Source organism: Oncorhynchus keta, chromosome 14 (assembly GCF_023373465.1).
Source record: "Oncorhynchus keta strain PuntledgeMale-10-30-2019 chromosome 14, Oket_V2, whole genome shotgun sequence".
Classification (NCBI taxonomy): domain Eukaryota; kingdom Metazoa; phylum Chordata; class Actinopteri; order Salmoniformes; family Salmonidae; genus Oncorhynchus; species Oncorhynchus keta.
In genome coordinates, this window is record NC_068434.1 from 2,867,364 (window position 1) to 2,939,452 (window position 72,089).

The window sequence follows — 72,089 nt, forward strand, 5'->3', positions numbered from 1 at the left end:
CAGTCTCAGTCCCATCCCCAGTCTCAGTCCCATCCCCAGTCTCAGTCCCAATCCCAGTCCCATCCCCAGTCTCAGTCCCATCCCCAGTCTCAGTCCCAATCCCAGTCCCATCCCCAGTCTCAGTCCCATCCCCAGTCTCAGTCCCATCCCCAGTCTCAGTCCCAATCCCAGTCCCATCCCCAGTCCCATCCCCAGTCTCAGTCCCATCCCCAGTCTCAGTCCCATCTCCAGTCTCAGTCCCAATCCCAGTCCCATCCCCAGTCTCAGTCCCATCCCCAGTCTCAGTCCCATCCCCAATCCCAGTCCCATCTCCAGTCTCAGTCCCAATCCCAGTCCCATCCCCAGTCTCAGTCCCATCCCCAGTCCCATCCCCAGCCCCAGCCCCAGTCTCAGTCCCATCCCCAGTCTCAGTCCCATCCCCAGTCTCAGTCCTATCCCCAGTCCCAGCCCCAGTCCCAGTCCCAGTCCCAGTCCCATCCCCAGTCCCATCCCCAGTCCCAGTCCCATCCCCAGTCCCAGTCCCATCCCCAGTCCCAGTCCCAGTCCCATCCCCAGTCTCAGTCCCAGCCCCAGTCTCAGTCCCATCCCCAGTCCCAGTCCCATCCCAGTCCCATCCCCAGTCCTAGTCCCAGTCCCATCCCCAGTCCCATCCCCAGTCCCAGTCCCATCCCCAGTCTCAGTCCCATCCCCAGTCCTAGTCCCAGTCCCATCCCCAGTCCCAGTCCCAGTCCCATCCCCAGTCTCAGTCCCAGCCCCAGTCTCAGTCCCATCCCCAGTCCCAGTCCCATCCCCAGTCCCATCCCCAGTCCTAGTCCCAGTCCCATCCCCAGTCCTAGTCCCAGTCCCATCCCCAGTCTCAGTCCCATCCCCAGTCTCAGTCCCATCCCCAGTCTCAGTCCCAGCCCCAGTCTCAGTCCAATCCCCAGTCCCAGTCCCAGTCCCATCCCCAGTCCCATCCCCAGTCCCATCCCCAGTCCCAGTCCCAGTCCCATCCCCAGTCCCAGTCCCAGTCCCATCCCCAGTCCCAGTCCCAGTCCCATCCCCAGTCCCAGTCCCAGTCCCATCCCCAGTCCCATCCCCAGTCTCATCCCCAGTCCCAGTCCCAGTCCCATCCCCAGTCCCAGTCCCAGTCCCATCCCCAGTCCCATCCCCAGTCTCATCCCCAGTCCCAGTCCCCAGTCCCATCCCCATCCCCAGTCCCATCCCCATCCCCATCCCCAGTCCCATCCCCAGCCCCATCCCCAGTCCCATCCCCAGTCCCATCCCCAGTCCCATCCCCAGTCCCATCCCCAGTCCCATCCCCAGTCCCATCCCCAGCCCCATCCCCAGTCCCATCCCCAGTCTCAGTTCCATCCCCAGTCTCAGTCCCATCCCCAGTCTCAGTTCCATCCCCAGTCTCAGTCCCAGCCCCAGTCCCATCCCCAGTCCCAGCCCCAGCAAAGTGCAAAGTACCTTAGTATGAATGAAACTGTGAATACTGTCATTAATACTTATAGAATGTTCCACTGCGTTGTATTCAGCGACATTATGGAAATGTCCGTCTCCTAGGTGATGGGATGCTGTGTTCTGTGTTTGTCAAAGGTAGGGGTTATATTATTCAGTGATGATGTTGGGAGGGGAACATCCAAGCCCTTTCAGATTTTCAGCAGGTTGTGATTCAAATGTTGTTTTTATTTGTTTTCCGGAATTTGTTGATAATATTGTCTTGTTGTTAATCAACGGCTTTCTATTTCAACTGAGGCAAACATAGTAATCTCTTCCTTCAAACATGTTACAGCCACATCAAGGCCTGAGTTCCATTGCCACCACATTGATGCAGTGTGGTGGTTTCGCCAGTAGGTAGCGCTGTTTGTACACGCTACAGCAGGGCTCTCCAACCAGGGTTGGAGTTAAACCCTACAGGAGGGTAGCTCTCCAGGAACAGGTTTGGAGTTAAAACCTACAGCAGGGCTCTCCAACCAGGGTTGGAGTTAAACCCTACAGGAGGGTACCTCTCCAGGAACACTGTTGGAGTTAAAACCTACAGGAGGGTAGCTCTCCAGGAACAGGGTTGGAGTTAAAACCTACAGGAGGGTAGCTCTCCAGGAACAGGGTTGGAGTTAAAACCTAGGGGAGGGTAGCTCTCCAGGAACAGGGTTGGAGTTAAAACCTAGGGGAGGGTATCTCTCCAGGAACAGGGTTGGAGTTAAAACCTACAGGACGGTAGCTCTCCAGGAACAGGGTTGGAGTTAAAACCTACAGGAGGGTAGCTCTCCAGGAACAGGGTTGGAGTTAAAACCTAGGGGAGGGTATCTCTCCAGGAACAGGGTTGGAGTTAAAACCTAGAGGAGGGTATCTCTCCAGGAACAGGGTTGGAGAGCCCTGCTCCACAGACAGGGAGTGCCAAAGTCTAATGTTGATCACCTCTCCGCTAATTCAATGTAAAGCCTATTTGGGTTGCACCTTTAATGTTGATCACCCCTCTTTAATGTAAGCTTATACTCCAAACTACATTCTTGGCACTGTACTCTTACAATGGCACCTATATTACTCTAATACAGTGGTTCCCAAACGTTTTATAGTCTCATACCCTTCAAACATTCAACCTCCAGCTGTACCCCCTCTAGCACCAGGGTCAGTGCACGCTCAAATGTTGTTTTTTGCCATCATTGTAAGCCTGCCACACACACACTATACATTACTATGTCTGAACCTGCCACACACACAACTCACCACAGGTTAATGAGAAGGGTGTGCTTGAAAGGATGCTTATAACTGTGCAATGTTGGGTTTTATTAGAGAGAGTCTGAGTCTTAAATAATTTTCCACGCACAATCTGTGCCTGTATTTAGTTTTCATGCTAGTGAGGGCTGAGAATCCACTCTCACGTAGGTACGTGGTTACAAAGGTCATCAGTGTCTTAACAGAGCGATTTGCCAAGGCAGGATACTCTGAGCGCAGCCCTATCCAGAAATCTGGCAGTGGCTTCTGATTAAATTCCATTTTCACAGAACCGCTTGTTGCAATTTCGATGAGGTTCTCTTGTTCAGATATCGGTAAGTAGACTGGAGGCATGAAAGGGAGGAATCCAGTTGTTTGTGTCATCTGTTTTGGGAAAGTACCTGCGTAATTGCGCACCCAACTCATTCAGGTGCTTCGCTATATCACATTTGACATTGTCTGTAAGCTTGAGTTCATTTGCACCCCAAAAAAAATCATAAAATGATGGAAAGACCCATGTGTTGTCCTTGTTAATGCAGTCAGAGAAGAGCTCCAACTTCTTAATCATAGCCTCAATTTTGAATATAGTTGCGGAGAGTCCCTGTTATCCTAGATTCAGTTCATCCAGGAGAGAAAAAACATCACCCAGACAGACCAGTCGTGTGAGAAACTCGTCATCATCAAGCGGTCAGACAAGTGAACATTATGGTCAGTAAAGAAAACTTTAAGCTCGTCTCTCAATTCAAAACAAGGTGTCAATACTTTGTCCCTTGATAACCACCTCACTTCTGTATGTTGTAAAAGCGTTACATGGTCCCTGCTCATGTCATTGCATAGTGAATAAAATACACGAGAGTTCAGGGGCCTTGCTTTAACAAAGTTAACCATTTTCACTTTAGTGTCCTAAACGTCTTTCAAGATGTCAGCAACATCCTCTCGGTGGATGCTGCAGTGTACCCAAGTGGCATCGACCGCTTGCACGCGTGTTACCACTCCACTATGTCTCACTGTCATGGCTTTTGCGCCATCAGTACAGATACCAACACATCTTTGACCACCAAAGTTAATTTGATATCACAAAGCTGTCCAGTACTTTAAAAATACCAGGAGCTGTGCCAGGCCACGTCTGTTGACTCGTCCAGCTGTAACAGACATATACCAGGAGCTGTGCCAGGCCACGTCTGTTGACTCGTCCAGCTGTAACAGACATATACCAGGAGCTGTGCCAGGCCACGTCTGTTGACTCATCCAGCTGTAACAGACATATACCAGGAGCTGTGCCAGGCCCTGTTGACTCATCCAGCTGTAACAGACATATACCAGGAGCTGTGCCAGGCCACGTCTGTTGACTCATCCAGCTGAAACAGACATATACCAACCAGGAGCTGTGCCAGGCCACGTCTGTTGACTCATCCAGCTGTAACAGACATATAACAGGAGCTGTGCCACGTCTGTTGACTCATCCAGCTGTAACAGACATATACCAGGAGCTGTGCCAGGCCTGTTGACTCATCCAGCTGTAACAGACATATACCAGGAGCTGTACCAGGCCTGTTGACTCATCTAGCTGTAACCATATCATTCACAGGTATGTGAAGTGGTAATTGTTTCAAAACATCTCCTGCCATGTCACCGATGCGTCGTGAAACAGTGTTGTTTGATGAAGACATTGTCTGTATAATTTCTCTGTCCTTTTCCCCCAGCATTGTCCCAGCCATATCTGCGGCAGCAGGAAGCATTACGTCCTCCACAAGAGTTTGGGGCTTGTCTGTCCAAGTCACTCGGTAGCTCACCATAGAAGACGCTTCTAGCCCCTCCTTATTAATGGTGTCTGTTGATTTTATACATGTCTAACTACTCGGAAGTCATCTTAATTCTCGCTCAAAAAGCTCCTGTGGCTTATTTTTCAAATTGGCATGTTTTGTTTCTAAATGTTTGGCAAGAGTGAAGGTTTCATCGAGTTGTGAGATAGTACTTTTGCACATATAACACACTGTGGCTGAGGAAAGGCACTACTCTGAATATAAGTAAACCCCAAATCAATGTAGTTCTCATCATATTTGAGTGGCTAGGACAGACAAGCCCCATACTATTGTGGAGGACTTGGGTCCAACGTCCCTGACAGTAGCTCTTCCGCTGCATCAGATTCACAACTGTCAGTGTCCATGCTAGCTGGGCTAACAACACATGTAGAATTACTAATGCTAGCATTGGATGTGCACGTGGAAGCAGAACAACTTGTCGACAGGTACAGTAGCAGTACTACCATTAGAGCTGGTATGCGTCTCTATGGACGCGGGCCTAACTATATATATATATATTTTTATTTTTATTTTTTTAATATTTTTTTTATAAAGAAATACAAATGTTTTGTGTTTTTCTTTTGTGTAAATGTGAATCACATTTTTTGTTGTAGTTTTTCATTTTTTATCGTACCCACCCCGAACGGCATTGCCTACCCCAAGTTTGGGAATACCTGCCACATTCACTGCTCTCGTTATCACCTGCCGCCATCTTGGATCAACTCCCAGCGGAAGAGGAAGACAACTGAACTGATTATGTCTCCTCCGATTCGTTGTAGGATAGTTAAAACCAGGGTTAAAAAACAGATGTCCGTAGCTGTATGTATCGGGATAAACATTTGAAGTGGTTTATAATATCGGTCAGTGAGAGTACGAAGCGAAGGGTTTCGTCTTTTTGAAAAAAATTTTTTTTTAGGACTTGTAAATATGACTTCCCTGACACAGCGGAGTTCGGGCCTAGTGCAGAGGCGGACCGAGGCCTCTCGTAGCTCTGCCGCCGACAAGGACCGAGGAACCGGGGATGAGGACTTCGAGACCCGCCGCCGCGGAGGAGGAGAGGAAGAGGAGGAAGAAGAGGATAAGGCAGACTCCAAAGAAACTCGACTCACATTGATGGAAGAAGTGTTGCTCTTGGGATTGAAGGACCGCGAGGTATAACTTAATAACATGTATTATATTATTATTATTATTATTATTAGTATTATTACAGCTAAAACCATATTATAGTATTTAGCTGGTTAGGTAACGTAAGTTAACGCTATTCAAAGATCTCATAAAATGTACTAACAGGTGCTATCTTCATTTTGTCAACATCGAATGAATGCTAATGTCAGCTAGCTACAATTTATTTATTTCACCTTTATTTAACCAGGTAGGCTAGTTGAGAACAAGTTCTCATTTGCAACTGCGACCTGGCCAAGATAAAGCATAGATAGCAGTGTTGACACAGACAACAACACAGAGTTACACATGGAGTAAACAATTAACAAGTCAATGACACAGTAGAAAAAAGGAAAGTCTATATACAGTGTGTGCAGAAGACATGAGGAGGTAAGGCAATAAATAGTAACTTGAGTGGGTATCCCATGAAGGAAGCTAAATCTACTCTGGGGAGGTTTTCTAAAGTTAACCAGTTTCTCTTAGCTTCACAGCTCAGGCATCTGCCTTACGATGATGATGATGATGATGATGATGATGTAGTATGTTGTTTGGCTTGTAATATACAGGGCCAACTCTGTTTTGGTCATTTCTGGTAGCTATGTAGCATACCACCCTGCATACCACTGCTGGCTTGCTTCTGAAGCTAAGCAGCATTGGTCCTGGTTGGTTCCTGGATGGGAGACCAGATGCTGCTGGAAGTGGTGTTGGAGGGCCAGTAGGAGGCACCTTTTTTCCCTCTGGTATAAAAAAGATCAAAATGCCCCAGGGCAGTGATTGGGGACATTGCCCTGTGTAGGGTGCTGTCTTTCGGATGGGACGTTAAATGGGTGTCCTGACTCTGAGGTCATTAAAGATCCCATGGCACTTATCGTAAGAGTAGAGATGTTAACCCCGGTGTCCTGGCTAAATTCCCAATCTGGCCCTCAAACCATCACGGTCACCTAATAATCCCCAGTTTACAATTGGCTCATTCATCCCCCTCCTCTCCCCTGTAACTATTCCCCAGGTTGTTGCTGTAAATGAGAATGTGTTCTCAGTTAACTTACCTGGTAAAATAACGGATAAATAAAATAAAAATGTCAATTTACAAATTTAATCGCAGCATGTTTTTGGACTCATTCAGCAGTTTTTACTTGCTTAAGTACAATACCATAGGAAATGAATGTATATTCCTTTAAAAAACTTAAAAATTGGCATTGATGCTTCCTGTTGACAAGACATTTTGATAAATATCCCAATCCAAACACAGTTTGAATGTGTCCGAATCAATAACCAATATGCACAAACAGTTTGTTTATTGAAAACCTAGAACATAGTGTATCTATCTACATGTAACGGATGTGAAACGGCTGGCTTAGTTAGCGGTGCGCGCTAAATAACGTTTCAATCGGTGACGTCACTCTGAGACCTTGGAAGTAGTGGTTCCCCCTTTGCTCTGCAAGGGCCGTGGTTTTTGTGGAGCGATGGGTAACGATGCTTCGTGGGTGACTGTTGAGGATGTGTGCAGAGGGTCCCTGGTTCGGGCCCGGGTATGGGCGAGGGGATGGTCTACAGTTATACTGTTACATACACATACATGTGCAACAATAGTAATCATATTTAATCATTAAGGGAGCACCATAGAACCTATACCTGTTGTTTTGAAAAGTGACATTATGTCGATGATATTGATTAGGGGGGTCGGGTTGTACACGCTGTTAAAACAAACACAACATACCTGGTTAGAGCACAACCTGCAGAAGACATCTAGCCACATTTTGAAGTGTTGCGTTTTGATTCAAGTAAGTGTAACGCAATATATATATATATAATCACTTCCATCGACGTCACAGTGAAATCAATAGAACGAGGGGGCAAACGTTTGTGGGGTAGTGCTGTTTAAACTAACGCTATTCAAAGGCCACACGGGAATGTGGAATAACCAATACTATTCAGAGGCTACACAGTAATGTGGAATAACCTATACTATTCAAAGGCTACACGGGAATGTGGAATAACCTATACTATTCAAAGGCTACACGGGAATGTGGAATAACCTATACTATTCAAAGGCTACACGGGAATGTGGAATAACCTATACTATTCAATGGCTACACAGGAATGTGGAATAACCAATACTATTCAAAGGCTACACAGGAATGTGGAATAACCTATACATGGTTGGTTTGATGAGAATTTACATTAGGCTTATATCTATATTTAGGAAGGTGGATTTTTTTTGGGGGGGATGGGGGCTGTCATCACGGAAAAGGTAACAATCCACTTTTTTTCTGTTAATTAACTTAACCTACACTGGGGCAAAAAAGTATTTAGTCGGCCACCAATTGTGCAAGTTCTCCCACTTAAAAAGACGAGAGGCCTGTAATTTTCATCATAGGTACACTTCAAATATGACGGACAAAATGAGAGAGAGAAAATCCAGAAAATCACATTGTAGGATTTTTAATGAATTTATTTGCATATTATGGTGGAAAATAAGTATTTGGTCAATAACAAAAACGTTTCTCAATACTTTGTTATTTACCCTTTGTTGGCAATGACAAGAGTTCAAACGTTTTCTGTAAGTCTTCACAAGGTTTTCACATACTGTTGCTGGTATTTTGGCCGTTTCCTCCATGCAGATCTCCTCTAGAGCAGTGATGTTTTGGGGCTGTTGCTGGGCAACACAGACTTTCAACTCGCTCCAAAGACTTTCTATGGGGTTGAGATCTGGAGACTGGCTAGGCCACTCCAGGACCTTGAGATGCTTCTTACGAAGCCACTCCTTTGTTGCCCGGGCGGTGTGGGATCATTGTCATGCTGAAAGACCCAGCCACATTTCATCTTCAATGACCTTGCTGATGTAAGGAGGTTTTCACTCAAAATCTCACAATACATGGCCCCATTCATTCGTTCCTTTGCACGGATTAGTCGTCCTGGTCCCTTTGCAGAAAAACAGCCCCAAAGCTGTTTTTTTTACCAAAAAGTTATATTTTGGTTTCATCTGACCATATGACATTCTCCCAATCTTCTTCTGGATCATCCAAATCCTCTCTAGCAAACTTCAGACCGGCCTGGACATGTACTGGCTTAAGCAGGGGGACACGTATGGCCCTGCAGGATTTGAGTCCCTGGCGGCATAGTTGTGGTTCTGTAGCTCAGTTGGTAGAGCATGGCGCTTGTAACGCCAGGGTAGTGGGTTCGATTCCCGGGACCACCCATACGTAGAATGTATGCACACATGACTGTAAGTCGCTTTGGATAAAAGCGTCTGCGAAATGGCATATATTATTATTATATTATAGTGTGTTACTGATGGTAGGCTTTGTTACGTTGGTCCCAGCTCTCTGCAGGTCATTCACTAGGTCCCCCCGTGTGGTTCTGGGATTTTTGCTCACCGTTCTTGTGAGCATTTTGACCACACGGGCTGAGATCTTGCGTTGTGCCTCAGATCGAGGGAGATTATCAGTGGTCTTGTATGTCTTCCATTTCCCAATAATTGCTCCCACGGTTGATTTCTTCAAACCAAGCTGCTTACCTATTGCAGATTCAGTCTTCCCAACCTGGTGCAGGTCTACATTTTTGTTTCTGGTGTCCTTTGACAGCTCTTTGGTCTTGGCCATAGTGGAGTTTGGAGTGTGACTGTTTGAGGTTGTGGACAGGTGTCTTTTATACTGATAACAAGTTCAAACAGGTGCCATTAATACAGGTAACGAGTGGAGGACAGAGGAGCTACAGGTCTGTAAGAGCCAGAAATCTTGCTTGTTTGTAGGTGACCAAATACTTATTTTCCACCATAATTTGCAAATAAATTCATAAAAAATCCTACAATATGATTTTCTGCATTTTTTTTTGTTTGTTGAAGTGTACCTATGATGAAAATTACAGGCCTCTCTCATCTTTTTAAGTGGGAGAACTTGCACAATTGGTGGCTGACTAAATACTTTTTTTGCCCCAGTGTATATGTCGCGTTGTGATTCGTTTATCAACAGTGACTTGTTTGGCTGCTATTTTAAGTGATAGTTTGATTGTCAAATCCATGTATTGGTGTGTGGCCAATTTACTTTTATAGAGAGACAATTTCCCATGCCATTTCATTAACTCTGCGTTCTGAGTGTGTGACGAGGTGGTTCTGAGTGTGTGACGAGGTGGTTCTGAGTGTGTGACGAGGTGGTTCTGAGTGTGTGACGAGGTGGTTCTGAGTGTGTGACGAGGTGGTTCTGAGTGTGTGACGAGGTGGTTCTGAGTGTGTGACGAGGTGGTTCTGAGTGTGTGACGAGGTGGTTCTGAGTGTGTGACGAGGTGGTTCTGAGTGTGTGACGAGGTGGTTCTGAGTGTGTGACGAGGTGGTTCTGAGTGTGTGACGAGGTGGTTCTGAGTGTGTGACGAGGTGGTTCTGAGTGTGTGACGAGGTGGTTCTGAGTGTGACGAGGTGGTTCTGGGTGTGTGACGAGGTGGTTCTGGGTGTGTGACGAGGTGGTTCTGAGTGTGTGACGAGGTGGTTCTGGGTGTGTGACGAGGTGGTTCTGGGTGTGTGACGAGGTGGTTCTGGGTGTGTGACGAGGTGGTTCTGGGTGTGTGACGAGGTGGTTCTGGGTGTGTGACGAGGTGGTTCTGAGTGTGTGACGAGGTGGTTCTGAGTGTGTGACGAGGTGGTTCTGAGTGTGTGACGAGGTGGTTCTGGGTGTGTGACGAGGTGGTTCTGGGTGTGTGACGAGGTGGTTTTGGGTGTGTGACGAGGTGGTTCTGGGGTGTGTGACGAGGTGGTTCTGGGTGTGTGACGAGGTGGTTCTTGAGTGTGTGACGAGGTGGTTCTTGAGTGTGTGACGAGGTGGTTCTGGGTGTGTGACGAGGTGGTTCTTGAGTGTGTGACGAGGTGGTTCTTGAGTGTGTGACGAGGTGGTTCTGGGTGTGTGACGAGGTGGTTCTGAGTGTGTGACGAGGTGGTTCTGAGTGTGTGACGAGGTGGTTCTGAGTGTGTGACGAGGTGGTTCTGAGTGTGTGACGAGGTGGTTCTGAGTGTGTGACGAGGTGGTTCTGAGTGTGTGACGAGGTGGTTCTGAGTGTGTGACGAGGTGGTTCTGAGTGTGACGAGGTGGTTCTGGGTGTGTGACGAGGTGGTTCTGGGTGTGTGACGAGGTGGTTCTGAGTGTGTGACGAGGTGGTTCTGGGTGTGTGACGAGGTGGTTCTGGGTGTGTGACGAGGTGGTTCTGGGTGTGTGACGAGGTGGTTCTGGGTGTGTGACGAGGTGGTTCTGGGTGTGTGACGAGGTGGTTCTGAGTGTGTGACGAGGTGGTTCTGAGTGTGTGACGAGGTGGTTCTGAGTGTGTGACGAGGTGGTTCTGGGTGTGTGACGAGGTGGTTCTGGGTGTGTGACGAGGTGGTTTTGGGTGTGTGACGAGGTGGTTCTGGGGTGTGTGACGAGGTGGTTCTGGGTGTGTGACGAGGTGGTTCTTGAGTGTGTGACGAGGTGGTTCTTGAGTGTGTGACGAGGTGGTTCTGGGTGTGTGACGAGGTGGTTCTTGAGTGTGTGACGAGGTGGTTCTTGAGTGTGTGACGAGGTGGTTCTGGGTGTGTGACGAGGTGGTTCTGGGTGTGTGACGAGGTGGTTCTTGAGTGTGTGACGACGTGGTTCTGAGTGTGTGACGAGGTGGTTCTGGGTGTGTGACGAGGTGGTTCTGGGTGTGTGACGAGGTGGTTCTGGGTGTGTGACGAGGTGGATCTGGGTGTGTGACGAGGTGGATCTGGGTGTGTGACGAGGTGGTTCTGGGTGTGTGACGAGGTGGTTCTGGGTGTGTGACGAGGTGGTTCTGGGTGTGTGACGAGGTGGTTCTGGGTGTGTGACGAGGTGGTTCTGGGTGTGTGACGAGGTGGTTCTGAGTGTGTGACGAGGTGGTTCTGGGTGTGTGACGAGGTGGTTCTGGGTGTGTGACGAGGTGGTTCTGGGTGTGTGACGAGGTGGTTCTGAGTGTGTGACGAGGTGGTTCTGAGTGTGTGACGAGGTGGTTCTGGGTGTGTGACGAGGTGGTTCTGGGTGTGTGACGAGGTGGTTCTGGGTGTGTGACGAGGTGGTTCTGGGGTGTGTGACGAGGTGGTTCTGGGTGTGTGACGAGGTGGTTCTTGAGTGTGTGACGAGGTGGTTCTTGAGTGTGTGACGAGGTGGTTCTGGGTGTGTGACGAGGTGGTTCTTGAGTGTGTGACGAGGTGGTTCTTGAGTGTGTGACGAGGTGGTTCTGGGTGTGTGACGAGGTGGTTCTGGGTGTGTGACGAGGTGGTTCTTGAGTGTGTGACGAGGTGGTTCTGAGTGTGTGACGAGGTGGTTCTGGGTGTGTGACGAGGTGGTTCTGGGTGTGTGACGAGGTGGATCTGAGTGTGTGACGAGGTGGTTCTGAGTGTGTGACGAGGTGGTTCTGAGTGTGTGACGAGGTGGTTCTGGGTGTGTGACGAGGTGGTTCTGGGTGTGTGACGAGGTGGTTCTGGGTGTGTGACGAGGTGGTTCTGGGTGTGTGACGAGGTGGTTCTGGGTGTGTGACGAGGTGGTTCTGAGTGTGTGACGAGGTGGTTCTGGGTGTGTGACGAGGTGGTTCTTCACACACACACACACAGTGTCTTCTCTCTGTGTTCATGACTACATGTTGTTCTTGAACAACCATCTCGTCGGGGCTGCGTGGCTGCATGCACACACACACACTCACCCCCTGTCCTCCTCTCTCAGGGCTACACGTCGTTCTGGAACGACTGCATCTCGTCGGGGCTGCGTGGCTGCATGCTCATAGAGCTGGCCATCAGAGGACGACTACAGCTGGAGACCTGTGGCATGAGGAGGAAAAGCCTGCTCGCCAGGAAGGTAGGGGATCCTGACCAACTGACCTCTTATGTGGAGGCAGGGTAGCCTAGTGGTTAGTGTTGGACTAGTAACCAGCAGGTAGCCTAGTGGTTAGTGTTGGACTAGTAACCAGCAGGTAGCCTAGTGGTTAGAGTGTTGGACTAGTAACCAGCAGGTAGCCTAGTGGTTAGTGTTGGACTAGTAACCAGCAGGTAGCCTAGTGGTTAGTGTTGGACTAGTAACCAGCAGGTAGCCTAGTGGTTAGTGTTGGACTAGTAACCAGCAGGTAGCCTAGTGGTTAGAGCGTTGGACTAGTAACCAGCAGGTAGCCTAGTGGTTAGTGTTGGACTAGTAACCAGCAGGTAGCCTAGTGGTTAGAGTGTTGGACTAGTAACCAGCAGTTAGCCTAGTGGTTAGAGTGTTGGACTAGTAACCAGCAGGTAGCCTAGTGGTTAGAGTGTTGGACTAGTAACCAGCAGGTAGCCTAGTGGTTAGTGTTGGACTAGTAACCAGCAGGTAGCCTAGTGGTTAGTGTTGGACTAGTAACCAGCAGGTAGCCTAGTGGTTAGTGTTGGACTAGTAACCAGCAGGTAGCCTAGTGGTTAGTGTTGGACTAGTAACCAGCAGGTAGCCTAGTGGTTAGAGCGTTGGACTAGTAACCAGCAGGTAGCCTAGTGGTTAGTGTTGGACTAGTAACCAGCAGGTAGCCTAGTGGTTAGTGTTGGACTAGTAACCAGCAGGTAGCCTAGTGGTTAGAGCGTTGGACTAGTAACCAGCAGGTAGCCTAGTGGTTAGTGTTGGACTAGTAACCAGCAGGTAGCCTAGTGGTTAGAGTGTTGGACTAGTAACCAGCAGGTAGCCTAGTGGTTAGTGTTGGACTAGTAACCAGCAGGTAGCCTAGTGGTTAGTGTTGGACTAGTAACCAGCAGGTAGCCTAGTGGTTAGTGTTGGACTAGTAACCAGCAGGTAGCCTAGTGGTTAGAGCGTTGGACTAGTAACCAGCAGGTAGCCTAGTGGTTAGTGTTGGACTAGTAACCAGCAGGTAGCCTAGTGGTTAGAGTGTTGGACTAGTAACCAGCAGGTAGCCTAGTGGTTAGAGCGTTGGACTAGTAACCAGCAGGTAGCCTAGTGGTTAGAGTGTTGGACTAGTAACCAGCAGGTAGCCTAGTGGTTAGTGTTGGACTAGTAACCAGCAGGTAGCCTAGTGGTTAGTGTTGGACTAGTAACCAGCAGGTAGCCTAGTGGTTAGTGTTGGACTAGTAACCAACAGGTAGCCTAGTGGTTAGAGTGTTGGACTAGTAACCAGCAGGTAGCCTAGTGGTTAGAGTGTTGGACTAGTAACCAGCAGGTAGCCTAGTGGTTAGTGTTGGACTAGTAACCAGCAGGTAGCCTAGTGGTTAGTGTTGGACTAGTAACCAGCAGGTAGCCTAGTGGTTAGTGTTGGACTAGTAACCAGCAGGTAGCCTAGTGGTTAGTGTTGGACTAGTAACCAGCAGGTAGCCTAGTGGTTAGTGTTGGACTAGTAACCAGCAGGTAGCCTAGTGGTTAGAGCGTTGGACTAGTAACCAGCAGGTAGCCTAGTGGTTAGTGTTGGACTAGTAACCAGCAGGTAGCCTAGTGGTTAGAGTGTTGGACTAGTAACCAGCAGGTAGCCTAGTGGTTAGAGCGTTGGACTAGTAACCAGCAGGTAGTCTAGTGGTTAGAGTGTTGGACTAGTAACCAGCAGGTAGCCTAGTGGTTAGTGTTGGACTAGTAACCAGCAGGTAGCCTAGTGGTTAGAGTGTTGGACTAGTAACCAGCAGGTAGCCTAGTGGTTAGAGCGTTGGACTAGTAACCAGCAGTTAGCCTAGTGGTTAGAGCGTTGGACTAGTAACCAGCAGTTAGCCTAGTGGTTAGAGCGTTGGACTAGTAACCAGCAGTTAGCCTAGTGGTTAGAGCGTTGGACTAGTAACCAGCAGTTAGCCTAGTGGTTAGTGTTGGACTAGTAACCAGCAGGTAGCCTAGTGGTTAGTGTTGGACTAGTAACCAGCAGGTAGCCTAGTGGTTAGTGTTGGACTAGTAACCAGCAGGTAGCCTAGTGGTTAGTGTTGGACTAGTAACCAGCAGGTAGCCTAGTGGTTAGTGTTGGACTAGTAACCAGCAGGTAGCCTAGTGGTTAGAGCGTTGGACTAGTAACCAGCAGGTAGCCTAGTGGTTAGAGCGTTGGACTAGTAACCAGCAGGTAGCCTAGTGGTTAGAGCGTTGGACTAGTAACCAGCAGGTAGCCTAGTGGTTAGAGTGTTGGACTAGTAACCAGCAGTTAGCCTAGTGGTTAGTGTTGGACTAGTAACCAGCAGGTAGCCTAGTGGTTAGTGTTGGACTAGTAACCAGCAGGTAGCCTGGTGGTTAGTGTTGGACTAGTAACCAACAGGTAGCCTAGTGGTTAGAGCGTTGGACTAGTAACCAGCAGGTAGCCTAGTGGTTAGAGCGTTGGACTAGTAACCAGCAGGTAGCCTAGTGGTTAGTGTTGGACTAGTAACCAGCAGGTAGCCTAGTGGTTAGAGTGTTGGACTAGTAACCAGCAGGTAGCCTAGTGGTTAGAGTGTTGGACTAGTAACCAGCAGGTAGCCTAGTGGTTAGTGTTGGACTAGTAACCAGCAGGTAGCCTAGTGGTTAGTGTTGGACTAGTAACCAGCAGGTAGCCTAGTGGTTAGTGTTGGACTAGTAACCAGCAGGTAGCCTAGTGGTTAGTGTTGGACTAGTAACCAGCAGGTAGCCTAGTGGTTAGTGTTGGACTAGTAACCAGCAGGTAGCCTAGTGGTTAGTGTTGGACTAGTAACCAGCAGGTAGCCTAGTGGTTAGAGCGTTGGACTAGTAACCAGCAGGTAGCCTAGTGGTTAGAGTGTTGGACTAGTAACCAGCAGGTAGCCTAGTGGTTAGAGCGTTGGACTAGTAACCAGCAGGTAGTCTAGTGGTTAGAGTGTTGGACTAGTAACCAGCAGGTAGCCTAGTGGTTAGTGTTGGACTAGTAACCAGCAGGTAGCCTAGTGGTTAGAGTGTTGGACTAGTAACCAGCAGGTAGCCTAGTGGTTAGAGCGTTGGACTAGTAACCAGCAGTTAGCCTAGTGGTTAGAGCGTTGGACTAGTAACCAGCAGTTAGCCTAGTGGTTAGAGCGTTGGACTAGTAACCAGCAGTTAGCCTAGTGGTTAGAGCGTTGGACTAGTAACCAGCAGTTAGCCTAGTGGTTAGAGCGTTGGACTAGTAACCAGCAGGTAGCCTAGTGGTTAGAGCGTTGGACTAGTAACCAGCAGGTAGCCTAGTGGTTAGAGCGTTGGACTAGTAACCGGCAGTTAGCCTAGTGGTTAGAGCGTTGGACTAGTAACCGGCAGTTAGCCTAGTGGTTAGAGCGTTGGACTAGTAACCAGCAGTTAGCCTAGTGGTTAGAGCGTTGGACTAGTAACCAGCAGGTAGCCTAGTGGTTAGAGCGTTGGACTAGTAACCAGCAGGTAGCCTAGTGGTTAGTGTTGGACTAGTAACCAGCAGGTAGCCTAGTGGTTAGTGTTGGACTAGTAACCAGCAGGTAGCCTAGTGGTTAGAGCGTTGGACTAGTAACCAGCAGGTAGCCTAGTGGTTAGTGTTGGACTAGTAACCAGCAGGTAGCCTAGTGGTTAGTGTTGGACTAGTAACCAGCAGGTAGCCTAGTGGTTAGTGTTGGACTAGTAACCAGCAGGTAGCCTAGTGGTTAGAGCGTTGGACTAGTAACCAGCAGGTAGCCTAGTGGTTAGAGTGTTGGACTAGTAACCAGCAGGTAGCCTAGTGGTTAGAGCGTTGGACTAGTAACCAGCAGGTAGTCTAGTGGTTAGAGTGTTGGACTAGTAACCAGCAGGTAGCCTAGTGGTTAGTGTTGGACTAGTAACCAGCAGGTAGCCTAGTGGTTAGAGTGTTGGACTAGTAACCAGCAGGTAGCCTAGTGGTTAGAGCGTTGGACTAGTAACCAGCAGTTAGCCTAGTGGTTAGAGCGTTGGACTAGTAACCAGCAGTTAGCCTAGTGGTTAGAGCGTTGGACTAGTAACCAGCAGTTAGCCTAGTGGTTAGAGCGTTGGACTAGTAACCAGCAGTTAGCCTAGTGGTTAGAGCGTTGGACTAGTAACCAGCAGGTAGCCTAGTGGTTAGAGCGTTGGACTAGTAACCAGCAGGTAGCCTAGTGGTTAGAGCGTTGGACTAGTAACCGGCAGTTAGCCTAGTGGTTAGAGCGTTGGACTAGTAACCGGCAGTTAGCCTAGTGGTTAGAGCGTTGGACTAGTAACCGGCAGTTAGCCTAGTGGTTAGAGCGTTGGACTAGTAACCGGCAGTTAGCCTAGTGGTTAGAGCGTTGGACTAGTAACCAGCAGTTAGCCTAGTGGTTAGAGCGTTGGACTAGTAACCAGCAGGTAGCCTAGTGGTTAGTGTTGGACTAGTAACCAGCAGGTAGCCTAGTGGTTAGTGTTGGACTAGTAACCAGCAGGTAGCCTAGTGGTTAGAGCGTTGGACTAGTAACCAGCAGGTAGCCTAGTGGTTAGTGTTGGACTAGTAACCAGCAGGTAGCCTAGTGGTTAGAGCGTTGGACTAGTAACCAGCAGGTAGCCTAGTGGTTAGAGCGTTGGACTAGTAACCAGCAGGTAGCCTAGTGGTTAGTGTTGGACTAGTAACCAGCAGGTAGCCTAGTGGTTAGAGTGTTGGACTAGTAACCAGCAGGTAGCCTAGTGGTTAGAGTGTTGGACTAGTAACCAGCAGGTAGCCTAGTGGTTAGAGCGTTGGACTAGTAACCAGCAGGTAGTCTAGTGGTTAGAGTGTTGGACTAGTAACCAGCAGGTAGCCTAGTGGTTAGTGTTGGACTAGTAACCAGCAGGTAGCCTAGTGGTTAGAGTGTTGGACTAGTAACCAGCAGGTAGCCTAGTGGTTAGAGCGTTGGACTAGTAACCAGCAGTTAGCCTAGTGGTTAGAGCGTTGGACTAGTAACCAGCAGTTAGCCTAGTGGTTAGAGCGTTGGACTAGTAACCAGCAGTTAGCCTAGTGGTTAGAGCGTTGGACTAGTAACCAGCAGTTAGCCTAGTGGTTAGAGCGTTGGACTAGTAACCAGCAGGTAGCCTAGTGGTTAGAGCGTTGGACTAGTAACCGGCAGTTAGCCTAGTGGTTAGAGCGTTGGACTAGTAACCGGCAGTTAGCCTAGTGGTTAGAGCGTTGGACTAGTAACCGGCAGTTAGCCTAGTGGTTAGAGCGTTGGACTAGTAACCAGCAGTTAGCCTAGTGGTTAGAGCGTTGGACTAGTAACCAGCACTTAGCCTAGTGGTTAGAGCGTTGGACTAGTAACCAGCAGGTAGCCTAGTGGTTAGTGTTGGACTAGTAACCAGCAGGTAGCCTAGTGGTTAGTGTTGGACTAGTAACCAGCAGGTAGCCTAGTGGTTAGAGCGTTGGACTAGTAACCAGCAGGTAGCCTAGTGGTTAGTGTTGGACTAGTAACCAGCAGGTAGCCTAGTGGTTAGAGCGTTGGACTAGTAACCAGCAGGTAGCCTAGTGGTTAGAGCGTTGGACTAGTAACCAGCAGGTAGCCTAGTGGTTAGTGTTGGACTAGTAACCAGCAGGTAGCCTAGTGGTTAGTGTTGGACTAGTAACCAGCAGGTAGCCTAGTGGTTAGTGTTGGACTAGTAACCAGCAGGTAGCCTAGTGGTTAGTGTTGGACTAGTAACCAGCAGGTAGCCTAGTGGTTAGTGTTGGACTAGTAACCAGCAGGTAGCCTAGTGGTTAGAGCGTTGGACTAGTAACCAGCAGGTAGCCTAGTGGTTAGTGTTGGACTAGTAACCAGCAGGTAGCCTAGTGGTTAGAGCGTTGGACTAGTAACCAGCAGGTAGCCTAGTGGTTAGAGTGTTGGACTAGTAACCAGCAGTTAGCCTAGTGGTTAGTGTTGGACTAGTAACCAGCAGGTAGCCTAGTGGTTAGTGTTGGACTAGTAACCAGCAGGTAGCCTAGTGGTTAGTGTTGGACTAGTAACCAACAGGTAGCCTAGTGGTTAGAGCGTTGGACTAGTAACCAGCAGGTAGCCTAGTGGTTAGTGTTGGACTAGTAACCAGCAGGTAGCCTAGTGGTTAGAGTGTTGGACTAGTAACCAGCAGGTAGCCTAGTGGTTAGAGTGTTGGACTAGTAACCAGCAGGTAGCCTAGTGGTTAGTGTTGGACTAGTAACCAGCAGGTAGCCTAGTGGTTAGTGTTGGACTAGTAACCAGCAGGTAGCCTAGTGGTTAGTGTTGGACTAGTAACCAGCAGGTAGCCTAGTGGTTAGTGTTGGACTAGTAACCAGCAGGTAGCCTAGTGGTTAGTGTTGGACTAGTAACCAGCAGGTAGCCTAGTGGTTAGTGTTGGACTAGTAACCAGCAGGTAGCCTAGTGGTTAGTGTTGGACTAGTAACCAGCAGGTAGCCTAGTGGTTAGAGTGTTGGACTAGTAACCAGCAGGTAGCCTAGTGGTTAGTGTTGGACTAGTAACCAGCAGGTAGCCTAGTGGTTAGAGTGTTGGACTAGTAACCAGCAGGTAGCCTAGTGGTTAGAGCGTTGGACTAGTAACCAGCAGTTAGCCTAGTGGTTAGAGCGTTGGACTAGTAACCAGCAGTTAGCCTAGTGGTTAGAGCGTTGGACTAGTAACCAGCAGTTAGCCTAGTGGTTAGAGCGTTGGACTAGTAACCAGCAGTTAGCCTAGTGGTTAGAGCGTTGGACTAGTAACCAGCAGGTAGCCTAGTGGTTAGAGCGTTGGACTAGTAACCGGCAGGTAGCCTAGTGGTTAGAGCGTTGGACTAGTAACCGGCAGTTAGCCTAGTGGTTAGAGCGTTGGACTAGTAACCGGCAGTTAGCCTAGTGGTTAGAGCGTTGGACTAGTAACCGGCAGTTAGCCTAGTGGTTAGAGCGTTGGACTAGTAACCAGCAGTTAGCCTAGTGGTTAGAGCGTTGGACTAGTAACCAGTAGTTAGCCTAGTGGTTAGAGCGTTGGACTAGTAACCAGCAGGTAGCCTAGTGGTTAGTGTTGGACTAGTAACCAGCAGGTAGCCTAGTGGTTAGTGTTGGACTAGTAACCAGCAGGTAGCCTAGTGGTTAGAGCGTTGGACTAGTAACCAGCAGGTAGCCTAGTGGTTAGTGTTGGACTAGTAACCAGCAGGTAGCCTAGTGGTTAGAGCGTTGGACTAGTAACCAGCAGGTAGCCTAGTGGTTAGAGCGTTGGACTAGTAACCAGCAGGTAGCCTAGTGGTTAGTGTTGGACTAGTAACCAGCAGGTAGCCTAGTGGTTAGTGTTGGACTAGTAACCAGCAGGTAGCCTAGTGGTTAGAGTGTTGGACTAGTAACCAGCAGGTAGCCTAGTGGTTAGTGTTGGACTAGTAACCAGCAGGTAGCCTAGTGGTTAGAGCGTTGGACTAGTAACCAGCAGGTAGCATTTAAGTAATTTAGCAGACGCTCTTATCCAGAGCGACTTACAAATTGGTGCATTCACCTTATGACATCCAGTTTACTGATTTTAAATTGCTCTTATTTAATTAATTTGGTTTCCTATTTAAATTAATCTCAGAGGGGCACCGTTTAAGGGTTTGGATATAGAGAGACCCCTTGAATGAATTCCTATCAGTAGTTACCATTTAACCTGTTATACCATTTTAATCCTATATCAACTAATGGTCCTAATCAACAGTCACTTTGCTATATTCTCATTCTGAATGGTCGTCGAGCTCTCAGACTTGGAGAATCCAATCACTCGTAAAGGACTTCAATGCAACGCTTTATTATCAAGACTAACAGATTGAAAATGAGAGGTACAGTTGTCTTAACAGACCCAATGGAATGCAGTACAAATGAGGTACAGTTGTCTTAACAGACCCAATGGGATGCAGTACAAATGAGGTACAGTTGTCTTAACAGACCCAATGGAATGTGGTACAAATGAGAGAGGTACAGTTGTCTTAACAGACCCAATGGAATGCAGTACAAATGAGAGAGGTACAGTTGTCTTAACAGACCCAATGGAATGCAGTACAAATGAGAGAGGTACAGTTGTCTTAACAGACCCAATGGGATGCAGTACAAATGAGGTACAGTTGTCTTAACAGACCCAATGGAATGCAGTACAAATGAGAGAGGTACAGTTGTCTTAACAGACCCAATGGAATGTGGTACAAATGAGAGAGGTACAGTTGTCTTAACAGACCCAATGAGAGCCCACGGGGGGGCTGCTCTCTTTCTCAGACTCAGTCCTCAAATCTGTTCAGTCCAAAGATATAAAGTTTAAAGCACACCAAGGTGCAGTGGAATGTTCTGGTCCTCTTAGGGAAAGATAAAACCCAGCGGGTCGTCGTGAGCGAACAGAGTGTTTGTGGCTCTGCCAAGTTCCTCTCAGGTGACTCTTCTGTCTGAGCTGGATAATGCTTCCTCGATCTGAGTTTTGGGTTTCCAAGGAGATGCGATCATTTGTCCCACGGATGTGGCCTTGCCTTAAAGAACTTGATTCTTGTTTCTGGTTAGTAAAGGTCTCTACTTTATAGGGAGACTCACAGAAGGTGGGCTCTAATGGACGGATAGTACCATTTAGTACCTCCGGATAGTACCATTTAGTACCTCTGGATAGTACCATTTAGTACCTCTGGATAGTACCATTTGGTACCTCTGGATAGTACCATTTGGTACCTCTGGATAGTACCATTTGGTACCTCTGGATAGTACCATTTGGTACCTCTGGATAGTACCATTTGGTACCTCTGGATAGTACCATTTGGTACCTCTGGATAGTACCATTTGGTACCTCTGGATAGTACCATTTGGTACCTCTGGATAGTACCATTTGGTACCTCGGCATAGTACCATTTGGTACCTCGGCATAGTACCATTTGGTACCTCGGCATAGTACCATTTGTTTTTGTTGTTTTTTGCCCGGGAGACAGTTACACATTCCCCATGATGAAGAAGGAAGCCTGTAAGGTACAGACATGACCATGGTTCCTTTACCCACTCTGTATGCTACAGTAAAACCACCATTAAACCCTCTTTTAATGACAGGATTATCAGAAGAAAGATATTCAAGTAATATCAACAGTTTTAATAGTAAAGATATATATATATATATTTTTTTTCAACCTTTTTATTTTACTTCGGCAAGTCAGTTAAGAACAAATTCTTATTTCCAATGACGGCCAAATCCGGACGACACTGGGCCAATTGTAAGCCGCCCTATGGGACTCGGCCGGGTGTGATACAGCCTGGAATTCGAACCAGGGACTGTAGTGACGCCTCTTGCACTGAGATGCAGCACCATAGTCCGCTGCGCCCCTCGGGAGCCCAAGAAAGCGTGTTTAAATGTCCTTTTGTGCTCTTGGCGCCATTTTTCTCTTTGTTTTACGAAGAGTAAAAATTCCTGACCTTCCTCTTAGGATACACGTGTAGTTCACCAGGCGCTCTGCAGACTCTGCAGTGGTTTCTGTCTCCTGACCTGCTCAGTTCCCGAAATAAAGAGCTGTTTCGGACCACCTGAACTATTGATTTAGAACCAGAGAGAGAGAGGGATACCACAAGTCACAAAGAGAACAGGAGCTGCTTCCACTATTCCAGCACCATGTCCACATCAACGTGACAACTAAAAGATACCAAAAACAATTTAGTCCTATCGACATAAGCTAAATATGATATGGCTGTCCGTGGTTCTGCTTTCTGTTTGTAGAGTGACGCCAATGCCATTCTCTCTTTCATGTTTCTGTTAGTGATGTATGCTCTCAAAACAATCTGATAGGAGAGAAACCAAATCCACTAATGTATGCTCTCAAAACAATCTGATAGGAGAGAAACCAAATCCACTAATGTATGCTCTCAAAACAATCTGATAGGAGAGAAACCAAATCCACTAATGTATGCTCTCAAAACAATCTGATAGGAGAGAAACCAAATCCACTAATGTATGCTCTCAAAACAATTTGATAGGAGAGAAACCAAATCCACTAATGTATGCTCTCAAAACAATCTGATAGGAGAGAAACCAAATCCACTAATATATGCTCTCAAAACAATTTGATAGGAGAGAAACCAAATCCACTAATGTATGCTCTCAAAACAATTTGATAGGAGAGAAACCAAATTCAAGCTAGCTTCCATTGACACGTCTTTTTTTTCCCCCTCCCCCACCAGGACCAATCATTTGAGCTTGCTCGGTTTAGCTGAAACATGATTAGGAATATGTTTTTTTGTGAGCATCTGGCCTCCCTTGACCAATAAAAAATCAATTAAAAGACCAGTATTCTTCTGCTGATTCTGACATGTATTTACTCTAGAAGTTGTGTTCTGTGTGGTGGTTTCATCTCCAGGGGATCTATAGGTCATTGAGTGGCAGTATTGTTTTGTTCTGACTGTGTTCTGTATACGGTCGACTAAAGCTGTTGTGGTTTTTGTATTGTGTGTCTAGGTGTTCTGTAAGTCATTGAATGGCGGTACAGGTTGTGTTTTCATTCTGTCTCGTTCTATTGTGTCTCCTAGGTGATCTGTAAGTCAGATGCTCCGACGGGAGACGTGCTATTGGACGAGGCTCTGAAACACGTGAAGGAGACCCAGCCCCCAGAGACGGTGCAGAGCTGGATTGAGCTGCTCAGCGGTGAGTGTGTTAGAACCACACTTTAACATCGAGGTTCACTACTAACAGAGTGGTCTCAGCCACCAGAGGTTCACTACTAACAGAGTGGTCTCAGCCACCAGAGGTTCACTACTAACAGAGTGGTCTCAGCCACCAGAGGTTCACTACTAACAGAGTGGTCTCAGCCACCAGAGGTTCACTACTAACAGAGTGGTCTCAGCCACCAGACAGAGGTTCACTACTAACAGAGTGGTCTCAGCCACCAGAGGTTCACTACTAACAGAGTGGTCTCAGCCACCAGACAGAGGTTTACTACTAACAGAGTGGTCTCAGCCACCAGAGGTTCACTACTAACAGAGTGGTCTCAGCCACCAGACAGAGATTCACTACTAACAGAGTGGTCTCAGCCACCAGACAGAGGTTCACTACTAACAGAGTGGTCTCAGCCACCAGACAGAGATTCACTACTAACAGAGTGGTCTCAGCCACCAGAGGTTCACTACTAACAGAGTGGTCTCAGCCACCAGACAGAGGTTCACTACTAACAGAGTGGTCTCAGCCACCAGACAGAGGTTCACTACTAACAGAGTGGTCTCAGCCACCAGACAGTTCCACCAGAGTGGTCTCAGCCACCAGAGGTTCACTACTAACAGAGTGGTCTCAGCCACCAGAGGTTCACTACTAACAGAGTGGTCTCAGCCACCAGACAGAGGTTCACTACTAACAGAGTGGTCTCAGCCACCAGACAGAGGTTCACTACTAACAGAGTGGTCTCAGCCACTAACAGACAGAGGTTCACTACTAACAGAGTGGTCTCAGCCACCAGACAGAGATTCACTACTAACAGAGTGGTCTCAGCCACCAGACAGAGTTCACTACTAACAGAGTGGTCTCAGCCACCAGACAGAGGTTCACTACTAACAGAGTGGTCTCAGCCACCAGACAGAGGTTTACTACTAACAGAGTGGTCTCAGCCACCAGACAGAGAGGTTCACTACTAACAGAGTGGTCTCAGCCACAGACAGAGATTTACTACTAACAGAGTGGTCTCAGCCACAAACAGGTTCACTACTAACAGAGTGGTCTCAGCCACCAGACAGAGGTTCACTACTAACAGAGTGGTCTCAGCCACCAGACAGAGGTTCACTACTAACAGAGTGGTCTCAGCCACCAGACAGAGGTTCACTACTAACAGAGTGGTCTCAGCCACCAGACAGAGGTTCACTACTAACAGAGTGGTCTCAGCCACCAGACAGAGGTTCACTACTAACAGAGTGGTCTCAGCCACCAGACAGAGATTCACTACTAACAGAGTGGTCTCAGCCACCAGACAGAGGTTCACTACTAACAGAGTGGTCTCAGCCACCAGACAGAGGTTCACTACTAACAGAGTGGTCTCAGCCACCAGACAGAGGTTCACTACTAACAGAGTGGTCTCAGCCACCAGACAGAGGTTCACTACTAACAGAGTGGTCTCAGCCACCAGACAGAGGTTCACTACTAACAGAGTGGTCTCAGCCACCAGACAGAGGTTCACTACTAACAGAGTGGTCTCAGCCACCAGACAGAGGTTCACTACTAACAGAGTGGTCTCAGCCACCAGACAGAGATTCACTACTAACAGAGTGGTCTCAGCCACCAGACAGAGGTTCACTACTAACAGAGTAGTCTCAGCCACCAGACAGAGGTTCACTACTAACAGAGTGGTCTCAGCCACCAGACAGAGGTTCACTACTAACAGAGTGGTCTCAGCCACCAGACAGAGGTTCACTACTAACAGAGTGGTCTCAGCCACCAGAGGTTCACTACTAACAGAGTGGTCTCAGCCACCAGACAGAGGTTCACTACTAACAGAGTGGTCTCAGCCACCAGACAGAGGCACTATGGTTTGTTTCAGCCACCAGAGAGGTTCATTCTGACAGTGGTTGTACTAACAGAGTGTTCAGCCATATTACAGAGGTTGTACTATAAAAGTGGTCTCAAAAAACACTACTAACAGAGTGGTTCAGCCCCAGAGATTCACTAAGACAACAAATTCACTATAGTGGTCTCAGCCACCAGAGAGTTCACTACTAACAGAGGTTCACTACTAACAAGTGGTCTCAGCCACCAGACAGAACTTCCATTTCACAACAGTGGTCAGCCAACAGACAGAATTTCACTTCTCCAAGTGGTCAGCCATATTTTATATATTTTATACATAGGTTCACTACTAACAGAGTGGTCTCAGCCAAGAAGACAGTAATGTTACTACAAAAGAAGTGGTCTAGCAAGTGGTCTCAGACAGAGGTTCACTACTAACCTGTGGTCTCAGCCACCAGACAGAGGTTTTTAACAGTGGTCTCAGCCACCAACTAACACAGCTTAGTGGTCTTACCACCAGAGAGTTCACTACTAACAGACAGCCACCAGTGAGTTACCTACTAACAGAGTGGTCTCAGTAACACAGCAGAGGTTGAGTTACTAACAGAGTGGTCTCAGCCACCAGAGGTTCACTACTAACAGAGTGGTCTCAGCCACCAGAGGTTCACTACTAACAGAGTGGTCTCAGCCACCAGGTGGCAGTATGGTTTGTTTAGATTCTGACAGTGATTGTATTGGATATATGTGTTTAGATATTACAGTTGTATTATAAAAAAAATAAAAAAAACCTGTAACACCTTCCCCCTTAAGACAACAAATATCCTATATTTTTGTTGGACAAGTTTGCTCACAACCAACTGAACTTCCATTTCACAACATGATCAAGTTAAATTGTCACTTTCTCCAATGTCAATATTTTATATATTTTATATATATTTCATATCTTACGTTCCCCAGCAAGAAACCAGTAATGTTAATCAAAAAGAAGGGGAATTAGCAAAGACTCTCTAACCTGTGATGGCCCAGGTGCTATTTTAACAGTGGCTGACCAACTAACACAGCTTAGTGAGTTACCACACAGAGAGCATCAGTAACACAGCTTAGTGAGTTACCACACAGAGAGCATCAGTAACACAGCTTAGTGAGTTACCACACAGAGAGCATCAGTAACACAGCTTAGTGAGTTACCACACAGAGAGCATCAGTAACACAGCTTAGTGAGTTACCACAAAGAGAGCATCAGTAACACAGATTAGTGAGTTACCACACAGAGAGCATCAGTAACACAGCTTAGTGAGTTACCACAGAGAGCATCAGTAACACAGCTTAGTGAGTTACCACAGAGAGCATCAGTAACACAGCTTAGTGAGTTACCACACAGAGAGCATCAGTAACACAGCTTAGTGAGTTACCACACAGAGAGCATCAGTAACACAGCTTAGTGAGTTACCACACAGAGAGCATCAGTAACACAGCTTAGTGAGTTACCACACAGAGAGCATCAGTAACACAGCTTAGTGAGTTACCACACAGAGAGCATCAGTAACACAGCTTAGTGAGTTACCACAAAGAGAGCATCAGTAACACAGCTTAGTGAGTTACCACACAGAGAGCATCAGTAACACAGCTTAGTGAGTGACCACACAGAGAGCATCAGTAACACGTTCTGTTGTTTTGGCTGTTGTTTTGGCTGTTGTTTTGGCTGTTGTTCTGTTCTGTCGTTTTGGCTGTTGTTTTAGCTGTTGTTTTGGCTGTCGTTCTGTTGTTTTGGCTGTCGTTCTGTTGTTTTGGCTGTTGTTTTGGCTGTTGTTCTGTTGTTTTGGCTGTCGTTCTGTTGTTTTGGCTGTCGTTCTGTTGTTTTGGCTGTTGTTTTGGCTGTCGTTCTGTTGTTTTGGCTGTCGTTCTGTTGTTTTGGCTGTCGTTCTGTTGTTTTGGCTGTCGTTCTGTTGTTTTGGCTGTCTGTTTTTGGCTGTCGTTCTGTTGTTTTGGCTGTCGTTCTGTTGTTTTGGCTGTCGTTCTGTTGTTTTGGCTGTCGTTTTGGCTGTCGTTCTGTCGTTTTGGCTGTCGTTCTGTTGTTTTGGCTGTCGTTTTGGCTGTCGTTCTGTTGTTTTGGCTGTCGTTCTGTTTAGAATTCCTCTGAACACAAGCTTAGTCATAGTCGCAGCAAACATTCAAAGCCCTGATTGTGTGGCAGACAGCTGTATCCTAGCTACCGTCTTAACCGTAACCTGTTCTCAATTTGACAATCTGTTTTCACTCGTTTATTTCACACACAGCTGTTAGCCTCTCGCCTAAATCAAATAAAACCTGAATTTATACGTTTAACATCGCAAGACACTTAAACAACAATAAATAAAATAAGCAGCCATGCCGGGGTCCAACCATCAGTACAACTTGGACACATCGCTCTAGGATGACAAATATCAGAACTTATCATCAAACTGATGATGCAATGTGCTTTTTTTATCATGTTGACTACTTTTTAAACATCTTTCTAGAGAATTGCTGGACTGATCGGCATCAAATTTGGTATAGCATTTATGGATGTACATCGTAAAATGCCATTTTTTTCCCCAAGACTCTAGCTGAAAACAATATGGCCACTATAAAGCCAGTGAGCTTGCATGAATGGTTTTTCCTTTCTGACCGCGCCACCATGCCGCCAAACTGAACCGTACTTTACAGACTAGTTAGACTCATATCCCCGAGCATGTGTGCCAAATGTCATCACTCGTGAGTCAAACTGATCGAGAGAGATGGAATATGTTCCCGTTATAGTTCCACAGAATGGGCCATCTTAATATCTCTTAAGTGGAACTTGTGTACCAAGGTTTGTTACAATACAAAAATCCATGTCCAATTCATGTGCCAGACCACGTGAATGTCTATTGGTCGGGAGCGGCCATGTTTGAGATGCTTGCCTTTGAAAATGGTGCAACTTTAGGTATTAGTAAACGTTAATAATCTCAAAAGGATCACGGGGCGATGTTTATTCTTTAGCTCCACGTCTTGAAATCATGTCCGGATATTTCTCAACCAAAACATCCTGTCGGAGACCGGAAGAAATCGGCTCCCTTGTGTCCGTTTGACCAAGAAACAAATCCGAGACAAATGACAAGACTGATATCGTGTGGAAGCTGTAGGTATTGTAACCTCGGCCCCATTTAATGTGGGTCACTTTTAACAATTGGTTGAAGTGGCGCATGGATATATTTTCCCATTTTCAGTGATCAGATTTTCCTGCACTTTTCGACGAAACGCACGTTCTGTTATAGTCACAGCCGTGATTTAACCAGTTTTAGAAACGTCTGAGTGTTTTCTATCCACACATACTAATCATATGCATATACTATATTCCTGGCATGAATAGCAGGGCGCTGAAATGTTGCGCGATTTTTAACAAAAAGCTGCGAAAATTCGCAGCTTCCTTAAGAGGCTAGGTCACATGGCATGAGGGGCGTGAGCTTTCAAGGTTTGGATTTTCAATAGTTTGTTAGTGGCCCCGTGTGGCCAATTGGCATGGCATTGCATGAGAAGGTTTGGCCCATGGTCCTTTACCATGTCTACCCTCATCCAATGCTCCTAATGTGTATTACCGGTCGGTATATAATACTAATGCTCCTAATGTGTATTATCCTAATGTGTATTATCTCACAGGAATTAGCATTTTTTCACCAAATTGACTGAACCATTAATACTAATGAACTGGTATTATACTAATGAACCGATATCTAATACTAATTATCTAGTTTGATACTACTAATGAACTGGTATTATACTAATGAACCGATATATAATACTAATTATCTAGTTTGATACTACTAATGAACTGGTATAATACTAATGAACCGGTATATAATACTAATGATCTAGTATGATAATACTAATGAACTGGTATTATACTAATGAACCGGTGTATATAATACTAATGAACTGGTATAGTACTAATGTACTAATGAACTGGTATAGTACTAATGAACTGGTATAGTACTGTTATTATAATACTAATGAACTGGTATAGTACTAATGAACTGGTATAGTACTGTTATTATAGTACTAATGAACTGGTATAGTACTAATGAACTGGTATAGTATTAATGAACTGGTATTATACTACCAATGAACAGTATATAATAATATGAACCTAAATACTAATGAACTGGTATAGTACTAATGTACTAATGAACTGGTATAGTACTGTTATTATAATACTAATGAACTGGTATAGTACTAATGAACTGGTATAGTACTGTTATTATAATACTAATGAACTGGTATAGTACTAATGAACTGGTATAGTACTGTTATTATAATACTAATGAACTGGTATAGTACTAATGAACTGGTATAGTACTAATGAACTGGTATAGTACTGGTATAGTACTGTTATTATAATACTAATGAACTGGTATAGTACTAATGAACTGGTATAGTATTAATTAACTGGTATAGTACTGTTATTATAATACTAATGAACCGGTAGGTATAATACTAATGAACTGGTATAGTACTAATGAACTGGTATTATAAATCTAATGAACCGGTAGGTATAATACTAATGAACTGGTAGAGTACTAATGAACTGGTATAGTATTAATGAACTGGTATAGTACTGGTATAGTACTGTTATTATAATACTAATGAACTGGTATAGTACTAATGAACTGGTATAGTACTAATGACCCGGTATTATTATACTAATGAACCGGCAGGTATAGTACTAATGATCCGGTATAGTACTGTTATACTAATGAACCGGTAGGTATAATACTAATGAACTGGTATAGTACTAATGAACTGGTATAGTACTAATGACCCGGTATTATTATACTAATGAACCGGCAGGTATAGTACTAATGATCCGGTATAGTACTGTTATACTAATGAACCGGTAGGTATAATACTAATGAACTGGTATAGTACTAATGAACTGGTATGGTACTGGTATAGTACTGTTATTATAATACTAATGAACTGGTATAGTACTGTTATTATAATACTAATGAACTGGTATAGTACTGTTATTATAATACTAATGAACTGGTATAGTACTAATGAACTGGTATAGTACTGTTATTATAATACTAATGAACTGGTATACTACTAATGAACTGGTATACTACTAATGAACTGGTATACTACTAATGAACTGGTATAGTACTGGTATAGTACTGTTATTATAATACTAATGAACTGGTATAGTACTAATGAACTGGTATAGTACTGTTATTATAATACTAATGAACTGGTATAGTACTGTTATTATAATACTAATGAACTGGTATAGTACTGGTATAGTACTGGTATAGTACTGTTATTATAATACTAATGAACTGGTATAGTACTGTTATTATAATACTAATGAACTGGTATAGTACTAATGAACTGGTATAGTACTGTTATTATAATACTAATGAACTGGTATAGTACTAATGAACTGGTATAGTACTGTTATTATAATACTAATGAACTGGTATAGTACTAATGAACTGGTATAGTACTGGTATAGTACTGTTATTATAATACTAATGAACTGGTATAGTACTAATGAACTGGTATAGTACTGGTATAGTACTGGTATAGTACTGGTATAGTACTAATGAACTGGTATAGTACTAATGAACTGGTATAGTACTAATGAACTGGTATAGTACTGTTATTATAATACTAATGAACTGGTATAGTACTAATGAACTGGTATAGTACTGTTATTATAATACTAATGAACTGGTATAGTACTGTTATTATAATACTAATGAACTGGTATAATACTAATGAACTGGTATAGTACTGTTATTATAATATATAGTACTAATGAACTGGTATAGTACTAATGAACTGGTATAGTACTGTTATTATAATACTAATGAACTGGTATAGTACTAATGAACTGGTATAGTACTGTTATTATAATACTAATGAACTGGTATAGTACTAATGAACTGGTATATACTGTTATTATAATACTAATGAACTGGTATAGTACTAATGAACTGGTATAGTACTAATGAACTGGTATAGTACTGTTATTATAATACTAATGAACTGGTATAGTACTAATGAACTGGTATAGTACTGTTATTATAATACTAATGAACTGGTATAGTACTGTTATTATAATACTAATGAACTGGTATAGTACTAATGAACTGGTATAGTACTGTTATTATAATACTAATGAACTGGTATAGTACTGTTATTATAATACTAATGAACTGGTATAGTACTGTTATTATAATACTAATGAACTGGTATAGTACTGTTATTATAATACTAATGAACTGGTATAGTACTGTTATTATAATACTAATGAACTGGTATAGTACTGTTATTATAATACTAATGAACTGGTATAGTACTGTTATTATAATACTAATGAACTGGTATAGTACTGTTATTATAATACTAATGAACTGGTATAGTACTGTTATTATAATACTAATGAACTGGTATAGTACTAATGAACTGGTATAGTACTAATGAACTGGTATAGTACTGTTATTATAATACTAATGAACTGGTATAGTACTGTTATTATAATACTAATGAACTGGTATAGTACTGTTATTATAATACTAATGAACTGGTATAGTACTAATGAACTGGTATAGTACTGGTATAGTACTGTTATTATAATACTAATGAACTGGTATAGTACTAATGAACTGGTATAGTACTGGTATAGTACTGTTATTATAATACTAATGAACTGGTATAGTACTAATGAACTGGTATAGTACTGTTATTATAATACTAATGAACTGGTATAGTACTAATGAACTGGTATAGTACTGTTATTATAATACTAATGAACTGGTATAGTACTAATGAACTGGTATAATACTAATGAACTGGTATAGTACTAATGAACTGGTATAATACTAATGAACTGGTATAGTACTGTTATTATAATACTAATGAACTGGTATAGTACTGGTATAGTACTAATGAACTGGTATAGTAAAAGAAGAGAATAATAAAATGCCATGAAAGCCAAACCCCTTTGGATGCTTTCTTTCCCCACTGCAATTTGATTGGACTGTTATTGTGTTGTTGACTTAAGTCACATTCAATCACGATGCTTTAGGCTTTGAACTCTGTAGCACGCTTAACTCCCCCCTCCCCTTGCAGGCGAGACGTGGAACCCTCTGAAGCTGCACTACCAGCTGAGGAACGTGAGAGAGCGCCTGGCCAAGAACCTGGTGGAAAAGGGCGTGCTGACCACGGAGAAACAGAACTTCCTCCTCTTCGACATGACCACTCATCCGCTCACCAACAACAACATCAAACAACGCCTCATCAAGAGGGTTCAGGAGGCCGTGTTGGAGAAATGGGTCAACGACCCGCACCGCATGGACAAACGGATGCTCGCCCTCATCTTCCTGGCCCACTCGTCTGATGTCCTGGAGAATGCCTTTTCCCCTTTGCTGGACGACCAGTATGACCTGGCCATGAAGAGAGTACGGCAGCTCCTGGACCTGGAGCCAGAGGGGGAGAGCACGAAGACCAACGCCAATGAGTTGTTGTGGGCCGTGGTGGCCGCCTTTACCAAGTGACCTGACCTACCACCTTCAGACACCAGAGGGTGCTGATGGTTTGGCGTTGGTTGATGACGGTGGGGTTGAGGGAGAGGACAGGACAGTTTGGGGAGGGACAACGAGGAGAGGGCTGGTCTGTCTGGCCCGTCAAGGTAGTGACTTGACTGACTTGAGGTCACCTCCCTCTGTCTTCTGAAGAGACTGGCCTGCTCCAGACCTGTCCCACAGCTTTCTGAACAGAATGGTCTGTTCCAGACCTGTCCCACAGCTTTCTGAACAGAATGGTCTGTTCCAAACCTGTCCCACAGCTTTCTGAACAGAATGGTCTGTTCCAAACCTGTCCCACAACTTTCTGAACAGAATGGTCTGTTCCAGACCTGTCCCACAGCTTTCTGAACAGAATGGTCTGTTCCAAACCTGTCCCACAGCTTTCTGAACAGAATGGTCTGCTTCAAACCTGTCCCACAGCTTTCTGAACAGAATGGTCTGCTTCAAACCTGTCCCACAGCTTTCTGAACAGAATGGTCTGCTTCAAACCTGTCCCAGAGCTTTCTGAACAGAATGGTCTGCTTCAAACCTGTCCCAGAGCTTTCTGAACAGAATGGTCTGTTCCAAACCTGTCCCAGAGCTTTCTGAACAGAATGGTCTGCTTCAAACCTGTCCCAGAGCTTTCTGAACAGAATGGTCTGTTCCAAACCTGTCCCACAGCTTTCTGAACAGAAAATATCTCTCTCCCACAGTCCTTCTCCCTTCATCAAGCTCTTTCTCTCTGCAAAGATGTCATTTAATCACTCACTTTTACAATAAATAAAAACTCCCCCTGCTGGAGTGACAAGCAAGGTTTTGAATACTGGACTGAAATATGAAGATTCAATCATCATCCTCTTCCTCCCTGGACACATCTTTCACAAATGTCTTCAAAGTATGTATGTTATTCTCTACAGGTATCTATCTAGCTCTTATTCAGTATAACCGACAGGGAGCTCCAACATTATTGGGACAGGGAGCTCCAACAGTATTGGGACAGTGAGCTCCAACAGTATTGGGACAGTGAGCTCCAACAGTATTGGGACAGTGAGCTCCAACAGTATTGGGACAGTGAGCTCCAACAGTATTGGGACAGTGAGCTCCAACAGTATTGGGACAGGGAGCTCCAACATGGGACAGTGAGCTCCAACAGTAGTGGGACAGTGAGCTCCAACAGTAGTGGGACAGTGAGCTCCAACAGTAGTGTGACAGTGAGCTCCACAGTATTGTGACAGTGAGCTCCAAAATTGTGACAGTGAGCTCCAAAGTATTGTGACAGTGAGCTCCAACAGTATTGGGACAGTGAGCTCAGTATTGGGACAGTGAGCGCCAACAGTAGTGGGACAGTGAGCTCCAACAGTATGGGACAGTGAGCTCATTGGGACAGTGAGCTCCAACAGTAGTGGGACAGTGAGCTCCAACAGTAGTGGGACAGTGAGCTCCAACAGTAGTGGGACAGTGAGCTCCAACAGTATTGGGACAGGGAGCTCCAACAGTATTGGGACAGTGAGCTCCAACAGTATTGGGACAGTGAGCTCCAACAGTATTGGGACAGTGAGCTCCAACAGTATTGGGACAGTGAGCTCCAACAGTAGTGGGACAGTGAGCTCCAACAGTAGTGGGACAGTGAGCTCCAACAGTATTGTGACAGTGAGCTCCAACAGTATTGTGACAGTGAGCTCCAACAGTATTGGGACAGTGAGCTCCAACAGTATTGGGACAGTGAGCTCCAACAGTATTGGGACAGTGAGCTCCAACAGTAGTGGGACAGTGAGCTCCAACAGTAGTGGGACAGTGAGCTCCAACAGTAGTGGGACAGTGAGCTCCAACAGTAGTGGGACAGGAGCTCCAACAGTAGTGGGACAGTGAGCTCCCAGTGGGACAGGAGCTATTGGGACAGTGAGCTCCAACAGTATTGGGACAGTGAGCTCCAACAGTATTGGGACAGTGAGCTCCAACAGTATTGGGACAGTGAGCTCCAACAGTAGTGGGACAGTGAGCTCCAACAGTAGTGGGACAGTGAGCTCCAACAGTAGTGGGACAGTGAGCTCCAACAGTAGTGGGACAGTGAGCTCCAACAGTATTGGGACAGTGAGCTCCAACAGTAGTGGGACAGTGAGCTCCAACAGTAGTGGGACAGTGAGCTCCAACAGTAGTGGGACAGTGAGCTCCAACAGTATTGGGACAGTGAGCTCCAACAGTATTGTGACAGTGAGCTCCAACAGTATTGTGACAGTGAGCTCCAACAGTAGTGGGACAGTGAGCTCCAACAGTAGTGGGACAGTGAGCTCCAACAGTAGTGGGACAGTGAGCTCCAACAGTATTGGGACAGTGAGCTCCAACAGTATTGGGACAGTGAGCTCCAACAGTAGTGGGACAGTGAGCTCCAACAGTAGTGGGACAGTGAGCTCCAACAGTAGTGGGACAGTGAGCTCCAACAGTAGTGGGACAGTGAGCTCCAACAGTATTGGGACAGTGAGCTCCAACAGTATTGTGACAGTGAGCTCCAACAGGGACAGTGAGCTCCAACAGTAGTGGGACAGTGAGCTCCAACAGTATTGTGACAGTGAGCTCCAACAGTATTGTGACAGTGAGCTCCAACAGTATTGTGACAGTGAGCTCCAACAGTAGTGGGACAGTGAGCTCCAACAGTATTGGGACAGGTAGCTCCAACAGTAGTGGGACAGGGAGCTCCAACAGTAGTGGGACAGTGAGCTCCAACAGTATTGGGACAGGTAGCTCCAACAGTTGTTGTTGTTCTGACTCTGTACTCCAGCACTTTGGATTTAAAACATGACACAATGACTGTGAGGTTAAAGTGCAAACCGTCAGCTTTAATTTGAGGGTATTTTCATCCATATCGGGTGAACCGTGTAGAAAGTACAGACCTTTTTGTACATTGTCCCCCCCAATGACTACTTTAATACACATATAAGTGAATTTGTCCCAATACTTTTGGTCCCCTGAAATGGGGGGGAGGACTATGTACCAAAACAAAAGCTTTAATTTCTCAACAGTTCACGTGATATGGGATGAATGTATCAGAGCCAAACCAACAAATATGTCACTGTCCCAAAACTTTTGGAGCTCAGTGATGCAGATTCCATGTACGTGGAACACGGTAGTAGTATATGAATTGAATACGAGATAATTATCTTCCCGACAAGTCAATATATGAATTGAATACTAGATAATTATCTTCCTGACAAGTCAATATATGAATTGAATACTAGATAATTATCTTCCTGACAAGTCAATATATGAATTGAATACTAGATAATTATCTTCCTGACAAGTCAATATATGAATTGAATACTGATAATTATCTTCCTGACAAGTCAATATATGAATTGAATACTAGATCATTATCTTCCTGACAAGTCAATATATGAATTGAATACTAGATAATTATCTTCCTGACAAGTCAATATATGAATTGAATACTAGATAATTATCTTCCTGACAAGTCAATATATGAATTGAATACTAGATAATTATCTTCCTGACAAGTCAATATATGAATTGAATACTAGATAATTATCTTCCTGACAAGTCAATATATGAATTGAATACTAGATAATTATCTTCCCGACAAGTCAATATATGAATTGAATACTAGATAATTATCTTCCTGACAAGTCAATATATGAATTGAATACTAGATAATTATCTTCCCGACAAGTCAATATATGAATTGAATACTAGATAATTATCTTCCTGACAAGTCAATATATGAATTGAATACTAGATAATTATCTTCCCGACAAGTCAATATATGAATTGAATACTAGATAATTATCTTCCTGACAAGTCAATATATGAATTGAATACTAGATAATTATCTTCCCGACAAGTCAATATATGAATTGAATACTAGATAATTATCTTCCCGACAAGTCAATATATGAATTGAATACTAGATAATTATCTTCCTGACAAGTCAATATATGAATTGAATACTAGATAATTATCTTCCTGACAAGTCAATATATGAATTGAATACTAGATAATTATCTTCCTGACAAGTCAATATATGAATTGAATACTAGATAATTATCTTCCCGACAAGTCAATATATGAATTGAATACTAGATAATTATCTTCCTGACAAGTCAATATATGAATTGAATACTAGATAATTATCTTCCTGACAAGTCAATATATGAATTGAATACTAGATAATTATCTTCCTGACAAGTCAATATATGAATTGAATACTAGATAATTATCTTCCTGACAAGTCAATATATGAATTGAATACTAGATAATTATCTTCCTGACAAGTCAATATATGAATTGAATACTAGATAATTATCTTCCGACAAGTCAATATATGAATTGAATACTAGATAATTATCTTCCCGACAAGTCAATATATGAATTGAATACTAGATAATTATCTTCCTGACAAGTCAATATATGAATTGAATACTAGATAATTATCTTCCCGACAAGTCAATATATGAATTGAATACTAGATAATTATCTTCCTGACAAGTCAATATATGAATTGAATACTAGATAATTATCTTCCCGACAAGTCAATATATGAATTGAATACTAGATAATTATCTTCCCGACAAGTCAATATATGAATTGAATACTAGATAATTATCTTCCTGACAAGTCAATATATGAATTGAATACTAGATAATTATCTTCCCGACAAGTCAATATATGAATTGAATACTAGATAATTATCTTCCCGACAAGTCAATATATGAATTGAATACTAGATAATTATCTTCCCGACAAGTCAATATATGAATTGAATACTAGATAATTATCTTCCTGACAAGTCAATATATGAATTGAATACTAGATAATTATCTTCCCGACAAGTCAATATATGAATTGAATACTAGATAATTATCTTCCGACAAGTCAATATATGAATTGAATACTAGATAATTATCTTCCCGACAAGTCAATATATGAATTGAATACTAGATAATTATCTTCCTGACAAGTCAATATATGAATTGAATACTAGATAATTATCTTCCCGACAAGTCAATATATGAATTGAATACTAGGACAAGTCAATATATGAATTGAATACTAGATAATTATCTTCCCGACAAGTCAATATATGAATTGAATACTAGATAATTATCTTCCCGACAAGTCAATATATGAATGGAATTGAATACTAGATAATTATCTTCCCGACAAGTCAATATATGAATTGAATACTAGATAATTATCTTCCTGACAAGTCAATATATGAATTGAATACTAGGACAAGTCAATATATGAATTGAATACTAGATAATTATCTTCGACAAGTCAATATATGAATTGAATACTAGATAATTATCTTCCCGACAAGTCAATATATGAATTGAATACTAGATAATTATCTTCCCGACAAGTCAATATATGAATTGAATACTAGATAATTATCTTCCTGACAAGTCAATATATGAATTGAATACTAGATAATTATCTTCCCGACAAGTCAATATATGGGACTAGATAATTATCTTCCCGACAAGTCAATATATGAATTGAATACTAGATAATTATCTTCCCGACAAGTCAATATATGAATTGAATACTAGATAATTATCTTCCCGACAAGTCAATATATGAATTGAATACTAGATAATTATCTTCCTGACAAGTCAATATATGAATTGAATACTAGATAATTATCTTCCTGACAAGTCAATATATGAATTGAATACTAGATAATTATCTTCCCGAAGTCAATATATGAATTGAATCTAGGGACAAGTCAATATATGAATTGAATACTAGATAATTATCTTCCCGACAAGTCAATATATGAATTGAATACTAGATAATTATCTTCCGACAAGTCAATATATGAATTGAATACTAGGGACAAGTCAATATATGAATTGAATACTAGATAATTATCTTCCTGGTCAATATATGAATGAATACTAGATAATTATCTTCCTGACAAGTCAATATATGAATTGAATACTAGATAATTATCTTCCTGACAAGTCAATATATGAATTGAATACTAGATAATTATCTTCCCGACAAGTCAATATATGAATTGAATACTAGATAATTATCTTCCTGACAAAGTCTTGGATTTGATTTCCTCTCCAACATGACTGCATGGTCTGAAGTTTCCTGTTTCTGTGTTACTCTCGTGTTTTGTGGATGAAAAGCTTCCCCCGTTAAGGTGCCCAACCACGGCTCCACCTGAAATCTATCTACTACGTAGACACTGAGTGTACAAAACATTAGGAACACCTTCCTAATATTCAGTTACGCCCCCCTTTCTGCCCTCAGAACAGCCTCAATTCGTCAGGGGTATGGGACTCAATTCATCAGGGCTGTGGGACTCAATTCGTCAGGGGTATGGGACTCAATTCATCAGGGGTATGGGACTTAATTCATCAGGGCTATGGGACTCAATTCATCAGGGGTATGGGACTCAATTCATCAGGGGTATGGGACTCAATTCATCAGGGCTATGGGACTCAATTCATCAGGGGTATGGGACTCAATTCATCAGGGCTATGGGACTCAATTCATCAGGGGTATGGGACTCAATTCATCAGGGGTATGGGACTCAATTCATCAGGGCTATGGGACTCAATTCATCAGGGCTATGGGACTCAATTCATCAGGGCTATGGGACTCAATTCATCAGGGGTATGGGACTCAATTCATCAGGGCTATGGGACTCAATTCATCAGGGGTATTGGACTCAATTCATCAGGGGTATGGGACTCAATTCATCAGGGCTATGGGACTCAATTCATCAGGGCTATGGGACTCAATTCATCAGGGCTATGGGACTCAATTCATCAGGGCTATGGGACTCAATTCATCAGGGCTATGGGACTCAATTCATCAGGGCTATGGGACTCAATTCATCAGGGCTATGGGACTCAATTCATCAGGCCTATGGGACTCAATTCATCAGGGGTATGGGACTCAATTCATCAGGGGTATGGGACTCAATTCATCAGGGCTATGGGACTCAATTCATCAGGGCTATGGGACTCAATTCATCAGGGGTATGGGACTCAATTCATCAGGGGTATGGGACTCAATTCATCAGGCCTATGGGACTCAATTCATCAGGGTATGGGACTCAATTCATCAGGGGTATGGGACTCAATTCATCAGGGCTATGGGACTCAATTCATCAGGGGTATGGGACTCAATTAATCAGGGGTATGGGACTCAATTCATCAGGACTATGGGACTCAATTCATCAGGGCTATGGGACTCAATTCATCAGGGCTATGGGACTCAATTCATCAGGGCTATGGGACTCAATTCATCAGGGGTATGGGACTCAATTCATCAGGGGTATGGGACTCAATTCATCAGGGCTATGGGACTCTACAAGGTGTCGAGAGAGTTCCACAGGGATGCTGGCCCCATGTTGACTCTCATTCTAGACTCTATCCGATACCTTAGAAATATACATCTATGAAATGATAGCCTAGATCTCCAAGGGGAACTCGGGAGTACTGTCTGGTCTGGTAAGGGTACGTCTAGCTGGGAATATATATAGTGCACTACTATAGACCAGAGCCCTATTCCCTATATAGTGCACTACTATAGACCAGAGCCCTATTCCCTATATAGTGCACTACTATAGACCAGAGCCCTATTCCCTATATAGTGCACTACTTTAGACCAGAGCCCTATTCCCTATATAGTGCACTACTTTAGACCAGAGCCCTATTCCCTATATAGTGCACTACTTTAGACCAGAGCCCTATTCCCTATATAGTGGTACTACTTTAGACCAGAGCCCTATTCCCTATATAGTGGTACTACTTTAGACCAGAGCCCTATTCCCTATATAGTGCACTACTATAGACCAGAGCCCTATTCCCTATATAGTTGCACTACTATAGACCAGAGCCCTATTCCCTATATAGTTGCACTACTATAGACCAGAGCCCTATATAGTGGTACTACTATAGACCAGAGCCCTATTCCCTACATAGTGCACTACTTTAGACCAGAGCCCTATTCCCCTATATAGTGCACTACTTTAGACCAGAGCCCTATTCCCTATATAGTGTACTACTATAGACCAGAGCCCTATTCCCCTATATAGTGCACTACTTTAGACCAGAGCCCTATTCCCTATATAGTGCACTACTTTAGACCAGAGCCCTATTCCCCTATATAGTGCACTACTTTAGACCAGAGCCCTATTCCCCTATATAGTGCACTACTTTAGACCAGAGCCCTATTCCCTATATAGTGCACTACTTTAGACCAGAGCCCTATTCCCCTATATAGTGCACTACTTTAGACCAGAGCCCTATTCCCCTATATAGTGCACTACTTTAGACCAGAACCCTATTCCCTATATAGTGCATTACTATAGACCAGAGCCCTATTCCCTATATAGTGGTACTACTATAGACCAGAGCCCTATTCCCCTATATAGTGCACTACTTTAGACCAGAGCCCTATTCCCTACATAGTGCACTACTATAGACCAGAGCCCTATTCCCTATATAGTGCACTACTTTAGACCAGAGCCCTATTCCCCTATATAGTGCACTACTTTAGACCAGAGCCCTATTCCCTATATAGTGCACTACTTTAGACCAGAGCCCTATTCCCCTATATAGTGCACTACTTTAGACCAGAGCCCTATTCCCTATATAGTGCACTACTTTAGACCAGAGCCCTATATAGTGGTACTACTTTAGACCAGAGCCCTATTCCCTACATAGTGCACTACTTTAGACCAGAGCCCCCATAAGGAATAGGTGGTCGTTTCATCCCCTCTTTAGTTTCTACATTTCGGTCCGTCCTCTGAACGGGATTCGGTAAAAGGAAAGAAACCGCTCCAACGTTCCACCACTGAAGTCCCTCCCTCGGTGTGAAAGAAAGGCTCGTTTTCTTCTTTTTCATTCACCTGTCTTATCGTTGTTTCTTATAATAATAGTTTTTTTTGTTTTTAACTTTTCTCATCAAGACAGCGAGGTGATTGTGTTAGTTGTGTCTGTGCAGAATAAAACAATGGAGGGGAGGAGGAGGAGGGGGGGGGCTGCTGTCTCTGTTATAGAGCTTATGGACAGTCACATATGCAGTGCCTTGGGACAGTATTCACACCCCTTGACCTCTACGTTTTGTCTTACAGATGTATTGTTTGTGTCACTGGCCTATACACCACAGTCATAATGTCAAAGTGGAATTGTGTTTTTAGAAATGTTTACAAAATGATTTTATTAAAAAAAAAATTTAATTTTAAGGGAAAAGCTGAAATGTCAACTTCTTTATGTTATGTCAAGCCTAGACTCGTTCAGGAGTAAAAACGTGCTCAACAAGTCACATAACAAGTTGGCGTGGACTCTCTCTCTCTCTCTCTGTGTGTAATGATCGCGTGTTTAACGTGATTCTCTGTACCCCACACAGACAATTATCTCTAAGGTCCCTCAGTCGAGGAGATGTAGTGCACTCGGACCCGTTGATTTGATTTTTTTTTTTCTTCTCCACATTTTGTTACGTTACAGCCTTGATCATCCATTCTACAACTTGATTGGAGTCCACCTGCGGTACATTTAAATTGATTGGACATGATTTGGAAAGGCACACACCTGTCTATATAATGTCTCACAGTTGACAGTGCATGTCAGAGCCAAGGATAATCCCATGAAGTGTAAAGCTGTCATCAAGGTAAAATGGTGGCTACTTTTTTTTGGTCACTACATGATTCCATATGTGTTATTTAATAGTGTTGATGTCTTCACTATTATTCTACAATGTAGAAAATAGTAAAAAATAAAGAAAAACCTTTTGAATGAGTAGGTGTGTCCAAACTTTTGACTGGTACTGTATGTATTCTTGGCTGAGTAGCTTGGTTAGCTTGGACTGCGAATGCAACTTGCCGGCATTCAAATGATTTGCTTATTTTAGAGAACATGTATTTAAGCTTGGTTCTGGATCCGCTTGTGCGGTCTTGCTGAACTCCAAGGTCATTGTCACAACAGGGTCTATAACGGGCTTTACTGGTCTTTAATGGTCTCTACTGGTCTTTAATGGTCTCTACTGGTCTTTAATGGTCTGTACTGGTCTTTAATAGTCTGTACTGGTCTTTAATAGTCTGTGCTGGTCTTTAATAGTCTGTGCTGTTCTTTAACGGGCTTTACTGGTCTTTAATGGTCTGTACTGGTCTTTAATGGTCTGTACTGGTCTTTAATAGTCTGTGCTGGTCTTTAATGGTCTGTACTGGTCTTTAATGGTCTGTACTGGTCTTTAATGGTCTGTACTGGTCTTTAATGGTCTCCACTGGTCTTTAATGTTCTCTACTGGTCTTTAACGGTCTTTAACGGGCTTTACTGGTCTTTAATGTTCTCTACTGGTCTTTAATGTTCTGTACTGGTCTTTAATGGTCTCTACTGGTCTTTAATGGTCTCTACTGGTCTTTAATAGTCTGTGCTGGTCTTTAATAGTCTGTGCTGTTCTTTACTGGTCTTTAATGGTCTGTACTGGTCTTTTTTTACAATGAATAGACTTCTGTTAATGTTTTAGAAATGTTGGGACACACACACACACACACACACACACACCAAAACAATGGTTTTAATGGTTTATTACATTATTATATTAACAAATTATTAACCATTATTAATAATCCTTTATACCTAATTTTATGAAGATATAGCCGCCTAGGGATCTGATCTCATTCTGTCAACTTCTCCCTGATTGGACAAAGAGCTCATAAATCAATGGCGCTGACTCCGCCCCGCATTCGGGGTTCTGCTCTGAAGACGGAGCATGGAAATATTATTTAGGCTCAACTTCAGCAAAACGTAACTGCATCTATACACAAGACTTCCGGTTTTCGGATTTTGCCTTCAAAATAAAAGTCTGTGGTAAAACCCCTATGCGTCTGATATGTTACAAAATCAATCTTTTTTTGTTTGTTGTAGCTTTGTATAGTGAATAATGTTTAAATTATTTTACAAACTTTAACTACATGGGGGGAAACTAAAGAGAATTACTACTTTATATAAGATAAACAGTTTTATAAGATGGAGCACATTGAGTAACTTAATGTAAAGAACATAATAATAGCCTACTGGTATAAAAATATATACACTATAAATACACAAAGTATGTGGACACACCTTCAAATGAGCTATTTCTGCAACACTCTTTGCTGACAGGTGTATAAAATCGAGCACACAACAGTGCAATCTCCGGGCCTCCCGGGTGGTGCAGTGGTCTAAGGCAGTGCCACCAGAGACTCTGGGTTCGAGCCCAGGCTCTGTCGCAGCCGGCCGTGACCAGGAGGTCCATGGGGCGACGCACAATTGGCTGGTAGGGATATCCTTGTCTCATTACTCCTGTGGCGGGCTGGGCGCAGTGCACGGTGTTTCCTCTGACACATTGGTGCGGCTGGCTTCCGGGTTGGATGCGCGCTGTGTTAAGAAGCAGTGCGGCTTGGTTTTGGTTGTGTTTCGGAGGACACATGACTTTCAACCTTCGTCTCTCCCGAGCCCGTACGGGACGTGTAGAGATGAGACAAGATACTAATACTAACTACTAACAATTGGATACCACGAAAAAGGGAGGTAAAAAATAAATAAAAAAAACAATGCAATCTCCAAACATTTGTAGTAGAATGGTCCGTACCGAAGAACTCAGTGATTTTCAATCTGGCACCGTTATAAGATGCCACCTTTCCAACAAGTCAGTTTGTCAAATGTCTGCCCTGCTAGAGCTGCCCCGGTCAACTGTAAGGGCTGTTATTGTGAAGTGGAAACGTCAAGGAGCAACAACGGCTTAACCGTGAAGTGGTAGACCACACAAGCTCACAGAGCAGGACCGTGAAGTGGTAGGCCACACAAGCTCACAGAGCAGGACCGTGAAGTGGTAGACCACACAAGCTCACAGAGCAGGACCGTGAAGTGGTAGACCACACAAGCTCACAGAGCAGGACCGTGAAGTGGTAGACCACACAAGCTCACAGAGCAGGACCGTGAAGTGGTAGACCACACAAGCTCACAGAGCAGGACCGTGAAGTGGTAGACCACACAAGCTCACAGAACCGGACCGTGAAGTGGTAGGCCACACAAGCTCACAGAACCGGACCGTGAAGTGGTAGGCCACACGAGCTCACAGAACCGGACCGTGAAGTGGTAGGCCACACAAGCTCACAGAACCGGACCGTGAAGTGGTAGACCACACAAGCTCACAGAACCGGACCGTGAAGTGGTAGACCACACAAGCTCACAGAACCGGACCGTGAAGTGGTAGACCACACAAGCTCACAGAACAGGACCGTGAAGTGGTAGACCACACAAGCTCACAGAGCAGGACCGTGAAGTGGTAGACCACACAAGCTCACAGAGCAGGACCGTGAAGTGGTAGGCCACACAAGCTCACTGAACCGGACCGTGAAGTGGTAGGCCACACAAGCTCACAGAACCGGACCGTCGAGTGCTGAAGCACGTAGTGCGTAAAAATCATCTGTCCTCGGTTGCAAACTGCCTCTGGAAGAAACGTCAGCACAAAAACTGTTCGCCGGGATCGTCATGAAATGGGTTTCCATGGCCGAGCAGCCACACACAAGCCTAAGATCACCATGCGCAATGCCAAGCGTCAGCTGGAGGGGTGTAAAGCTCGCCGCCATTGGATTCTGTGGCAGAGGAAACATATCATAACATAACATATAGGAAACAAACATCTCTGGAGTGATGAATCATGCTTCACCATCTGGTTGTCCGATGGATTAATCTGAGTTTGGCGGATGCCAGGAGAATCCTACCTGCCACAATGCATAGTGCCAACTGTAAAGTTAGGTGAAGAAGGAATAATGGTCTGGGGCTGTTTTTCATGGTTCAGGTGCCTTAGTACCAGTGAAGGGAAATCTTAACGCTACAACATACAATGACATTCTAGACGTTTCTGTGCTTCCAGCTTTGTGACAACAGTTTGGGGAAAGCCCTTTCCTGTTTCAGCATGACAATGCCCTTGTGCAAAAAGCGAGGTCCGTACAGAAATGGTTTGTTGAGATCAGTGTCGAAGAACTTGACTGGCCTGCACAGAGCCCTGACCTTAACCCCATTGAAAACCTTTGGGACGAGTTGGAACACCGACAGCGGGCCTAATCGCCCACCACGCTCTTGGGAAGCAAGTCCCCACAGAAATATTACAACATCTAGTGTTAAGCCTTCCCAGAAGAGTGGAGGCTGTTATAGCAGCAATATTCCAACATCTAGTGGAAAGCCTTCCCAGAAGAGAGGAAGCTGTTATAGCAGCAATGTTCCAACATCTAGTGGAAAGCCTTCCCAGAAGAGAGGAAGCTGTTATAGCAGCAATGTTCCAACATCTAGTGGAAAGCCTTCCCAGAAGAGAGGAGGCTGTTATAGCAGCAATGTTCTAACATCTAGTGGAAAACCTTCCCAGAAGAGTGGAGGCTGTTATAGCAGCAATATTCCAACATCTAGTGGAAAACCTTCCCAGAAGAGTGGAGGCTGTTATAGCAGCAATATTCCAACATCTAGTGGAAAACCTTCCCAGAAGAGTGGAGGCTGTTATAGCAGCAATATTCCCAGAAGAGTGGAGGCTGTTATAGCAGCAATGTTCCAACTACTAGTGGAAATCCCAACATCTAGTGGAAATCCTTCCCAGAAGAGTGGAGGCTGTTATAGCAGCAATGTTCCAACATCTAGTGGAAAGCCTTCCCAGAAGAGTGGAGGCTGTTATAGCAGCAATGTTCCAACATCTAGTGGAAAGCCTTCCCAGAAGAGTGGAGGCTGTTATAGCAGCAATATTCCAACATCTAGTGGAAAGCCTTCCCAGAAGAGAGGAGGCTGTTATAGCAGCAATGTTCCAACATCTAGTGGAAAGCCTTCCCAGAAGAGAGGAGGCTGTTATAGCAGCAATATTCCAACATCTAGTGGAAAGCCTTCCCAGAAGAGAGGAGGCTGTTATAGCAGCAATATTCCAACATCTAGTGGAAAGCCTTCCCAGAAGAGTGGAGGCTGTTATAGCAGCAATATTCCAACATCTAGTGGAAAGCCTTCCCAGAAGAGAGGAGGCTGTTATAGCAGCAATGTTCCAACATCTAGTGGAAAGCCTTCCCAGAAGAGTGGAGGCTGTTATAGCAGCAATGTTCCAACATCTAGTGGAAAGCCTTCCCAGAAGAGTGGAGGCTGTTATAGCAGCAATGTTCCAACATCTAGTGGAAAGCCTTCCCAGAAGAGTGGAGGCTGTTATAGCAGCAATATTCCAACATCTAGTGGAAAGCCTTCCCAGAAGAGAGGAGGCTGTTATAGCAGCAATATTCCAACATCTAGTGGAAAGCCTTCCCAGAAGAGAGGAGGCTGTTATAGCACCAACTCCATATTACTGCATGGGATTTTGGAATATTTGGATTTTGGATTTTATATATATTGTGGACATATTCCACAATGTGTCCACATTCTTTTGGTCATATACTGTACAATTGTAATACAATCAAAATATTTATTTTTATTTTTATGATTCTTGTTAATTTACTGGTGCTAAGCAATTTATTAATTTATAATTTATTCATAACAAATGACCATCAACAGTAACACAGAAGTAAGATCAGGGTTCAGTAGCTCCTGAAACACACCAAGCAATCTGTGGACCGTAGTGTAGTGTAGTGTACAGGTTACACCACTTTCGGCACATCATTGCAACTACATTCCGCTTTATGATGTCACAGTCAGCCCCTCGGAACACTGGTCAAACATTCTCTAACCAGTCACATTCACAAATCAACCCGGGAGAAGAAGGCTGCCAGGAATTGATTGCGGATTGATCTTTTGACGAGGGCCCCGAAAGCGTTATTTCAAGACGTTCACCGATCAATGAGTCTGATGCACACATTCATAGATAACAACATTAATGCGATCATCTTTTATTTCCTGATAATTCATCCAAAATACAACATCTCATGTTTTCGTGAATGAATTCATTGATGTTATCTCTGTAACGTTAGTGAACAAACACACATGGATTACTTCCATCTACCTGACAGTGGTAGATAAATTACATTTAAATCTTGGTGGTCAAAAACAAATGATAGTGGGACCAATGCCAGCAAAGCCACTACACAACACCAAACAACACATTAATTACACTATAATGGTAACAAAGGTGCCCACAAACTGTTAGGGCCTACATAAAGCTGTCCCGACAGCAGAGTCACAACACCTTACCACCGCTACACCGGGATATCAGCAGAGGCTTGTCTGGCAGCGAAACAGTTCATTCAGCCTCATTTACTGTGGTCCTTCTGTAGCTCAGTTGGTAGAGCATGGCGCTTATAACGCCAGGGTAGTGGGTTCGATCCCCGGGACCACCCATACGTAGAATGTATGCACACATGACTGTAAGTCGCTTTGGATAAAAGCGTCTGCTAAATGGCATATATTATTATTATATTACTGCCTTTTAAAAAGACGTAGCTGATTTGACTGACTTGCTTAAACAAATGTGGTTTCTACTGACAGTTGAGATGTAAAAACAAGATTGAATCGTCCTACACCGGCTGCGACGCTCGTCGGATGTGGCAGTGCCTGCAAACTATTCCAGACTACAAAGGAAAGCACAGCCAGGAGCTGAGAGCTGCCCAGTGACACAAACCTCCCAGACGAGATAAATTGCTTCTATGCTCGCTTCGAGCCAAGTAACACTGAAACATGCATGAGAGCATCAGTTGTTCCAGACAACTGACCCGTAGCACTCACATCTGTACCCATGAAGAGCTTTGAAAGGCTGGTCATGGCTCACATCAACACCATTATCCCAGAAACCCTAGACCCACTCCAATTTGCATCCCGCCCCAACAGATCCACAGATGATGCAATCTCTATTGCATTCCACACGGCCCTTTCCCACCTGGACAAAAGGAACACCTGTGTGAGAATTGACTACAGCTCTGCGTTCAACACCATAGTGCCCTCAAAGCTCATCACTAAGCTAAGGACCCTGGGACTAAACACCTCCCTTTGCAACTGGATCCTGGACTTCCTGAAGGGCCGCTCCCTGGTGGTGAGGGAAGACAACAACACATCCGCCACACTTCACTGTAAAGTCTACACTTATTGTATTCAACTCATGTGATAAATAACATTTGATTTGATTGCATTGGAGGTATTAATTTAAACCCCACATTTAATGCAAATATCAGGTACATATGAACAAATATGAATAATTGTTCATGTTTAGCAATTATTTTGAATATATCATGAATACAACAGGTGTAGAACTTATCGTGAAATGCTTACTTACAAGCCCTTAACCAACAATGGAGCTAAGACAATATTTGACGTGGGGGACTTTTATTCTGAAACTTTCCGAAGTTCCGTGACCCGGAAGTACCATTTTAATGTTGCTGACGAGCCGCTGGTGTCAAGCGACGCTACCAGTGACGAACGCGCACAACAGTCCCGTCTTAATTTAGCAAGGATTAATTTATGATTCAATGTAATTTCATATTTAGGCTTCGCGCACATTTGTGAATACATTGTATGAAGGACTTTTATTAATTTATTATTATTTGCGTGCAGAAAATAATTTCCCTGGATTGTTTTCAGTTATTTGAGAAGTCTACTCTTCGGACAACTAACGTTTTGTCTTGCTACTCAGGCGTAAATGAATCTCCTTTTAGCGGAGGAACCCTCAACTAAGGAGAAGTCCGTGGTTGTACTCGCTAAAAGTTTTTATTGAAAGTTAGAATTTCAGCATTTGCATTTGGGCATCAGTTGTACGGGACAAGCATAAGTACAGGTAAGCGTTTTCAGAATTTACATTTTTTACAAGAATCGACTCATGGTGACCCAACGTTGTTGCTTGCAAATTCCGCGACCAGTCATCAAAGCTGAACTCCGCCTCGATATAAGAGAACGGAGTTGAGGGTGCATCAGCTAGTATAAAACAAAACAAATGATTAATTAACATGCTGTTTAGATGAGGTTATATTCTTCATCTAGTATTTATTTTTTAAAGGGTTATTATTCTAGGTGAATTGGTTGAATAGATCCAAAGCTATAAAAAGCTATGTTTAGAAGATAATGTTTAGAAGATAATGTATATGAGATATTTATTTGAACGTCAAGAGCCTGAATTCCATAATTCAAAGTTGGAGAATCATTCAAGTTTCAAGAGTTACATAGAACTCATTCGCTCGCATTGCATTGCAAGAAAAAGCTGGACCAAAATATATATATAGTTTTTGAATAGAATGGATTGGCAATGTGTGATGAGTTACCGCCTTCTCGACCGCTACATTTGCTTGGAAAAAGGTTGACATTAGGCTACGTTATCGACGTCGTGCGTGTCTCATGACAAAGCCCTATAGTACAGCGCAGGGGACGTTTGCATTGATTTGCATTGTCTGCGTTTACTGTTCTCTCCTTTAAAAAAAAATATTGATGAAATATCAACAGTCATCATCATATTAATCATCACCCGATTCAATCGGTTTTGTTTTTGTTTTGTAGCTCACTACTGATGAGAACTTCTCAGTTGGTGATACTAGGCTCTCGTGTGTGTGTGTGTGTGTGTGTGTGTGTGTGTGTGTGTGTGTGTGTGTGTGTGTGTGTGTGTGTGTGTGTGTGTGTGTGTGTGTGTGTGTGTGTGTGTGTGTGTGTGTGTGTGTGTGTGTGTGTGTGTGTGCGCGCGCGCATGCAGGGCTGGGTAGGTTACTTTAGAAATGTAATCCGTTACAGTTACTAGTTACCAGCCTAAAATTGTAATCAGTAACATAGCTTTGGATTGCTTCAGTCAGTAATGTAATCTGATTACTTTTAGTAACTTTTGGATTACTTTGCCCCCTAAGGTTGATGAAATTAGCATAATAAAAACATCCCCATAAAAGTCATTCAGTTTCAGATATAAATATCTCTTCTTTTTTTGCATCTCAATCCACCACATTCGATGTAACACTTCCTGATCTTCGATGAAAGGTGACAGAGCGGTGTTTGTCAGACCCAGAGACGTCCCGAAAAATCTGTATTTTCACAAAATCGTCTGTAGCCAAAAAAAACTATTACGTCTGTGGACTCTCAGGAACATGTCGGTTGTTTTGCTCTCGGCTGCCTACAGGCCTCGTGTAAAGGGCCCCCGGTACCAGTTGGGAAAAAAGTTGAGACTCGTCACGAACACGGTGTTCTCCATTTCACTCTACGACCCCCACAAGCATTTGGAGACTCGTCTGAAGTCGGTACAGCTGATCTGCCAACTCCTCGTCTGAAGCCGGTACAGCTGATCTGCCAACTCCTCATCTGAAGCCGGTACAGCTAATCTGCCAACTCCTGTCTGTAGCCGGTACAGCTAATCTGCCAACTCCTGTCTGTAGCAGTGGAGGAAGGCTCATAATGTCTGGAATGGATTCAATGGAATGGTATCAAACACATCAAAGACGCGGTTTCTATCTGGTTGATTTCACTCCATTGACTCCATTCCAGCTATTATAATGAGCCCGTCCTCCCCTCAGCAGCCTCCACTGGTCTGTAAGTGTCCAAACAGTTTGATCTACGACCCCTCTGTGGAAAGTTGAGACTCTCACGGACACAGACACGTTGATTGTTTTGCACTTGGACGCCCACAGACTGGTCTGAAGGTGCCACAGTCCCGGTTGGGGAATGATGAATGGAAGTATATATGGAGACTGTTTTAGTGCTACAGAACAAGGGGTTAAATACATGGAAAACAATCCTGATCAACACAATGACCAAATCTAGAGGGGGGGGACCATCTGTTCCACGCAGTGAATCTGTTATTCAATGCGTTTCAATGGGCTAATAGCAGTAAGACCAAATCCAATTTTTTTTAAATCAAATTATTTTTTTCTATTTAGTTTTGTTACTTCAAAGGTTCTTAAAAATCAATTAGCAAATAATCCTGAGTATGACCTTCTTAAAATAATTCCACACAGCTAGAGTAGAAAGCCCCCGACTTAGACAGGGCTTAGACTCGTATTGGTGAAGAGGCATTAGAAGAAGACAAAGGATCCATCAAATGCATTTGGTGTGTCGTCATAGTTGTCTCTGATTGGTGGTCATCATTTGGTGTGTCATCACAGTGGTCTCTGATTGGTGGTCATCATTTGGTGTGTCATCATAGTGGTCTCTGATTGGTGGTCATCATTTGGTGTGTCATCATAGTGGTCTCTGATTGGTGGTCATCATTTGGTGTGTCATCATAGTGGTCTCTGATTGGTGGTCATCATTTGGTGTGTCATCACAGTGGTCTCTGATTGGTGGTCATCATTTGGTGTGTCATCATAGTGGTCTCTGATTGGTGGTCATCATTTGGTGTGTCATCATAGTGGTCTCTGATTGGTGGTCATCATTTGGTGTGTCATCACAGTGGTCTCTGATTGGTGGTCAACATTTGGTGTGTCATCATAGTGGTCTCTGATTGGTGGTCATCATTTGGTGTGTCATCATAGTGGTCTCTGATTGGTGGTCATCATTTGGTGTGTGGTCATAGTGGTCTCTGATTGGTGGTCATCATTTGGTGTGTCATCATAGTGGTCTCTGATTGGTGGTCATCATTTGGTGTGTCATCACAGTGGTCTCTGATTGGTGGTCATCATTTGGTGTGTCATCATAGTGGTCTCTGATTGGTGGTCATCATTTGGTGTGTCATCATAGTGGTCTCTGATTGGTGGTCATCATTTGGTGTGTCATCATAGTGGTCTCTGATTGGTGGTCATCATTTGGTGTGTCATCATAGTGGTCTCTGATTGGTGGTCAGACCCACTCAGGTGGAACAAACTTAAACTTGCACCTTTGTTCAATGCTGACTTTGAATTTCATTAAGAAAACAGAAAAGTGTCATAAACATATTTTGGGAATTTTAAATTAATACAAGGAGTAATCATCTATTCTTTTTCCTAAAGTCTCTGTAATCTGATTACAATATTTTAGCTGCTAATGTAACTGATTAGTTCATTTTTTTAAAGTGTAAACAGTTACTCCCCAACCCTGTGAGAGATGATGATAATGACCGGGTACCAGGCTCACATCTTCTGTTTTGACCAGATCAGATCCAAGCCTTTCAGGCTTACTGAGTGAGAGAACGTGTGTGTGTTTATCACGTCATGATTTGGGTTGATTTGTTGACACTATATATTTTGATAACATTGTCTCAGCCTTTGATAGTTGCTTTAAACCAGTCACAAAATCCTCCTTTTGATGGTGTCTGAACGGAACATAAAATGGGCTAATGTGGACCTTATATCCATGTATAACATCCTCTATTCATATTCAAGCCTGCATATACCTCTTACTTTGACAGTTTATAGGATATGAACTGTTAGTGTCCAGTTTGGAATGTCCCGTTTGGAATGTCCCAGTTTGGAATGTCCCAGTTTGGAATGTCCCGTTTGGAATGTCCCGTTTGGAATGTCCCGTTTGGAATGTCCCCGTTTGGAATGTCCCCGTTTGGAATGTCCCCGTTTGGAATGTCCCCGTTTGGAATGTCCCCGTTTGGAATGTCCCCGTTTGGAATGTCCCCGTTTGGAATGTCCCCGTTTGGAATGTCCCCGTTTGGAATGTCCCGTTTGGAATGTCCCGTTTGGAATGTCCCCGTTTGGAATGTCCCCGTTTGGAATGTCCCCGTTTGGAATGTCCCGTTTGGAATGTCCCGTTTGGAATGTCCCCGTTTGGAATGTCCCCGTTTGGAATGTCCCCGTTTGGAATGTCCCCGTTTGGAATGTCCCGTTTGGAATGTCCCGTTTGGAATGTCCCCGTTTGGAATGTCCCCGTTTGGAATGTCCCCGTTTGGAATGTCCCCGTTTGGAATGTCCCCGTTTGGAATGTCCCGTTTGGAATGTCCCCGTTTGGAATGTCCCGTTTGGAATGTCCCGTTTGGAATGTCCCGTTTGGAATGTCCCGTTTGGAATGTCCCGTTTGGAATGTCCCGTTTGGAATGTCCCCGTTTGGAATGTCCCCGTTTGGAATGTCCCGTTTGGAATGTCCCGTTTGGAATGTCCCCGTTTGGAATGTCCCGTTTGGAATGTCCCCGTTTGGAATGTCCCCGTTTGGAATGTCCCGTTTGGAATGTCCCGTTTGGAATGTCCCCGTTTGGAATGTCCCCGTTTGGAATGTCCCGTTTGGAATGTCCCCGTTTGGAATGTCCCCGTTTGGAATGTCCCGTTTGGAATGTCCCCGTTTGGAATGTCCCGTTTGGAATGCGTTATGTCATAAATGACAACATTACGTGGTGGGATAATAGATGGAATTATATTTTATTCAATTTATAACTAATATAACATCTCATGCAACATTCAAGATAAATATTTAACTTTTAGGCTAACTTTCTTAGCTTGAACTCAAAAGTTTATTTTCAGAACTTCAAGTTATTCCTCAGATGACTCTGTCATGTGCTCCTTATGTTGAGCTGATTGTTTTAAATGGTAAGTACAGTGCCTTATTATTACCATATATCGATAGATACAGTATATACACCGTTTAAATGTTAAGTACAGTGCCTTATTATTACTATATATCGATAGATACAGTATATACACCGTTTAAATGTTAAGTACAGTGCCTTATTATTACTATATATCGATAGATACAGTATATACACTGTTTAAATGTTAAGTTCAGTGCCTTATTATTACTATATATCGATAGATACAGTATATACACCGTTTAAATGGTAAGTACAGTGCCTTATTATTACCATATATCGATAGATACAGTATATACACCGTTTAAATGGTAAGTACAGTGCCTTATTATTACCATATATCGATAGATACAGTATATACACAATTTAAATGTTAAGTACAGTGCCTTATTATTACCATATATCGATAGATACAGTATATACACCGTTTAAATGGTAAGTACAGTGCCTTATTATTACCATATATCGATAGGTACAGTATATACACCGTTTAAATGTTAAGTACAGTGCCTTATTATTACCATATATCGATAGATACAGTATATACACCGTTTAAATGTTAAGTACAGTGCGTTAAACACATTTATATTCAAGGCATTTGGAAAGTTCAGACCTCTTCCCCTTTTTCTACATTTTGTTACTTTACAGCCTTATTCTAAAATGTATTAAATAAAAAAAATCCTTATCAATCTGCACACAATACCCCATAATGACATCACAATGACATCACAATACCCCATAATGACATCACAATGACATCACAATACCCCATAATGACATCACAATACCCCATAATGACATCACAATACCCCACAATGACATCACAATACCCCATAATGACATCACAATACCCCATAATGACATCACAATGACATCACAATACCCCATAATGACAAAGCGAAAACGGGTTTAGATTTTCTTGATAATTCATTTAAAAAAAAAACAGAAATACCGTATCTACATACAGTGGGGAGAACAAGTATTTGAAACACTGCTGATTTTGCAGGTTTTCCTACTTACAAAGCATGTAGAGGTCTGTAATTTTGTATCATAGGTACACTTCAACTGTGAGAGACGGAATCTAAAACAAAAATCCATCAAATCACATTGTATGATTTTTTTAAAGTAATTAATTTGCATTGTATTGCATGACATAAGTATTTGATACATCAAAAAAGCAGAACTTATTATTTGGTACAGAAACCTTTGTTTGCAATTACAGAGATCATACGTTTCCTGTAGTTCTTGACCAGGTTTGCACACACTGCAGCAGGGATTTTGGCCCACTCCTCCATACAGACCTTCTCCAGATCCTTCAGGTTTCAGGGCTGTCGCTGGGCAATACAGACTTTCAGCTCCCTCCAAAGATGTTCTATTGGGTTCAGGTCTGGAGACTGGCTAGGCCACTCCAGGACCTTGAGATGCTTCTTATGGAGCCACTCCTTAGTTGCCCTGGCTGTGTGTTTCGAGGCGTTGTCATGCTGGAAGACCCAGCCACGACCCATCTTCAATGGGGGAAGGAGGTTGTTGGCCAAGATCTCGCGATACATGGCCCCATCTATCCTCCCATCAATACGGTGCAGTCGTCCTGTCCCCTTTGCAGAAAAGCATCCCCAAAGAATGATGTTTCCACCTCCATGCTTCACTGTTGGGATGGTGTTCTTGGGGTTGTACTGATCCTTCTTCTTCCTCCAAACACGGCGAGTGGAGTTTAGACCAAAAAGCTCTATTTTTGTCTCATCAGACCACATGACCTTCTCCCATTCCTCCTCTGGATCATCCAGATGGTCATTGGCAAACTTCAGACAGGCCTGGACATGCGCTGGCTTGAGCAGGGGGACCTTGCGTGCGCTGCAGGATTTTAATCCATGACGGCGTGGTGTGTTACTAATGGTTTTCTTTGAGACTGTGGTCCCAGCTCTCTTCAGGTCATTGACCAGGTCCTGCCGTGTAGTTCTGTTCTAAAAATATGTGTATCTCTCCCATTTGTTTCATCCAGTAACACAACACAATTATGCTAATCACTGTGAGCCGGTTTCAACATTTTAATGATTCGCTTCTAGACAACGTAGCATCCGAGACTTTGGGAGAAGAAGTCAACAGAAACATTGACACCTGAGACAACCTGAGACACAGTAGGCTTTTGTCCAGCAGGTCCCTGGGGGTCGTTAAAGGGTTAACCTTTAATCCTGCTGTTTAAACGTCATGAAGCAGTTGTCTCTTTCATTCACCACTGTTTGGAGGTTGGAGATGTGTTGTGACTGGATGAACCAGCTGCTGGGAAGCCTGTTAAAGGAGACCTTTTGTTTGACAATCAGATGAAAACATCATGAATGGTTGTGTTTATGGTTGTGTTTATGGTTGTGTTTATGGTTGTGTTTATGGTTGTGTTTATGCCACAATGAAATGTTAATACATTTTAAAATTTAAATGACACATCTTTATGACAAGACCCACAGAGATCCTAGTGAATTAATAGAGATTATATATGTAGTTCTATGACTAGATCCACAGAGATCCTAGTGAATTAATAGAGATTATATATGTAGTTCTATGACTAGATCCACAGAGATCCTAGTGAATTAATAGAGATTCTATATGTAGTTCTATGACTAGATCCACAGAGATCCTAGTGAATTAATAGAGATTCTATATGTAGTTCTATGACTAGATCCACAGAGATCCTAGTGAATTAATAGAGATTCTATATGTAGTTCTATGACTAGACCCACAGAGATCCTAGTGAATTAATAGAGATTCTATATGTAGTTATATGACAAGATCCACAGAGATCCTAGTGAATGAATAGAGATTCTATATGTAGTTCTATGACTAGATCCACAGAGATCCTAGTGAATTAATAGAGATTCTATATGTAGTTCTATGACAAGACCCACAGAGATCCTAGTGAATTAATATAGATTATATATGTAGTTCTATGACTAGACCCACAGAGATCCTAGTGAATTAATAGAGATTCTATATGTAGTTCTATGACAAAATCCACAGAGATCCTAGTGAATTAATAGAGATTCTATATGTAGTTCTATGACTAGACCCACAGAGATCCTAGTGAATTAATAGAGATTATATATGTAGTTCTATGACTAGACCCACAGAGATCCTAGTGAATTAATAGAGATTCTATATGTAGTTCTATGACAAGATCCACAGAGATCCTAGTGAATTAATAGAGATTATATATGTAGTTCTATGACTAGACCCACAGAGATCCTAGTGAATTAATAGAGATTCTATATGTAGTTCTATGACAAAATCCACAGAGATCCTAGTGAATTAATAGAGATTCTATATGTAGTTCTATGACTAGACCCACAGAGATCCTAGTGAATTAATAGAGATTCTATATGTAGTTCTATGACAAAATCCACAGAGATCCTAGTGAATTAATAGAGATTCTATATGTAGTTCTATGACTAGACCCACAGAGATCCTAGTGAATTAATAGAGATTATATATGTAGTTCTATGACTAGACCCACAGAGATCCTAGTGAATTAATAGAGATTCTATATGTAGTTCTATGACAAGATCCACAGAGATCCTAGTGAATTAATAGAGATTCTATATGTAGTTCTATGACTAGACCCACAGAGATCCTAGTGAATTAATAGAGATTCTATATGTAGTTCTATGACAAGATCCACAGAGATCCTAGTGAATTAATAGAGATTCTATATGTAGTTCTATGACTAGACCCACAGAGATCCTAGTGAATTAATAGAGATTCTATATGTAGTTCTATGACAAGATCCACAGAGATCCTAGTGAATTAATAGAGATTCTATATGTAGTTCTATGACTAGACCCACAGAGATCCTAGTGAATTAATAGAGATTCTATATGTAGTTCTATGACTAGACCCACAGAGATCCTAGTGAATTAATAGAGATTATATATGTAGTTCTATGACTAGACTCCTAAACTATAGGAGGTCCCGTACCAGGAATACATGTATTCTGCTTTCTCCCCTGCACATAACCCCCGTAACAAACCCCTGTAACAAACCCAATCACACAATACAGCTTGTCTGGCCGATGACATCGAGGATGAGGAAACTCCACAAAGACCTAAATGGCTCAAACAGAGATGTTATAAGCCGTGTCTGGATGATCCTGGCAGAGAGCCAGATAGTAAAGCCTTTTAGAAAGCCCTGACACAGATCAAACAGACTGTGAATATTTGTTATTTTCTTTAAAGTGAACAACCCAGCCTGTGTGATGCAGGGTATTTCTATTACTTGATGAGGTGCTTTTCTCTTTTGGCCGCATTCCATATCGGATCGAGTGTTGTCCATCATTTTGTAAACAGTCTACAGATTGTCCTGTGTAGAGGTCTCTGAAGACAGAGCTTTGGAACAGTCTACAGATTGTCCTGTGTAGAGGTCTCTGAAGACAGAGCTTTGTAAACAGTCTACAGATTGTCCTGTGTAGAGGTCTCTGAAGAGAGAGCTTTGTAAACAGTCTACAGATTGTCCTGTGTAGAGGTCTCTGAAGACCTTTTGGGAGAGCAGTATGTCAGAGTCATTTCAGTAGAAGGAAATTCACTGAGAGAAACAGGGTCTAACATCGCTGAGAGAAACAGGGTCTAATATCACTGGGAGAAACAGGGTCGAACATCACTGAGAGAAACAGGGTCTAATATCACTGAGAGAAACAGGGTCTAATATCACTGGGAGAAACAGGGTCTAACATCACTGAGAGAAACAGGGTCTAATATCACTGGGAGAAACAGGGTCTAACATCACTGAGAGAAACAGGGTCTAACATCACTGAGAGAAACAGGGTCTAACATCACTGAGAGAAACAGGGTCTAACATCACTGAGAGGAACAGGGTCTAACATCGCTGAGAGGAACAGGGTCTAACATCACTGAGAGGAACAGGGTCTAACATCACTGAGAGGAACAGGGTCTAACATCACTGAGAGAAACAGGGTCTAACGTCACTGAGAGAAACAGGGTCTAACGTCACTGAGAGAAACAGGGTCTAACATCACTGGGAGAAACAGGGTCTAATATCACTGAGAGAAACAGGGTCTAACATCACTGAGAGAAACAGGGTCTAATATCACTGAGAGAAACAGGGTCTAATGTCACTGTTAGAAACAGGGTCTAATATCACTGAGAAGAACAGGGTCTAATATCACTGGGAGAAACAGGGTCTAATATCACTGAGAGGAACAGGGTCTAATGTCACTGTTAGAAACAGGGTCTAATATCACTGAGAAGAACAGGGTCTAATATCACTGGGAGAAACAGGGTCTAATATCACTGAGAAGAACAGGGTCTAATGTCACTGTTAGAAACAGGGTCTAATATCACTGAGAAGAACAGGGTCTAATATCACTGGGAGAAACAGGGTCTAATATCGCTGGGAGAAACAGGGTCTAATGTCACTGTTAGAAACAGGGTCTAATATCACTGAGAAGAACAGGGTCTAATATCACTGGGAGAAACAGGGTCTAATATCACTGAGAGGAACAGGGTCTAATGTCACTGTTAGAAACAGGTTCTAATATCACTGAGAAGAACAGGGTCTAATATCACTGGGAGAAACAGGGTCTAATATCACTGAGAAGAACAGGGTCTAACATCGATGAGAGGAACAGGGTCTAATATCACTGAGAGGAACAGGGTCTAATATCACTGAGAGAAACAGGGTCTAATATCACTGAGAAGAACAGGGTCTAATATCGCTGAGAGGAACAGGGTCTAATATCACTGAGAGGAACAGGGTCTAATATCACTGAGAGGAACAGGGTCTAATATCACTGAGAGGAACAGGGTCTAATATCACTGAGAGGAACAGGGTCTAATATCACTGAGAGGAACAGGGTCTAATATCACTGAGAGAAACAGGGTCTAATATCACTGAGAGAAACAGGGTCTAATATCACTGGGAGAAACAGGGTCTAACATCACTGAGAGGAACAGGGTCTAATATCACTGGGAGAAACCGGGTCTAATATCACTGAGAAGAACAGGGTCTAATGTCACTGTTAGAAACAGGGTCTAATATCACTGAGAAGAACAGGGTCTAATATCACTGGGAGAAACAGGGTCTAATATCGCTGGGAGAAACAGGGTCTAATGTCACTGTTAGAAACAGGGTCTAATATCACTGAGAAGAACAGGGTCTAATATCACTGGGAGAAACAGGGTCTAATATCACTGAGAGGAACAGGGTCTAATGTCACTGTTAGAAACAGGGTCTAATATCACTGAGAAGAACAGGGTCTAATATCACTGAGAGGAACAGGGTCTAATATCACTGAGAGAAACAGGGTCTAATATCACTGAGAGAAACAGGGTCTAATGTCACTGTTAGAAACAGGGTCTAATATCACTGAGAAGAACAGGGTCTAATATCACTGGGAGAAACAGGGTCTAATATCACTGAGAAGAACAGGGTCTAATGTCACTGTTAGAAACAGGGTCTAATATCACTGAGAAGAACAGGGTCTAATATCACTGGGAGAAACAGGGTCTAATATCACTGGGAGAAACAGGGTCTAATGTCACTGTTAGAAACAGGGTCTAATGTCACCGTTAGAAACAGGGTCTAATATCACTGAGAAGAACAGGGTCTAATATCACTGAGAGGAACAGGGTCTAATGTCACTGTTAGAAACAGGGTCTAATATCACTGAGAAGAACAGGGTCTAATATCACTGGGAGAAACAGGGTCTAATATCACTGAGAAGAACAGGGTCTAACATCACTGAGAGGAACAGGGTCTAATATCACTGAGAGGAACAGGGTCTAATATCACTGAGAGAAACAGGGTCTAATATCACTGAGAGAAACAGGGTCTAATATCACTGAGAGAAACAGGGTCTAATATCACTGAGAGAAACAGGGTCTAATATCACTGGGAGAAACAGGGTCTAACATCACTGAGAGGAACAGGGTCTAATATCACTGAGAGGAACAGGGTCTAATATCACTGAGAAGAACAGGGTCTAATATCACTGAGAGGAACAGGGTCTAATATCACTGAGAGGAACAGGGTCTAATATCACTGAGAGAAACAGGGTCTAATATCACTGGGAGAAACAGGGTCTAATATCACTGGGAGAAACAGGGTCTAATATCACTGGGAGAAACAGGGTCTAATATCACTGAGAGAAACAGGGTCTAACATCACTGAGAGAAACAGGGTCTAACATCGCTGAGAGAAACCGGGTCAAACATCGCTGAGAGAAACAGGGTCTAACATCGCTGAGAGAAACAGGGTCTAACATCGCTGAGAGAAACAGGGTCTAACATCACTGGGAGGAACAGGGTCTAATATCACTGAGAGAAACAGGGTCTAATATCACTGGGAGAAACAGGGTCTAATATCACTGGGAGAAACAGGGTCTAATATCACTGGGAGAAACAGGGTCTAATATCACTGAGAGAAACAGGGTCTAACATCACTGAGAGAAACAGGGTCTAACATCGCTGAGAGGAACAGGGTCTAATATCACTGGGAGAAACAGGGTCTAATATCACTGAGAGAAACAGGGTCTAATATCACTGGGAGAAACAGGGTCTAACATCACTGAGAGAAACAGGGTCTAACATCACTGAGAGAAACAGGGTCTAACATCACTGAGAGAAACAGGGTCTAATATCACTGAGAGAAACAGGGTCTAATATCACTGAGAGGAACAGGGTCTAATATCACTGGGAGAAACAGGGTCTAATATCACTGTTAGAAACAGGGTCTAACATCGCTGAGAGAAACCGGGTCTAACATCGCTGACAGAAACCGGGTCTAACATCACTGAGAGAAACAGGGTCTAACATCGCTGAGAGGAACAGGGTCTAATATCACTGGGAGAAACAGGGTCTAATATCACTGAGAGAAACAGGGTCTAACATCACTGAGAGAAACAGGGTCTAACATCACTGAGAGAAACAGGGTCTAACATCACTGAGAGAAACAGGGTCTAACATCACTGAGAGAAACAGGGTCTAACATCACTGAGAGAAACAGGGTCTAACATCACTGAGAGAAACAGGGTCTAACATCACTGAGAGAAACAGGGTCTAATATCACTGAGAGAAACAGGGTCTAACATCACTGAGAGAAACAGGGTCTAACATCACTGGGAGAAACAGGGTCTAACATCACCGAGAGAAACAGGGTCTAATATCACTGAGAGAAACGGGGTCTAATATCACTGAGAGAAACAGGGTCTAATATCACTGAGAGAAACGGGGTCTAACATCACTGAGAGAAACAGGGTCTAACATCACTGAGAGAAACAGGGTCTAACATCACTGAGAGAAACAGGGTCTAATATCACTGGGAGAAACAGGGTCTAATATCACGGAGAAGAACAGGGTCTAATGTCACTGTTAGAAACAGGGTCTAATATCACTGAGAAGAACAGGGTCTAATATCACTGGGAGAAACAGGGTCTAATATCGCTGGGAGAAACAGGGTCTAATGTCACTGTTAGAAACAGGGTCTAATGTCACCGTTAGAAACAGGGTCTAATATCACTGGGAGAAACAGGGTCTAATATCGCTGGGAGAAACAGGGTCTAATGTCACTGTTAGAAACAGGGTCTAATATCACTGAGAAGAACAGGGTCTAATATCACTGGGAGAAACAGGGTCTAATATCACTGAGAAGAACAGGGTCTAACATCGCTGAGAGGAACAGGGTCTAATATCACTGAGAGGAACAGGGTCTAATATCACTGAGAGAAACAGGGTCTAATATCACTGAGAGAAACAGGGTCTAATATCACTGAGAGAAACAGGGTCTAATATCACTGAGAGAAACAGGGTCTAATATCACTGGGAGAAACAGGGTCTAACATCACTGAGAGGAACAGGGTCTAATATCACTGAGAGGAACAGGGTCTAATATCACTGAGAGGAACAGGGTCTAATATCACTGAGAGGAACAGGGTCTAATATCACTGAGAGAAACAGGGTCTAATATCACTGAGAGAAACAGGGTCTAATATCACTGGGAGAAACAGGGTCTAACATCACTGAGAGGAACAGGGTCTAATATCACTGGGAGAAACCGGGTCTAATATCACTGTTAGAAACAGGGTCTAACATCGCTGAGAGAAACCGGATCTAACATCGCTGAGAGAAACCGGGTCAAACATCGCTGAGAGAAACAGGGTCTAACATCGCTGAGAGAAACAGGGTCTAACATCGCTGAGAGAAACAGGGTCTAACATCACTGGGAGGAACAGGGTCTAATATCACTGAGAGAAACAGGGTCTAATATCACTGGGAGAAACAGGGTCTAATATCACTGGGAGAAACAGGGTCTAATATCACTGGGAGAAACAGGGTCTAATATCACTGAGAGAAACAGGGTCTAACATCACTGAGAGAAACAGGGTCTAACATCGCTGAGAGGAACAGGGTCTAATATCACTGGGAGAAACAGGGTCTAATATCACTGAGAGAAACAGGGTCTAATATCACTGGGAGAAACAGGGTCTAACATCACTGAGAGAAACAGGGTCTAACATCACTGAGAGAAACAGGGTCTAACATCACTGAGAGAAACAGGGTCTAATATCACTGAGAGAAACAGGGTCTAATATCACTGAGAGGAACAGGGTCTAATATCACTGGGAGAAACCGGGTCTAATATCACTGTTAGAAACAGGGTCTAACATCGCTGAGAGAAACCGGGTCTAACATCGCTGAGAGAAACCGGGTCTAACATCGCTGACAGAAACCGGGTCTAACATCACTGAGAGAAACAGGGTCTAACATCGCTGAGAGAAACAGGGTCTAATATCACTGAGAGAAACAGGGTCTAACATCACTGAGAGAAACAGGGTCTAACATCACTGAGAGAAACAGGGTCTAATATCACTGAGAGAAACAGGGTCTAACATCACTGAGAGAAACAGGGTCTAACATCACTGAGAGAAACAGGGTCTAACATCACTGAGAGAAACAGGGTCTAACATCACTGAGAGAAACAGGGTCTAATATCACTGAGAGAAACAGGGTCTAATATCACTGAGAGAAACAGGGTCTAACATCACTGGGAGAAACAGGGTCTAACATCACTGAGAGAAACGGGGTCTAATATCACTGAGAGAAACGGGGTCTAATATCACTGAGAGAAACAGGGTCTAACATCACTGAGAGAAACAGGGTCTAACATCACTGAGAGAAACAGGGTCTAACATCACTGAGAGAAACAGGGTCTAACATCACTGAGAGAAACAGGGTCTAACATCACTGAGAGAAACAGGGTCTAACATCACTGAGAGAAACAGGGTCTAACATCGCTGAGAGAAACAGGGTCTAACATCGCTGAGAGAAACAGGGTCTAACATCGCTGGGAGGAACAGGGTCTAATATCGCTGGGAGAAACTGGGTCTAATATCACTGAGAGAAACAGGGTCTAATATCACTGAGAGGAACAGGGTCTAATATCACTGGGAGAAACAGGGTCTCATATCACTGAGAGAAACAGGGTCTAACATCACTGAGAGAAACAGGGTCTAACATCACTGAGAGAAACAGGGTCTAATATCACTGAGAGGAACAGGGTCTAACATCACTGAGAGAAACAGGGTCTAATATCACTGAGAGAAACAGGGTCTAACATCGCTGAGAGAAACAGGGTCTAACATCGCTGAGAGAAACAGGGTCTAACATCGCTGAGAGAAACAGGGTCTAACATCGCTGAGAGAAACAGGGTCTAATATCACTGAGAGGAACAGGGTCTAATATCGCTGGGAGAAACAGAACAGAACAGACACCCGGACACCTGGCATTATCACACTGTAGGGGAGGGTGTTATCACTACCAGCATTATCACACTGTAGGGGAGGGTGTTATCACTACTAGCATTATCACACTGTAGGGGAGGGTGTTATCACTACCAGCATTATCACACTGTAGGGGAGGGTGTTATCACTACCAGCATTATCACACTGTAGGGGAGGGTGTTATCACTACCAGCATTATCACACTGTAGGGGAGGGTGTTATCACTACCAGCATTATCACACTGTAGGGAGGGTGTTATCACTACCAGCATTATCACACTGTAGGGGGGGTGTTATCACTACCAGCATTATCACACTGTAGGGGAGGGTGTTATCACTACCAGCATTATCACACTGTAGGGGGGGTGTTATCACTACCAGCATTATCACACTGTAGGGGGGGTGTTATCACTACCAGCATTATCACACTGTAGGGGAGGGTGTTATCACTACCAGCATTATCACACTGTAGGGAGGGTGTTATCACTACCAGCATTATCACACTGTAGGGGAGGGTGTTATCACTACCAGCATTATCACACTGTAGGGGAGGGTGTTATCACTACCAGCATTATCACACTGTAGGGGAGGGTGTTAATCACTACCAGCATTATCACACTGTAGGGGAGGGTGTTATCACTACCAGCATTATCACACTGTAGGGGGGGTGTTATCACTACCAGCATTATCACACTGTAGGGGGGGTGTTATCACTACCAGCATTATCACACTGTAGGGGAGGGTGTTATCACTACCAGCATTATCACACTGTAGGGGGTGTTATCACTACCAGCATTATCACACTGTAGGGGAGGGTGTTATCACTACCAGCATTATCACACTGTAGGGAGGGTGTTATCACTACAGCATTATCACACTGTAGGGGAGGGTGTTATCACTACAGCATTATCACACTGTAGGGGAGGGTGTTATCACTCCCAGCATTATCACACTGTAGGGGGGTGTTATCACTACCAGCATTATCACACTGTAGGGAGGGTGTTATCACTACCAGCATTATCACACTGTAGGGAGGGTGTTATCACTACCAGCATTATCACACTGTAGGGGAGGGTGTTATCACTACCAGCATTATCACACTGTAGGGAGGGTGTTATCACTACCAGCATTATCACACTGTAGGGAGGGTGTTTCACTACCAGCATTATCACACTGTAGGGAGGGTGTTATCACTACAGCATTATCACACTGTAGGGGAGGGTGTTATCACTACCAGCATTATCACACTGTAGGGGGTGTTATCACTACCAGCATTATCACACTGTAGGAGGGTGTTATCACTACAGCATTATCACACTAGGAGGGTGTTATCACTCCCAGCATTATCACACTGAGGGGGTGTTATCACTACCAGCATTATCACACTGTAGGGAGGGTGTTATCACTACCAGCATTATCACACTGTAGGGAGGGTGTTATCACTACCAGCATTATCACACTGTAGGGGAGGTGTTATCACTACCAGCATTATCACACTGTAGGAGGGTGTTATCACTACCAGCATTATCACACTGTAGGGAGGGTGTTATCACTACCAGCATTATCACACTGTAGGGGAGGGTGTTATCACTACCAGCATTATCACACTGTAGGAGGGTGTTATCACTACCAGCATTATCACACTGTAGGGGAGGTGTTATCACTACAGCATTATCACACTGTAGGGGAGTTATCACTCCCAGCATTATCACACTGTAGGGGGGGTTATCACTACCAGCATTATCACACTGTAGGGAGGGTGTTATCACTACCAGCATTATCACACTGTAGGGAGGGGTTATCACTACCAGCATTATCACACTGTAGGAGGAGGGTGTTATCACTACCAGCATTATCACACTGTAGGGAGGGTGTTATCACTACCAGCATTATCACACTGTAGGGAGGGTGTTATCACTACCAGCATTATCACACTGTAGGGAGGGTGTTATCACTACCAGCATTATCACACTGTAGGGGAGGGTGTTATCACTACCAGCATTATCACACTGTAGGAGGGTGTTATCACTACCAGCATTATCACACTGTAGGAGGGTGTTATCACTACCAGCATTATCACACTGTAGGGGAGGGTGTTATCACTACCAGCATTATCACACTGTAGGGAGGGTGTTATCACTACCAGCATTATCACACTGTAGGGGGGGTGTTATCACTACCAGCATTATCACACTGTAGGGGAGGGTGTTATCACTACCAGCATTATCACACTGTAGGGGAGGGTGTTATCACTACCAGCATTATCAATGGTATGAGGTTCTTACTGTGGAATGCAGTGTTTGGTTTTCAACCAGACATAACGGGACCGTCCAGAAAGTGGGCGTTTGGGTGATGGTCAAGCCTCCTGGAGGAATGGTCTCTGGTCAAAAGGGGGAACTTTTAGGACGACATGGGTCCTGTTATGTCTGGTTGAAAACCTAACTGCATTACTGCCACACCATGGTGGTGGTAGTGTGATGGTTTGGGGTGTTAGGAAATAAATAGGAGAGAGGAGAGGAGGTCAGAGAGGAGGAGGTCAGAGAGGAGGAGGTCAGAGAGGAGGAGGTCAGAGAGGAGGAGGTCAGAGAGGAGGAGGTCAGAGAGGAGGAGGACAGAGAGGAGTTCAGGAGGAGGAGAGGAGTTCAGAGGAGGAGTTCAGAGAGGAGGAGTTCAGAGAGGAGGAGGACAGAGAGGAGGAGGACAGAGAGGAGGAGGTCAGGAGGAGGAGGACAGAGAGGAGGAGGTCAGAGAGGAGGAGGTCAGAGAGGAGTACAGGAGGAGGAGAGGAGTTCAGGAGGAGGAGGTCAGAGAGGAGGAGGTCAGAGAGGAGGAGGTCAGAGAGGAGGAGGTCAGAGAGGAGGAGGTCAGAGAGGAGGAGTTCAGAGAGGAGGAGTTCAGAGAGGAGGAGTTCAGAGAGGAGGAGGACAGAGAGGAGGAGGACAGAGAGGAGGAGGACAGAGAGGAGTACAGGAGGTCAGAGAGGAGGAGTTCAGGAGGAGGAGAGGAGTTCAGAGAGGAGGAGTACAGGAGTTCAGAGAGGAGGAGTACAGGAGGAGGAAAGGAGGAGTTCAGAGAGGAGGAGTTCAGAGAGGAGGAGGACAGAGAGGAGTACAGGAGGAGGAGAGGAGGTCAGAGAGGAGGAGATCAGAGAGGAGGAGTACAGGAGGAGGAGACGAGGAGGTCAGAGACGAGGAGTTCAGAGACGAGGAGGACAGAGATGAGTACAGGAGGAGGAGAGGAGGTCAGAGAGGAGAGGAGTTCAGAGAGGAGTTCAGAGAGGAGTACAGGAGGAGGTCAGAGAGGAGGAGGTCAGAGACGAGGAGTTCAGAGAGGAGTACAGGAGGAGGAGAGGAGGTCAGAGAGGAGAGGAGGTCAGAGAGGAGGGGTCACTAATCCTGTGACACTGTCATTTCAGAGTCTGGGTGGGCTTTGTTGCTGGGTCACTGTCTGGGACATCACCTTACCCACCATAGACAGTAAATAAAACTGTCTAAATATCAATGTGTCTGTTGAGAGAGTGAGTCATTCCTGGGGTCTGTCTCTCAGCATCCATCCATCCGTCTGTTGTTGACACTGAGTAAAATATATACACTATCGGTTAAAAGTTTGGACACACCTGCTCATTCCAGGGTTTCTCTTTATTTTTTACTATTTTCTACATTGTAGAATAATAGTGAAGACATCACAACTATGAAATAACACATATGGAATCATGTTGGAACCAAAACAAGTGTTAAACAAATCAACATATATATTTTATATTTGAGATTCTTCAAAGAGCCGTCCTTTGCCTTGACGCAGACCAGAGCCCTGTATAGTACACTACTTTAGACCAGGGCCCTGTATAGTACACTACTTTAGACCAGAGCCCTGTATAGTACACTACTTTAGACCAGAGCCCTGTATAGTGCACTACTTTAGACCAGAGCCCTGTATAGTACACTACTTTAGACCAGAGCCCTGTATAGTACACTACTTTAGACCAGAGCCCTGTATAGTACACTACTTTAGACCAGAGCCCTGTATAGTACACTACTTTAGACCAGAGCCCTGTATAGTACACTACTTTAGACCAGAGCCCTGTATAGTGCACTACTTTAGACCAGAGCCCTGTATAGTGCACTACTTTAGACCAGAGCCCTGTATAGTACACTACTTTAGACCAGAGCCCTGTATAGTACACTACTTTAGACCAGGGCCCTATATAGTACACTACTTTAGACCAGGACCCTGTATAGTACACTACTTTAGACCAGAGTCCTGTATAGTACACTACTTTAGACCAGGGCCCTATATAGTACACTACTTTAGACCAGGACCCTGTATAGTACACTACTTTAGACCAGAGCCCTGTATAGTACACTACTTTAGACCAGAGCCCTATATAGTACACTACTTTAGACCAGGGCCCTGTATAGTACACTACTTTAGACCAGGGCCCTATATAGTGCACTACTTTAGACCAGGGCCCTATATAGTACACTACTTTAGACCAGAGCCCATGGACTGTATAGTACACTACTTTAGACCAGGACCCTATATAGTACACTACTTTAGACCAGAGCCCTATATAGTACACTACTTTAGACCAGGGCCCTGTATAGTACACTACTTTAGACCAGGGCCCTATATAGTACACTACTTTAGACCAGGGCCCTATATAGTGCACTACTTTAGACCAGGGCCCTGTATAGTACACTACTTTAGACCAGAGCCCTGTATAGTACACTACTTTAGACCAGGGCCCTATATAGTGCACTACTTTAGACCAGAGCCCTATATAGTACACTACTTTAGACAAGGGCCCTATATAGTACACTACTTTAGACCAGAGCCCTGTATAGTACACTACTTTAGACCAGAGCCCTATATAGTACACTACTTTAGACCAGGGCCCTGTATAGTACACTACTTTAGACCAGGGTCCTGTATAGTACACTACTTTAGACCAGAGCCCTGTATAGTACACTACTTTAGACCAGAGCCCTGTATAGTACACTACTTTAGACCAGAGCCCTGTATAGTACACTACTTTAGACCAGGGCCCTATATAGTGCACTACTTTAGACCAGAGCCCTGTATAGTACACTACTTTAGACCAGGGCCCTGTATAGTACACTACTTTAGACCAGGGCCCTATATAGTACACTACTTTAGACCAGGGCCCTGTATAGTGCACTACTTTAGACCAGGGCCCTATATAGTACACTACTTTAGACCAGGGTCCTATATAGTACACTACTTTAGACCAGGGCCCTGTATAGTACACTACTTTAGACCAGGGTCCTGTAGTGTGCACTACTTTAGACCAGAGCCCATGGACTGTATAGTGCATAGGATGCCATTTGGCATGTACACTATAACTTCTCTGATGTGGACTTTTCTACTTTGTTTTTAGGTGAATGAGGCGTGAACCTGACGCTCCCCAGTACCCCGGGTGTGAGCACGGACACCCTTCTCCCTCATCAGTCTCAATTATGGGATATTTACACCCCGCCTGGTCCCGGAACCCTGCCAGCCAAGCGGATAATGGCTCTCCGCTCTCTCCAGTTACCCCTTAGAGTGTAGGGAGCCGACACACACACACACACACACACACACACCACACCACACCACACCACACCACACCACACCACACCACACCACACCACACACACACACACACACTTCCCTTACAGCTCTGGTTTGTTCCTGGGTGGTGACATCATGGCCGTGGGGTTGCCGATGGGGACTGCGGCAGACTCACTCACACACACTCAAACTTTTCAGATCTCTCTGACGTCCAGGGGTTTTCACTCTAACCCGTTGTTCTAACACGCTGCTAGATGAGATGAGGCAGCCTCAGTCCACTAAACTCCCTGTGTCCTAGTCTATCTGTACTCTGATAGACTGACGCCAGACCCGGCTCTACTCACTCGCCCACGTACGGTGCCCCTAGAGCAGTGGTGTTCAACTCTGACCCCTACGAGGTTCGGAGCCTGCTTGTCCTCTGTTCTACCTGATCATGAATTACAGCCGCCTGATGTCCCAGGTCTAAATCAGTCCCTGATTAGAGGGGAATCACCCACCTGGTGTCCCAGGTCTAAATCAGTCCCTGATTAGAGGGGAATCACCCACCTGGTGTCCCAGGTCTAAATCAGTCCCTGATTAGAGGGGAATCACCCACCTGGTGTCCCAGGTCTAAATCAGTCCCTGATTAGAGGGGAATGTCCCAGGTCTAAATCAGTCCCTGATTAGAGGGGAATCACCCACCTGGTGTCCCAGGTCTAAATCAGTCCCTGATTAGAGGGGAATCACCCACCTGGTGTCCCAGGTCTAAATCAGTCCCTGATTAGAAATCACCCACCTGGTGTCCCAGGTCTAAATCAGTCCCTGATTAGAGGGGAATCCCTAAATCAGTCCCTGATTAGAGGGGAATCACCCACCTGGTGTCCCAGGGGAATCACCCAAGGTCTAAATCAGTCCCTGATTAGAGGGGAATCACCCACCTGGTGTCCCAGGTCTAAATCAGTCCCTGATTAGAGGGGAATCACCCACCTGGTGTCCCAGGTCTAAATCAGTCCCTGATTAGAGGGGAATCACCCACCTGGTGTCCCAGGTCTAAATCAGTCCCTGATTAGAGGGGAATCACCCACCTGGTGTCCCAGGTCTAAACCAGTCCCTGATTAGAGGGGAATCACCCACCTGGTGAAAATGAAAAAAAATCAGTGGAACTGTCTTTGAGGTCCAGAGTTGAATGTGAGGGCTCTATAGGGGCCTATCAACCCAGGATGCAGGGGGGCTCTGGTCTGGCCCAGCCCCAGCCACGATGCCCATCACCAAGGAGAACGCCCTGAGCCACCTCCCCCTGTTGGAGGACTGGCTCCTGGGGGTACAGACCAGGGACCAGGACAACTATGGAGACCCAGACCAGCAGTCCACCATCAGCAGAGACCCAGACCAAGACTCTTACCAGGTTTGTCATAAATGCATATAGACGATGTATTATACCTGGATCCAGTATTGTAGTGTACATAGCCCATCTGTAAATAGCCCACCCAATCTACCTCATCCCCATATTGTTTTTACTTACTTTACTGCTCTTTTGCACACCAGTATTTCTACTTGCACATCATCATCATCTGCACATCTATCACTCCAGTGTTAATCTGCTATATTGTAATTACTTTGCCACCATGGCCTATTTAAATAAAGGTGTTCTCAACTGGCCTACCTGGTTAAATAAAGGTGTTCTCAACTGGCCTACCTGGTTAAATAAAGGTGATCTCAACTGGCCTACCTGGTTAAATAAAGGTGTTCTCAACTAGCCTACCTGGTTAAAGGTGTTCTCAACTGGCCTACCTGGTTAAATACAGGTGTTCTCAACTGGCCTACCTGGTTAAATAAAGGTGTTCTCAACTGGCCTACCTGGATAAATAAAGGTGTTCTCAACTGGCC

The 72,089-nt window shown here is 44.1% G+C and overlaps 2 protein-coding genes and 2 long non-coding RNA genes across 5 annotated transcripts in view; 3 read left to right on the forward strand and 1 right to left on the reverse strand.

Moving 5' to 3' along the window:
* The first annotated feature begins 5,220 nt into the window (after positions 1-5,220).
* Positions 5,221-32,490, forward strand: golph3a (golgi phosphoprotein 3a). 2 transcript variants are annotated; one of them, XM_052460834.1, is made up of 4 exons: positions 5,221-5,654; positions 12,359-12,490; positions 22,977-23,091; positions 32,065-32,490. In XM_052460834.1, the coding sequence occupies exons 1-4, from the start codon at positions 5,430-5,432 to the stop codon at positions 32,487-32,489; spliced, it is 897 nt and encodes a 298-aa protein (XP_052316794.1). In that variant the 5' UTR covers positions 5,221-5,429; the 3' UTR covers position 32,490. The 2 variants fall into 2 exon arrangements, with proteins under 2 accessions (XP_052316794.1, XP_052316795.1); XM_052460835.1 differs by lacking the exon at positions 12,359-12,490.
* LOC127907110 (uncharacterized) lies at positions 12,529-18,417 on the forward strand. The gene is made up of 4 exons (XR_008063243.1): positions 12,529-12,644; positions 12,795-13,135; positions 14,576-17,068; positions 17,880-18,417. It is a non-coding gene; the product is annotated as an uncharacterized LOC127907110 (long non-coding RNA).
* Positions 32,491-32,663: 173 nt separating the features above from the next.
* Positions 32,664-33,603, reverse strand: LOC127907109 (uncharacterized). Its single transcript, XR_008063242.1, has 3 exons — positions 33,089-33,603; positions 32,849-33,048; positions 32,664-32,808 (listed from the first exon to the last, which is right to left on the reverse strand). It is a non-coding gene; the product is annotated as an uncharacterized LOC127907109 (long non-coding RNA).
* A 15,238-nt stretch (positions 33,604-48,841) lies between these two features.
* Positions 48,842-72,089, forward strand: part of pdzd2 (PDZ domain containing 2) — a 209,590-nt gene continuing 186,342 nt past the window's right edge. Inside the window, 4 exon segments of the mRNA XM_052462660.1 lie at positions 48,842-49,241; positions 70,051-70,830; positions 70,868-70,965; positions 71,104-71,607. Coding sequence (XP_052318620.1) covers positions 71,461-71,607 — 147 coding nt within the window. The 5' untranslated portion in view covers positions 48,842-49,241; positions 70,051-70,830; positions 70,868-70,965; positions 71,104-71,460.

Bases quoted from the DNA above. Each gene is read 5' to 3' on its own strand.
- golph3a (XM_052460834.1), top strand. From the start codon at position 5,430: ATGACTTCCCTGACACAGCGGAGTTCGGGCCTAGTGCAGAGGCGGACC. The intron at 5,655-12,358 runs GTATAACTTAAT...CTCCTCTCTCAG, and splicing joins TGGGATTGAAGGACCGCGAG to GGCTACACGTCGTTCTGGAA. The intron at 23,092-32,064 runs GTGAGTGTGTTA...CTCCCCTTGCAG, and splicing joins CTGGATTGAGCTGCTCAGCG to GCGAGACGTGGAACCCTCTG.